The following is a 68,961-nucleotide window of genomic DNA, read 5'->3' as shown; positions in this document are numbered from 1 at the left end:
AGCCCAGGAAGTAAAACCAAAGAAATAAAAGAACTGAAGAGCCAGCTGGAGCTTATCGATGAAGTTCAAAGGCGCAGTCATGAGAGCCCGAGCCGAAAGGGTGTGGCTGGACGAAACGCCGACTAAACGTGCTCTATCAGACGAAAAGGCGTATGCGAGGCGGAATGAAACCAGGATGATTAGGTACGCGAACGAAATTACGAAAGAACCTCAACTAATAGAGCAGGCATTCCTTGAGCATTATGGAGAAATATTCGGTACGGTAGAGCACGTTACGGAAGAGTTTAAAACAGAATTTCTACTAAACATGCCCCGATTAGAAGATAGTGTGCGAGAGCGCTTGGAGTGGCCTTACATCGGTGAAGTAGAAGCAGCAATTGAAGGTTTAGCTCGAGGCAAGTCGCCGGGCCCTGACGGACTCGGGGCAGGTTTTTATAAAGTCTTCAAAAGCGACATAAGCCAGGCGCTTTTGAAAGCGTTTAATGAGGCCTACACGCAGAAGCAGGTTCCTCCGTCTTTTCGGACATCCCGCGTGGTTCTTATACCGAAAACAGAGGATCCAGACAAATTGTTGAATGTCGACGCTTACCGTCCGATATCACTGATGAACGTCGATTACAAGATATTCACCAGGGTGCTTGGAAAGAGACTGCAGGAGGTTGTAACAAGTATTGTAGGACCGCATCAAACATGCGGTATCAAAGGGAGGTCAATATACACAAACATCCATACTGCCAGAAGCATATTAGAATGCTGCGAAGAATTGGGCGAATGTGGAGCCATGTTGCAGCTGGACTTACAAAAGGCTTTCGACCGGGTGGCTCATGAGATTCTTTTTTGCATACTTGAACACGTAAATGTAGGGCACCTAATCATAGATGCTGTAAAGATGTGTTACGAGGAATGCACTGCTCACCTCATAATAAACAAGGAGGTCACGAGAGCGTTTAACGTGCGGTCATCTGTGAGACAGGGATGTTGTTTATCTCTCCTTTTATTCGCCATATACTTGGAACCGCTTTGTAGAAAGATAAACAGCAATAGCAAGGTAACTGGTTTTACACTGCAGTTCGCAGAAGTGAAAATACTTGCATACGCCGACGACATCGCGCTGTTTTGTCGCGATAAAGAAAGTGTGAAAACCGCGGTCGACGAGGCGCTTTTATATTGTAAGATGACAGGAAGTGCCATCAACTTTGATAAATCTTCGGGTTTCTGGATCGGAAGATGGAAGGACCCCCCCAGTAGGTTTGTAAATGTACAGTGGACCGTCACGCCAGCAAAATACCTATGGGTTCCACTTGAACACTATCGAAACGCCACGGATTACTGGAATGCAGAAACTGAAAGGGTCCGCGAGAACACATTGAAGTGGGGAGGTCGTAATCTTTCCATGTTTGGCCGAGCGATGGTCTGCAATTTGTTTGTCGTTGCAAAAGTATTTTACGTGCTTCATGCTTTGTGTATGTCAAGAGTTAACATACCGAAATTACACAGAGTACTCGCTGTTTTTGTGTGGGGATCAAGTTGGGAGCGAACAAGCCGCACTAACTTGTTTCGGTCTGTCAAAAATGGTGGGCTAGGTTTAGCACATTTGTTTATACGGCAGATTGTGTCAAGATTTCTTTACTTACGGGACCAAAAGAACCCATTTCTGTTGACAGTGCTTCAAGTAAGGCTTTGCGATGAACTACCAGAATTCATTGTGTCGTCGCGACGGTGTGTTTATGGCAGAGTGCGAGGGTTCCTAAAAGAAATTGTCTGGGCTTTTCAATTCTTGAAGGTGCGGTTTTCTATGGAATACCTGAGTAATGTTCCGCGGAAGCGTCTGTACAAGGATTTACGAGACGTTATGCTACCCATGCCGTTGTATCGATCCATGTATTCTATAGGATCAGAGAGGAACGTGCTTAAAAGAGTGAAGCGAATGCCTGCGTGCATCGGTTAAGTCCTTCTTTCTCCAGCTGCACACGAACACATTACCTGTGAAGACTTGGCTTGAGGAAAGAGGTATTTCCATACCATGGTCTGCGAACTGTTCATTATGCAATAAGCCTGAGACAGTGGAACATGCATTCATAGAATGCTGGGACGCAGTTTTTCATTGGAATATTTTACAAAGGACTCTAAAGAAGGACCTGCCGATCACACCGTTCGGTATTCGTTTTCTGGCAACATTAAATGAGGACACTGTACCGTATGACATGTTCACGCTGCTTTCCTTGCACTGCTTGTGGAAAAGCAGAGTGGATGTGAGGCACATGGAACTGAATCCTAGGCCAGTAAGGGAGCACTTCATTGAAAGTATGTGTTATATGAAAGAATTGTATAGCTTGCAACAAGATGAACCACCCTGGATGAATGTATTGAATGAACTTGTAAACTTGAAGCGCTTTTAACTCTGTGTCAGCCAGCATGAGGCAGGCACTTTTATCGCCATTTATATGCCCTACTAATATGTATTCCTTGTGTTTGTAAGTTTTGCCAAGCCGGTAATAAAGAAAAAAAAATTGGCCGCGTATCTGCGTGCTTCGCTGCAAATGTCGTGTAAAGATGATAGAAGAGGCGCTGTGTGAGATATGGACGCCATCTGGCAATACGTCGGGAAACATGAGTGCTGTGTTGCGTGCTGGTACTCCCGGCGCAGCAGCAGGCGAAGACCGGCGGTGACCAACGCGACCGGCGGGGACGCCAGCCAGCCCGAAAACGCGGTTTGGCGCGAAGCGCTGAAGCAGAGAAACGTCCGCACTGAACGAGTACTCTCCACACACTCTTTTATTTACACGTCGCCTGGGTAAAACAGGTACGCCAGAGCGGCGCCCACAAACGGCAGCCTGAAGGCCGCCCACAACGCTGCTTTTTTGTTTTTTAAATATTTTTTTTTCACCTTCTTGGCCTTCTCAAAAATAAAGTTTTTCAACACCAACCCATGGCATTCGTACAGTGCAATACAGAACCGAAACCGAAACACAACAATGAGCTCGTGCGAAGGGCACGGAGGAAGGCAAATTTCAGCGCAGTCGCATTTTCAGCTTTGTTGAAACAGCGCTCACTAGACGACGACGAAGTAAAAGAAGGCACAGGACAGGCAGCGCCTGTCCTGTGCCTTCTTTTACTTCGTCGTCGTCTAGTGAGCGCTGTTTCAACAAAGATGAACGCATACCAACTCGCTCAAGCTTCCATTCTTATGCATTTTCAGCGCAGCATAAGAAACTATGGTCCTTAAAATTACGTATGTATGCATTTTCTATTAAAGGAACACGCCAGGTAATACTTACCTAGTGATGTTGCACCTCAGATATGCATGATATTTACTTTTTGATCGACAACGTTCACAAGTATGAACAGCCGTACCAGTTCAAGACGGCTGGCCCTTGGGCAAGTGGTTCAACTTTGGCCGAGTGGCTGAATCGAGGGACGTGCCGACAAACAGAAAGACAGACAGACAGAAAGACAGACCAAAATTTCTGCGTTTAAGTTCCCCAAGAAAGACTACCGTCTATAAAAATCCGGCATGGTCTAGTGGCTAGGATACCTGGCTCTCACCCAGGAGGCCCGGGTTCGATTCCCGGTGTCGGAAATATTTTTTATTCGCTTTTTATTTATTCTTTATTTGAGCGTGTCGATTCGATATTTTTGCGCTTGCGGTCGAATCAGCAGGAGGCGTGCTTCACTCATGCTCGCTCTCCGGCATGGTCTAGTGGCTAGGATACCTGGCTCTCACCCAGGAGGCCCGGGTTCGATTCCCGGTGTCGGAAATATTTTTTTATTCGCTTTTTATTTATTCTTTATTTGAGCGTGTCGATTCGATATTTTTGCGCTTGCGGTCAAATGAGCAGGAGGCGTGCTTCACTCATGCTCGCTCTCCGGCATGGTCTAGTGATTCTACTTCCGGCCACCGTAGGGTGCGGACGTGTCTGACATGAGCTCCGTAGGAGCGGCTTCAGCGGCCCAGCAGGGCCGCGGTTCAAGGTTTTTTGCCAACGAGGATCCGGATTACCAGGTACTTCTGCCTCAACTACCGACAGGGCGACTCGTTAATAATACGTTATTTTTACACGCCGATGTACGTGCAAGGCCATACAGGGTGGAACATTTCCGTGATATGCTGTCAAGCATGAAATTGCTGACGGACGTGGTTGCCCTGGGGGCGTATCGAATGAGTCACATTTGGGCCGTAACGTTCAAAAGTTGTGACGCAATGAAAGAATTGTTACGGGCGAAAGAAGTGAATGCGAAGGACAGCCGGTGCATCGTCATTGACCCCGGCAATCAAGCACTGCACCTGAAGCTACATTGGATGCTGCATACCGTGCCGGATGAAGACATTCGTGAAGCCCTGGCACCCTACGGCCGAGTCACCGACGTGGCGAGGGAAAAGTGGCGTGTGCTCGGCCTTCAGGATAAAGGCTCTTCGACTCGACTGGTCACCCTGGTGCCGAGGAAGGGCCTGGGGGCGGATGACGTACCCCATCTGCTACGCATAGCAGGTGAGGAAGCCCTAGTAGTTATTCCTGGAAGAGCACCACTCTGCCTTCGGTGCCGCAACACAGGACACATCCGGCGCGACTGCCGCGTCCCGCGCTGCACACGTTGTCGCCGTCACGGCCATGAAGAGTCGCAGTGCGTGAGGACGTACGCAAACGTGGCAGTGCCAACGGCCGCAGACGAAAACGCTGAACTTCTTATGGATGAAGTGGAAGCTGAGGAAGCCTCAGCCGGAAGCGTCAAGGAGGCGAAAGCCTCTGCGACGGAACCGCAGGGACAAACGGCTGGAGCAGCGCGTGGGCCAGGAGGACCTTCAAGGCATGTGAACAAGGACTCGACCATCGACGCCCAAAAAAAGGACACAGCGACGAAGACAGCGCCGGACATCTCGGAATCTGCTGGCAGCGAACCTATGGACGTAACCAAGGCTGGAGGCTCGATAGGGAAGAGGACGCGAGAGGAGTCAACGAACGACGGCACGAAGACCGACGCAATGAACAGCGAGGAACCACCGCAAAAGGCGGCGGGAATGCGTCGGTTATCAATACGGCCCTCGCCGAATATCCCGCCGGACAAGAGAACGGCGGAAACGACACCTAAGTAGACTGAGAGACTTGTTCCTGCGAAAGCACTCGGGCGCGCCCTCGAGTGCTAACCATTACCGAAGGAATGGCGTGGACAGCGGCTCCTCGAGAAAGGTACGCTGTGGACTGCATTTGTTTAGAAAACCAGCTGCTCTGGCCGTAATGAACACTTGTTGACATAACTATGAGTAGAGTTAACGGTGCTACGTGTGATTATGTGCTGTTATGTGTTGTGTTTAATTCTTTCAAGTATTAGCAATGAATTTGGAGAGGGGAATTAGAGTTGCTACTATTAATGTGCGCGGCCTCGCAGCAAGGCGGAGGCAGTACCAGCTGAGCCGTCTATGCGTTGAAAAGGACCTTGATATTGTTACGGGGAATATAAACAGAGACTCGAAGGACTAGCAACAGATGTATTTACAAGTAGTTCACCGAGCAGCGCTGCCGATAGGAACAGCTCGCGCCAGTCTATCCTATTGTCGTCCTTTTCTTCGTCTTGTGGACCACGATGCCACTGGTACGTAGCATGACCCCCGGCGGCGGAAGCACCGTCCCGGAGCTTTAAAGGTCGTTTTCAGAAGCCGTGTTGTAGGGCTTGAGCCGTGAGACGTGAACAACATCACTGGACCGAACAACAGATGACGAGGGACAGATGGGGCCAATCTCATAGGTGACAGGTGTTACTTGACGCACTACACGGTAAGGTCCCGTGTAACGTGACAAAAGTTTTTCAGATAGGCCCACTCGTCGATTAGGGGACCAGAGTAGCACAAGGGTACCGGGAACGAAATGTGCGTCCCGATGTGAGGCATCGTACCGACGTCGTTGATTGCTTTGCGACGCCGTCAGGCGAGCGCGAGCGAGCTGACGGGCATGATCGGCTCGCGCGATAGCGTCATGAGCATACTCGCTGGTGGACGAGGTACTGGATGAAATGATGGTGTCCAGTGGTAATGTCGGCTCTCTTCCGTACAATAGGTAGAAAGGTGAAAAGCCGGCTGTGTCGTGGCGCGATGAGTTATACGCGAAAGTTGCGTAGGGTAGGGCAATATCCCAGTCCCGGTGGTCCGGCGACACATACATAGCGAGCATGTCCGTAAGCGTGCGATTGAACCGTTCCGCGAGGCCGTTGGTTTGAGGGTGGTAAGCAGTGGTCACTTTGTGCTGCGTGGAACAGGAACGCAGGATGTCGGCGATGACTTGAGAGAGAAACGAACGGCCACGGTCGGTGAGCAGTTGTCTTGGGGCACCGTGAACCAGTATAACGTCCCGTAACAGGAAGTCAGCAACGTCGGTTGCACAACTCGTTGGTAGAGCTCGCGTAATAGCGTAGCGTGTAGCATAATCAGTAGCCACTGCTATCCACTTGTTTCCCAATGTTGATGCGGGAAAAGGACCAAGCAGGTCTAACCCAACGCGGTGAAACGGTTCCGTGGGTATGTCTACTGGTTGAAGATGGCCAGCAGGTAGCAGCGACGGTGTTTTGCGACGTTGACATAACTCACACGCAGCGACGTATCGGCGTACCGAGCGAGCAAGGCCTGGCCAGAAGAAACGTCGCCGTACGCGCTCATACGTCCGAGATACGCCAAGGTGTCCAGCTGTGGGCGCATCGTGAAGTTCAGCGAGGACACTGCGCCGTAAATGCTTAGGCACGACAAGAAGAAGGTCAGGCCCGTCAGCTCGGAAATTGCGGCGGTATAGGACGCCCTCTTGAAATACCAAGTGACGGACGGAGGCGTCGTTTGGGGAAGATTCCGCGCGGCTGATGATGTCAAGCAGCAGTGGGTCCCGTTTCTGTTCTTCCCCAATGTGAATGAAGGCGGACACGGAGAAGATGGAGGGCACCGTGTTGGCGTCACTGTCATCAGGATCGTCGACAGGGTACCGGGAGAGGCAATCGGCGTCCTGGTGCAGGCGACCAGATTTGTACACGACCGAGTAAGAAAATTCCTGCAGACGCAAAGCCCAGCGACCAAGGCGCCCTGAGGGATCTTTGAGGGAGTTCAGCCAGCAGAGCGCGTGGTGGTCGGTAACTACCGAAAATGGGCGTCCATAGAGGTATGGCCTGAATTTCGCGACCGCCCAAACGAGAGCCAAGCACTCGCGCTCTGTGATGGAATAATTGCGTTCAGGGGCTGATAGCAGGCGGCTGGCGTATGCAATAACGCAGTCATGGCCACGTTGGCGTTGAGCTAGCACTGCGCCGATGCCATGGCCACTTGCATCCGTACGGATCTCAGTAGGGGCAGCAGGGTCAAAGTGGGCCAAAATCGGAGGAGTAGTGAGGAGCGCGATGAGATTGGAGAACGCAGAGGCCGCTTCTGAGCTCCATGAAAACGGGACGTCTTGTTTGAGGAGCTGCGTAAGGGGTCTCGCTATGTCTGCAAAATTTTTCACAAAGCGTCGGAAGTAAGAGCATAGTCCGAGAAAGCTGCGAACATCCTTTGCAGATCGTGGTACAGGAAAGTTTTTGACTGCGCTGATTTTGGCTGGGTCTGGTTGTACGCCGTTAGCGTCTACTAAATGGCCAAGTACTGTAATTTGGTGACGGCCAAAGTGACACTTGGACGAGTTCAGCTGCAGGCCAGCGCGACGGAAGATATCTAAGACAGCTGATAGGCGCTCTATATGAGTCTCAAATGTAGGTGAAAAAACAACGACATCGTCCAAGTAGCACAAACAGGTGGACCATTTAAAGCCTCTGAGCAGAGAGTCCATCATTCGTTCAAAGGTGGCTGGAGCGTTACAGAGGCCGAAGGGCATGACCTTGAATTGATATAGGCCATCAGGTGTGATAAATGCCGTTTTCTCACGATCCATGTCATCCACCTGAATCTGCCAGTACCCGGAACGTAGGTCTATGGAGGAAAAATAGCGGGCACCATAGAGGCAATCGAGGGCGTCATCTATTCGTGGCAGAGGGTACACGTCTTTTTTTGTAATTCTGTTTAGGTGTCGATAATCGACACAGAAACGCCATGTGCCGTCTTTCTTGCGGACGAGTACGACAGGGGACGCCCAAGGACTACAGGATGGCTCAATGATGTTCTTGGCGAGCATTTTGTCGACCTCACTTTGGATAATTTGACGCTCAGTCGCCGACACGCGATATGGACGCCTATGGATAGGAGGCGCATCACCAGTGTTTATGCGGTGCGTCACACCAGTAGCTTGCCCCAATGGACGGCCGCCGAGATCGAAAACGTCGATGTACGACAGTAGAACCCGGTGGAGCTCGTCAGTCTGCTGCGGTGTTAAATCAGAAGCAATCATCGACCTAATTGCGCTGTCGGGGCAAGTATTGGATTGGTGCTGGGCAGAGGTTTCGGAAGGAGTGGCCACCGTGAAAGCATTCACTGCGTTGTCTTCTAAGGTGGACAGCGATGCCAAAGCGATGCCTTGCGGCAGCACTTGAGGTGTGCAAGCTAAAATTGACAACTGGAAGGCACGTGAAGTTCCCTGCGACAGACAGAACGGTGTGCGGTAATGTAATGCCGCGGCTGATGAGGACATCGGTGATAGGTGTCAGTACATAGTCGCCGTCGGGAACTGGTGGTCTTGATACGAACTCGACGTAGGTCAGTGTTTGGGCTGGAAGGCGAGCATGTCGGGCAGTGCAGAGGCGACTCGGCCGTGGTGCAGCAGGGTCTGTTATGGGCAAGTGAAGACGGAGTGTACTGGCCGAACAGTCAATGAGGGCAGAATGTGCGGACAGGAAGTCGAGGCCTAGGATTACGTCATGTGGGCATTTTTCAAGGACGGCGAAGAGAACAACTGTGTGGCGATCAGCGATGCTTACATGAGCGGAGCACATTCCAACGACAGATGCTGTTCCCCCGTCGGCAACACGGATGAACTTAGTCGTCGCAGGTGTGAGAACTTTCTTGAGCTTTCGGCGAAAATCAGTGGTCATGACGGAAAGTTGAGCCCCAGTGTCGACAAGAGCAGTCACATGCACACCGTCCACTTGTACATCGATAAGGTTCCGTTTCGTCTGTATGGTCAATAGAGGATTTGCGGTCAGTCCCATTGATGCAGCGCCACCTCCAGGGGCTGCAACATTTAGTTTTCCGTCGAGGAGCGGCGTGGGAAGGCGGGCGAAGGTGGTCGGCGGGGCTGGGGAGAACGAGACTGGCGACGTTGGGGCGATGGTGAGCGGGAGTAGCGGGGATCACGCACAGGTTCCTGAGGGGCAAAGTGGTCTGGGCTGGTCGCATGACGATAAACGGGACGGCCATTGGAAGAACGCTGGAAAGTTTGTGTAGGAGGACCCCAGCGACTTCTGCAATGGCGAGAAACGTGCCCAATACTGTCGTATAAGGCGTCACTGCCGACTACGGCGCCAGGAGATGGCACGTGCTCGGCGGCCGCCTCAGCGAAGACGACGAAGAGGAAATAAAGAATGAGGAACGAATGTTTCCTTTGATGTGCCTTAATTGATATGCACGACACAACATATTTTGGCGACGAGGATTTACGAGCCCATGTGCTACCGGTCTGACCTTCATCTTCGTGAGTGTTGTACGTACGCCTGTCGTCCTCTACGATGAGTGTTTCTGGACTACAACCACCACCCCCATTCCTGCCGTCACCTGGACACCCGGTCATCCCTTGGGAGCAATGGATACAAGCCTTCAAGAATTACATGGTTGCTTCGGGCGCCTCCGACCTACCTGCTCTTCGGCGGAAGGCGATTCTGCTCAACTGCTTGGGCTTGGAAGGACAGCGCATCTTCCAGACTCTGACGGCAACGGACGACCCGGGCCTTGCGGCTTCGAGCCCCACGGAAGGGACGTTGGCGTCTCCTAGCCCGGATGACTTCGACCGTGCCATCGCGACGCTGGAAGGTCATTGCAGGAGCAAGGTGAACGTCACTACTGCGCGTCACCGGTTTCGTCGACGTACACAAGCCCCAGGTGAGACTGCGGCGGATTACATCACCGCTCTGAGAAGTTTGGTAGGAGCGTGCGATTTCGGTGACTTGGCGGACGACATGATACGCGACCAGCTGATAGAGAAAACGACCAGCGAGTATTTACGTGAACGCCTTCTGCTGGAAGAGTCCCTAACGCTTTCAAGGGCCCTTACTATTGCAAAACAGCATGATCAAGCGACAAGTGAAGCCAGAGAACTGTCCCGAAAGGAATTACAAGTTCATCGTGTTAAAAATAATTCAAAGGAGAGAGAGAAGCATTGTAGCACGTGCACATGCTATAAGACGCAAAGTCAAAGTCAACGATCCTTCAAAGAGCAGGAATGCTATCGTTGTGGTTCGGCGGAGCACCTTGCAAATAGCCCTCAGTGCAAGGCCAAGACACATAAGTGTCGAAAATGTGAGAAAATTGGCCATTTGGAAAAGGTGTGCAAGTCGCTACGAAAGTTCGCGAAAAATGTTCAGCATGTCGCGGAAGATAGCGATACAGCTGACCCAGACGAACACTTAAGTGTGTGTCAAATCTGGAGCCGAAAGAAAGGAATTTACGCAGTATTAGAAATTGAGGGAATTTCTGTGTCATTCTTGATAGACACTGGATCATCGGTTTCCATTCTGGCTGAGGACCTTTACAAACGTCACTTTTCTAAAGTGTATCCTCTGACATCTACGTCCGTTCAGCTTCTCGATTATTCCAAGTCCGCCATTCCAATTCAAGGATGTTTCATTGCTGCGGCCTCATTCCATGGTCGATGCACTTCTATCTTATTGTACGTTGTGCCTGGAGGAACAACCATTCTTGGATTAGATGGCATCGCGGCTCTGGACATGAAGATTCAGGGGTCACCGCTTAAGTGTCTTCTGATGACGCAAGAAACTCCTGTGTTGCCTGAAGAGTTACGTTTCGAATTCGAGCACCTATTTTCAAAAGAGCTCGGAACTGTTAAAGGCTTCTGTCACAAGGTCAAAGTTCGCGCGTCTGTTCAACCAGTGGCCAGCAAGCTGAGACGGCTGCCACTTGTCATTCGCGAGCAAGTCTCGGCAGAAATACAAAAATTAGAAGCCCAGGGCATCATTGAGCGCGTCGACTCGTCAGAGTGGGTGTCACCCATTGTGGTAGCTAGGAAAAAGGATGGCTCGATTCGCATGTGCGTTGACCTACGGGAGCCAAACAAAGCTGTGGTAGTGGACAGTTTTCCTTTGCCACAAACTGAAGAACTACTGAACTGCTTGGCTGGGGCGCAGCGATTCTCAAAGCTCGACTTAGCTTCTGCGTACCACCAGTTACCACTCAGTCCAGAGAGCCGTGACCTTACTACCTTCATAACTCATGACGGACTCTTTCGCTTCAAAAGGGTTTGCTTCGGACTAGCATCGGCGCCCTCAGCATTTCAAAAGATGATGCATTTGATCCTAAAAGGGTGCAAATGCGTCTTATTTTACATTGACGACATCATCGTGTATGGACGCTCCCGCGAGGATCATCTGGGCAATTTGCGCGCTGTTTTGAAACGGCTCTCTGATGCGGGCCTCAGGTTGAACCACAAGTGTGTTTTTGACGTCGCAGAGCTGACTTTTCTTGGTCATGTTGTCAGCGCTAGAGGGTTATTCCCACTTATGTCATCCATTGAGGCGATAACCAAGGCACCCTCACCTAAAAACATCAACGAACTTCGTTCGATGCTGGGACTTGCAGGTTTCTACTCCAAGTTCATCCCCCATTTTTCTGACGTTGTGGAGCCAATGCGTGCCTTGCTTCGAGGAAATGCACCTTTCGTTTGGACTGCGGCAGCACAAGGCAGTTTGGAGCGACTGAAAGCTCTTCTAACATCTTGCGAGGTTCTTCATCTTTTCGATCCTCACTTACCGGTGTACGTCACGACTGATGCCTCAGGATATGGATTAGGTGCGGTACTTCAGCAAGATAACGGAACCTCACTGCAAACTGTCGCGTTCGCCTCGCGTACCCTGCAGCCACATGAACGGCAGTACTCAGTTGGCGAACGCGAGGCTCTTGCCTGCGTCTGGGCTTGCGAACATTGGCACGTTTACCTGTGGGGGAGACCTTTCATCTTACGGACTGACCATGCGGCATTGGTTACGCTTCTTTCAACGAAAGGTACCGGTCACCGTCCATTAAGGATTGCGCGCTGGTCCTCACGGTTGCTGTGCTACAACTACACCGTGGAATACAGAAAGGGTAGCGAAAACGTCGTGGCTGACGCTCTTTCCCGGCTGCCCGTACAGAGTTTACTCCGCGATGCACCCGAAGAAGAATTCATATGCTTCCTGTCTCCAGTCGTTACCATGCAAGAGCTTCAAGAAGCCAGTGCCAACGACCCCGCTCTCTCTCAAGCCAAGCACTTCACGATTACCTCTTGGCCTGACAAAAAATCCTTGTCGAAAGAGCTGCTGGCTTACTTTCATGTGCGAGCTGAACTCTCAGTTGTAAATGATATCTTGTGCCGGGGTGAAAGGATTGTCGTGCCAGCGTCTATGACACGCCGTTTTATGGATCTGGCCCATGAGTCACATCCAGGCATTAGTCGCACCAAAGCTCGCCTGAGAGAGTCCTATTGGTGGCCGTGCATGGACAGTCACATTGAAGAGCTTGTGCGCACATGTGTGATTTGCCAGTCCTGTGACAAGTCTGCACGTACCTCTGCAGCGCCAATGCAACCCGTTCCTCTTCCTGACAAAGCTTGGGAAAAAGTTGCAATCGACATCGTAGGACCTTTCACGCAAGCTTCAGCCGACTGCCGTTTTGCCATTACAATCATTGACTATTACAGCAAGTGGCCTGAAGTGGCTTTCGTAAGAGACGCGACCACACCTACAGTGAAGAAATTCTTACTTGAACTTTTTGCACGCGAAGGATACCCACGTGGTCTCGTATCCGATCATGGGCCACAGTTTTCATCAGCAAATTTTGAAGAATTTCTCGCAGAACGTGGAATCAAGCATTACAACTCTTCTGTGTACCACCCGCAAGCTAACGGCTTGGTGGAACGATTCAACAGGGTATTGAAGTCATACATACAACTGGCTCTGTTTGAACGCCGTGATATAAAAATAGCCATGCTTGATTACCTGCAAATATATCGATGTACGCCTCACGCGACAACTGGTGTTGCGCCCGCTGTACTTCTTCATGGACGCCAACCTCGAACAAGGCTCGACATAGTGGGCATGCCCGACAAATGCTTCAGCACGGACCCGTCAAGGGCGATTGAGCAGTTGCGAGAGCGCGTGAAAAACAAGCAAACCAGGTCGAAGAGCTATACGGATGAAAAACGCGGAGCCAAGGAACCAAACTTCGCCGTTGGTGATTACGTGCGGGTTAAATTATCTGCCATTCCTGGGAAGCTATCTTCACAGTTCTCTGCACCCAAGAAGATCGTTGAAAAGCGTGGACCAGCCTCGTACTTGTTGGAAGATGGACGAGTGTGGAACGCGTCCAAGTTAGCTGCTGTTCACCCTGCAGCTGTCAGCAAAATGAGATCAGGCACATCTGCTGTTATGAACTGGTCACCGGCATCCACTCAATCGTCTGGTACAGTTATGGGTGATCTATCGCATCCTGGCACGTCAAGAGAGCATAATCATGAAAATGCGGACTCTCCTGAACCACTCGCAGCAGACAGTGCGCAAGTTTCACCCAATATGTCGGGATCTCAAGCGCGTATTAGAAGGAGCACTCGTAAGAAGAAGACACCGCAGAAGTTCAAGGACTATATTAGGTAGCAACTTTTTTTTTTTTTTCGCAAAAGGGGATATGTCGTATAAGGCGTCACTGCCGACTACGGCGCCAGGAGATGGCACGTGCTCGGCGGCCGCCTCAGCGAAGACGACGAAGACGAAATAAAGAATGAGGAACGAATGTTTCCTTTGATGTGCCTTAATTGATATGCACGACACAACAAATACGGTGACAAGAGAAGCAAATGGGCTTGTCATCATGTGTTCGCCATGCGGACGGATTGCGGAATGTTGATGGAGAGCCAGAGGGGAATGGACGTGGAGTCGTGAATTGTTGCTGGAAGTCGGTACGGGGAGGCGTCGAAATGGAGCAAATACCCATGCTGGCAATTTCCTGTCGCACGACTGCTTGAATTAGGGGCAAGGGGATTGAAGGAGAGTGGTCAGGGTGCGGTGGTGGCACTGTAGCTGGAGCGGCTGCTTCAAGTTCGCGCCGGACGAGTCGTGTTAAGTTATCGCAAGTGTCTGGAGGACGATATGTGTCCAGGCAAGATGACGTCGCTGCGGTATTCGGAAGGCGTTGGAACTGATGTGAGATGCGTCTGCTTTTAGCCTGTTCCAGGCGGCGACATTCTTGAATGATCGCATCAACAGACGTAACGTTACTAAATACCAGCAAGTTAAACGCATCGTCGGCGATACCCTTCAGGATGTGCGCAACTTTTTCTGGCTCGGACATGTTTTCGTCGGCTCTGCGGCAGAGTGCTAGGACACTTTGAATATAACTGATGTAGGACTCAGTGGAAGTTTGCGCGCGAGTAGATAATTCATGCTTTGCGGCTTGTCGACGACCAAAAGGGTTTCCAAAAAGCTCACGGATCTTTTCCTTGAAGCTGTCCCAGCTTGTAATGTCATGCTCGTGTGTGTCAAACCAGACACGAGGGGTTCCGTCCAAGTAAAAGATGACATTCGCGAGCATGAGTGTGGGGTCCCACCTGTAACTGGCGCTGACACGTTCGTAAAGGCGCAGCCATTGGTCGACATCGGAACCCTCGACGCCCGAGAACACGCCAGGGTCTTTCAAGACGGGAAGCGTCACGAAAGTTGTTGCGGCCGCTGGGTTGGAAGGCAGGACAGGAGGCGTGACGACCGGAGTGGGTGCATTCGAGTCTTGAGAGGCCATGTTGAAAGCCGCGAGCGAACGCCCGCTGCGGAGTTCCGTGGCGAGGACGGGGATCGCACCGCTCCACCAAATATGTTACGGGGAATATAAACAGAGACTCGAAGGACTAGCAACAGATGTATTTACAAGTAGTTCACCGAGCAGCGCTGCCGATAGGAACAGCTCGCGCCAGTCTATCCTATTGTCGTCCTTTTCTTCGTCTTGTGGACCACGATGCCACTGGTACGTAGCAATATTATCGCCATACAAGAGACGAAAGTTGAAAGTAAGGAGCAAACAAACAAAATGGTAATGCCCTTTAAAACATATTACAACGTATGCATCTGTCACGCTGTCGGCACGTCTGGTGGCTGCGCTGTCTTGGTTCGAAGAGGCATTGGTATAAGTGAAGAGGCCGTCACTGTGAACGAAAACGGAAGACTGATAGTCCTCGACTTTCATTTTAGCGGATCACAATGGAGGCTTATCTGTTTGTATGCGCCAAATGACATAAACGAAAGGGAAGTTTTCTTCACGGAGGTCGAACGGTACCTTCAATGCGACAGACAGATCATTTTTCTGGGTGATTTTAACTGTGTGTGTTATGCAGAAGATCGCGCTAAACGTACTACCGCTCGTGACAGGAGTGCAGTGTTCTTAAACACTTTAATAAGCGATTACAACCTAGAAAATGTAGGTCGCCTTATGGCCAGTACATTGCAGCCGCCATTTACGCACTATCAGCGAGATAGCCAGGCAAGACTTGACAGAGCCTATATCTCGTTAGATCTAGTGCCTTTTTGCGATAGCTATGTTGTACAGCCGGTGTCTTTTAGCGACCATAGCATAGTATGGTTTACACTGGGTACCAAGCCCAAAAAAACTGCGGTTTGATTGGGCGATGTGGAAGTTTAACGAAAAACACTTGGATGATGAGAAGTTTGTGAATGATGTTACCAGCCAGATTAGAAACTTGTTAAGAAATAAGTTTTTACATTACGCGGAAGCATCGGAAGACTTTAAGGTCCACGTGAAGATGGCTGCGATTGAGATAGGCACCACTAGACGCTATAATGAAAAAATGAGAGAAAACGAGCTCCAGAAGGAACTCGATTTCCTTATTTCAATGGATAGTGCGCAGCCGGGAAAGTATCGCGAAGAAATTAGAAAAATAAAAAGCGAGATGGAAGCCATTGACAGAGAAAAATATAGAGCAGCAGTTATTAGGGCACGTGCGGAAAGACTATGGGCTGATGGAACGCCGAACAAACGCGCTCTTGCTGATGAAAAGCGGTATGCGAGAAAAAATGAGATAGGACAGATTACTTATCGTGATGGTGTTACTTCTGACAAGAATATGATAGAACAGGCCTTCATAGAACATTACCGCCAATTGTTCGGGGTCCCAATCCATGCGGGAGATGAATATGAAGCACGGTTTTTAAATTTCATGCCACGTGTCGATGACGAGGTCAAAGCTAGTCTGGAGGAACCGATAAGCGTGCGGGAAATAGAACGCGCAATCGAAGAACTTCCTGCAGGCAAGTCGCCAGGTCCCGATGGATTAGGAGCTGCTTTCTACAAGGCATTTGCACCTTGGCTTGCTAAAGTATTGCAGCATGTATACGCGGAGGCATACGAAAAGCAACGGGTGCCACCGTCTTTCAGGAGTGCGCACATGGTTTTAATACCTAAAACAGATGACCACAAGACGCTCTTATCGGTGGGTGGTTACAGGCCAATCAGCCTTACAAATACCGATTACAAGACATTCATGAAGGTGTTGGCAAAGAGACTTCAAGCAGTCGTAACTGAACTAGTCGGCCCGCACCAAACTTGCGGCATTAAAGGTCGCACGATTGCTACAAACACACACGTAGCACGAAGTGTTCTGGAGTGTTGCGATGCTTTCGCTGGACGCGTTGCTTTGTTGCAGCTTGACCTGGCGAAAGCCTTCGACCGCGTATCCCACGATGTTCTTTTTCTTACTTTAGAGTACGTGAATGTTGGAAAAATAATTTTAGATGGCGTGAGAATGGCCTATGACCAATGTACTACACAGATTATAATTAACAAGTCTCTCAGCGCAAAGCTTTCAGTGATGTCTTCCCTCAGACAAGGGTGTCCTCTAAGCCCTTTGCTTTTCGCGCTATATCTCGAGCCCTTTTGTTTAGCAGTGATGCGCAATGAAAACATCCGAGGTTTCAAATTACAACGTGCTGAAGTTAAAATACTGGCATACGCTGACGACATCGCGGTTTTCTGCGAGGATCGCGACAGCGTTCTTGAAGCTGTAAGCCTCGTAAAGACATACTGTGAGCAATCTGGAGCTCAGATAAATTGGGAGAAGAGCCTCGGGATTTGGCACGGTCACTGGGACAATACACCGGCTCATTTTGCAAACGTCCGGTGGTCAACAACGCCGGCTAAGTACTTGGGTGTGCCCCTCGAGCACTATAAGGACAGTAAGCAGTATTGGTGTGACGAGGCAGAGAGAATGAGGGAAAAAACAAAGGCTTGGCAGGGGCGCCATTTATCAATGTTTGGACGCGCCACCGTGTGTAATATTTTCTTAATGGCGAAAGTGTGGTACGTCTTGCAAATCCTATCTATGTGTCGTTCAAATGTGCAAAAAATGCACCGTGTTTTTGCCGTATTCATATGGGCTTCAAGTTGGGAGAGGGCAAGCAGAGCCAATTTGTTTCGTTCCGTCCGCAGTGGTGGGCTAGGTCTGTCACATTTCTTTATCAGACAAATTGTGTCTCGTTTTCTTTTTTTGCGTGAGCAGACAAACGATTTTCTGCGCACAGTGATTCAAGTTAGATTGGGGAAAGCACTGCCGCAATTCCTTGTAACTTCCGCAGATATGACGGGAGGAAGCGTCACTGGCTATTTGCGTGAAGTGGTTGATTCTTTCCGTTTTTTGTACACTCGCTTTTCAATGGAGTATTTGTGTTCTGTGACAAGAAAAACACTGTACAGAGATTTAGTTGATTCAATGTTGCCGATACCTTTGTACAGATCTGTAAACTGGGGAGGCCACGGAGACGATGTATTGAAACGGGTTAAAAAGATGCCAATTAGACCTTCTCAAAAAACGTTTTTCTTCAAGCTACATACAAACGCGCTACCCGTAAAAACATGGCTGGATGAAAAAGGCATAGATGTTCCATGGACTGTAAACTGCTTGCTTTGCAACAAACCAGAAACCATCGAACATGCTTTCGTCGACTGCTGGGATGCAATCTTCCACTGGGACGTCTTACAGCGGACCCTTAAAAAGAACTACCGATTACGCCTTTGGGAATTCGTTTTTACCAACAGATAATGCGGGGGGAGTTCCGTACGATATGTTTATGCTCCTTGGCCTCCACAGTCTGTGGAAAACGAGAATGGCAGTTAGACATGTTGATGTGGATGCCCGTTCGACGAGAGTCAACTTCATCGAAAGTATTGCGTATATTCGGGAAATATATCGTGCGCAGAGTGAACCACCGTGTGGGTGGAGATTCTTGATGAGTTAGTGAAACTTAAGAGATTTTAATAATGTAATGTTAGCCAAAGTGTGGTTGACATGTTTTAGCATGTACATATGTATTCCTTTGTTATGCATGCAGGCAATAAAGAAAAAAAAATCCGGCATGGTCTAGTGGCTAGGATACCTGGCTCTCACCCAGGAGGCCCGGGTTCGATTCCCGGTGTCGGAAATATTTTTTATTCGCTTTTTATTTATTCTTTATTTGAGCGTGTCGATTCGATATTTTTGCGCTTGCGGTCAAATGAGCAGGAGGCGTGCTTCACTCATGCTCGCTCTCCGGCATGGTCTAGTGGCTAGGATACCTGGCTCTCACCCAGGAGGCCCGGGTTCGATTCCCGGTGTCGGAAATATTTTTTATTCGCTTTTTTATTTATTCTTTATTTGAGCGTGTCGATTCGATATTTTTGCGCTTGCGGTCGAATGAGCAGGAGGCGTGCTTCACTCATGCTCGCTCTCCGGCATGGTCTAGTGGCTAGGCTACCTGGCTCTCACCCAGGAGGCCCGGGTTCGATTCCCGGTGTCGGAAATATTTTTTATTCGCTTTTTATTTATTCTTTATTTGAGCGTGTCGATTCGATATTTTTGCGCTTGCGGTCAAATGAGCAGGAGGCGTGCTTCACTCATGCTCGCTCTCCGGCATGGTCTAGTGGCTAGGATACCTGGCTCTCACCCAGGAGGCCCGGGTTCGATTCCCGGTGTCGGAAATATTTTTATTCGCTTTTTATTTATTCTTTATTTGAGCGTGTCGATTCGATATTTTTGCGCTTGCGGTCGAATGAGCAGGAGGCGTGCTTCACCCATCCTCGCTCTCCGGCATGGTCTAGTGGCTAGGATACTTGGCTCTCACCCAGGAGGCCCGGGTTCAATTCCCGGTGTCGGAAGTAATTTTTTATTCGCTTTTTATTCTTTATTTGAGCGTGTCGATTCGATATTTTTGCGCTTGCGGTCGAATGAGCAGGAGGCGTGCTTCACTCATCCTCGCGCTCCGGCATGGTCTAGTGGCTAGGATACCTGGCTCTCACCCAGGAGGCCCGGGTTCGATTCCCGGTGTCGGAAGTAATTTATTTATTCGCTTTTTATTTATTCTTTATTTGAGCGTGTCGATTCGATATTTTTGCGCTTGCGGTCGAATGAGCAGGAGGCGTGCTTCACTCATCCTCGCTCTCCGGCATGGTCTACGCAAGGCTCCTGAAAGGCATCAGCGTGGCGTTGACAGCGCACGTAGTACGAGGTAGGTGCCGTGCGGTCCGTTCGTTCTCACAAAAACATAACCATGGCGAATGACACTGCACTTCGTTTTGCAAACGTTAAATGTTCGAGGGCTGTGTTCCTGAAAGCGGCAGTATCAGCTTAGCCGGCTTTTCTTGAAAAGAATATTGATATAGCGGCAGTGCAGGAAACATAGATAGAACTCGAAGAGCAAACGGACCGCATGGTGCAACAGTTCCGCAATAGATACAATGTTTGTGTAGCGCATGCTGTTGGAACGTCAGCTGGCTGCGCCATTTTCGTTAGGAATGATTTGGGCATAATAGAAGAGAGGGTTGTTTCATGCCAAAGCGGAAGGCTGCTGCTTGTTGATTTTTCGTTGTCGGGCTTAGAGTGGCGTGTGTTATCGGTTTACGCTCCGCATACCGAGAATGAACGCTCGGCCTTCTTTGAAAGTGTACGCCAGTATTTTTAATGTTCAAGGAAAATAGTAATGCTTGGAGATTTCAATTGTGTGTGTTTTGCAGCAGACCGAGTGAAAAACCGCCCGGTACGAGATAAAAGCGCCCTTCTTTTAAGTACCCTTGTGCAAGAAGCTAATCTCGAAGACGTTGGTCACGTTCTATCGAGCGATGACGTGGCTGCCTTCACGCACTTTCAGGGGCAGAGCCATGCTAGGCTTGACAGAGCATATGTATCATTAGACCTTGTACAAAAGTGTGGCGATTATGGTGTGAAACATGTGTCGTTCAGCGATCATAGTCTCGTAATGTTCAGTGTAGGTAAAAGGCAACCCAAGTCGAAATTCAACTGGAAGACGTGGAAATTTAACAATGAGATACTGCAGAATGAATCATTCTGTGAATATGTGAAAGAAAAGCTGGATAAATTGGCCGGCACTAAGGAAGGCAACGTGCTGAAAATGTGGGAAATTTTCAACAGGAAGTTAAGATAAGAGCAATAGAGGAAGCCACTTTAGCTACGTATAACAAAAGGAAAAAAGAAAAAGAAATACAACGCGAGCTGAATTTTTTGTACTCAGTCGAAATGGAAAGCCCAGGAAGTAAAACCAAAGAAATAAAAGAACTGAAGAGTCAGCTGGAGCTTATCGATGAAGTTCAAAGGCGCAGGGTGTGGCTGGACGAAACGCCGACTAAACGTGCTCTATAAGACGAAAAGGCGTATGCGAGGCGGAATGAGATCAGGATGATTAGGTACGCGAACGAAATTACGAAAGAACCTCAACTATAGAGCGGGCATTCCTTGAGCATTATGGAGAAATATTCGGTACGGTAGAGAACGTTACGGAAGAGTTTAAAACAGAATTTCGACTAAACATGCCCCGATTAGAAGATAGTGTGCGAGAGCGCTTGGAATGGCCTTTAACCATTGGTGAAGTAAATTAGCTCGAGGCAAGTCGCCGGGCCCTGACGGACTCGGGGCAGGTTTTTATAAAGTCTTCAAAAGCGACATAAGCCAGCCGCTTTGAAAGTGTTATAATGAGGCCTACACGCAGAAGCAGGTTCCTCCGTCTTTTCGGACATCCCACGTGGTTCTTATACCGAAAACAGAGGATCCAGACAAATTGTTGAATGTGGACGCTTACCGTCCGATATCACTGATGAACGTCGATTACAAGATATTCACCAGGGTGCTCGGAAAGAGACTGCAGGGGGTGGTAACAAGTATTGTAGGACCGCATCAAACATGCGGCATCAAAGGGAGGTCAATATACACAAACATACTGCCAGAAGCATATTAGAATGCTGTGAAGAATTGGGCGAATGTGGAGCCATGTTGCAGCTCGACTTGCAAAAGGCTTTCGACCGGGTTGCTCATGAGATTCTTTTTTGCATACTTGAACACGTAAATGTAGGGCACCTAATCATAGATGCTGTAAAGATGTGTTACGAGGAATGCACTGCTCACCTCATAATAAACAAGCTTAGAGGTCACGAGAGCGTTTAACGTGCGGTCATCTGTGAGACAGGGGTGTTGTTTATCTCCCCTTTTATTCGCCATATACTTGGAACCGCTTTGTAGAAAGATAAACAGCAATAGCAAGGTAACTGGTTTTACACTGCAGTCCGCAGAAGTGAAAATACTTGCATACGCCGACGACATCGCGCTGTTTTGTCGCGATAAAGAAAGTGTGAAAACCGCGGTCGACGAGGCGCTTTTATATTGTAAGATGACAGGAAGAGCTGTCAACTTTGATAAATCTCGGGTTTCTGGATCGGAAGATGGAAGGACCCCCCCAGTAGGTTTGTAAATGTACAGTGGACCGTCACGCCAGCAAAATACCTAGGGGTTCCACTTGAACACTATCGAAACGCCGCGGATTACTGGAATGCAGAAAGTGAAAGGGTCCGCGAGAACACACTGAAGTGGGGAGGTCGTAATCTTTCCATGTTTGGCCGAGCGATGGTCTGCAATTTGTTTGTCGTTGCAAAAATATTTTACGTGCTTCATGCTTTGTGTATGTCAAGAGCTAACATGCAGAAATTACACAGAGTGCTCGCTGTTTTTGTGTGGGGATCAAGTTGGGAGCGAACAAGCCGCACTAACTTGTTTCGGTCTGTCGAAAATGGTGGGCTAGGTTTAGCACATTTGTTTATACGGCAGATTGTGTCAAGATTTCTTTACTCACGGGACGAAAAGAACCCATTTCTGTTGACAGTGCTTCAAGTAAGGCTTTGCGATGAACTACCAGAATTCATTGTGTCGTCGCGACGGTGTGTTATGGCAGAGTGCGAGGGTTCCTAAAAGAAATTGTCTGGGCTGTTCAATTCTTGAAGGTGCGGTTTTCTATGGAATACCTGAGTAATGTTCCGCGGAAGCGTCTGTACAAGGATTTACGAGACGTTATGCTACCCATGCCGTTGTATCGATCCATGTATTCTATAGGATCAGAGAGGAACGTGCTTAAAAGAGTGAAGCGAATGCCTGTGCGTGCATCGGTTAAGTCCTTCTTTTTCCAGCTGCACACGAACACATACCTGTGAAGACTTGGCTTGAGGAAAGAGGTATTTCCGTACCATGGTCTGCGAACTGTTCATTATGCAATAAGCCTGAGACAGTGGAACATGCATTCATAGAATGCTGGGACGCAGTTTTTCATTGGAATATTTTACAAAGGACTCTAAAGAAGGACCTGCCGATCACACCGTTCGGTATTCGTTTTCTGGCAACATAAATGAGGACACTGTACCGTATGACATGTTCACGCTGCTTTCCTTGCACTGCTTGTGGAAAAGCAGAGTGGATGTGAGGCACATGGAACTGAATCCTAGGCCAGTAAGGGAGCACTTCATTGAAAGTATGTGTTATATGAAAGAATTGTATAGCTTGCAACAAGATGAACCACCCTGGATGAATGTATTGAATGAACTTGTAAACTTGAAGCGCTTTTAACTCTGTGTCAGCCAGCATGAGCAGGCACTTTTATCGCCATTTATATGCCCTACTAATATGTATTCCTTGTGTTTGTAAGTTTTGCCAAGCCGGTAAAAAGAAAAAAAATCCGGCATGGTCTAGTGGCTAGGATACCTGGCTCTCACCCAGGAGGCCCGGGTTCGATTCCCGGTGTCGGAATATTTTTTTATTCGCTTTTTATTTATTCTTATTTAGCGTGTCGATTCGATATTTTTGCGCTTGCGGTCGAATGAGCAGGAGGCGTGCTTCACTCATGCTCGCTCTCCGGCATGGTCTAGTGGCTAGGATACCTGGCTCTCACCCAGGAGGCCCGGGTTCGATTCCCGGTGTCGGAAATATTTTTTTATTCGCTTTTTATTTATTCTTTATTTGAGCGTGTCGATTCGATATTTTTGCGCTCGCGGTCGAATGAGCTGGAGGCGTGCTTCACTCATCCTCGCTCTCCGGCATGGTCTAGTGGCTAGGATACCTGGCTCTCACCCAGGAGGCCCGGATTCGATTCCCGGTGTCGGAAATATTTCTTTTCGCTTTTTATTTATTCTTTATTTAAGCGTGTCGATTCGAGATTTTGCGCTTGCGGTCGAATGAGCAGGAGGCGTGCTTCAACTTTTCCTCGCTCGCCCGTCCGGCGCGTCAATACTTCAAAGAAAGCGTAACCCGTTTTGTTGAACAACAAAACTTCTTGAAGATGTTCCTGGTTGGTTAGATCGTGTAGAGCTTCTTTTGCAAATGAAGGAGGTTTAGAGCGTCTCATTAGTCCCAGTATGGCCTTCCTTTTTTTCCTGTCGATCCCTCTCCCTTTTACGCACCAGTGTTTGTATTGTAAATAGCGTTTCTTCTGTTTTGTTTGTTTCTTGTCAAAGCAGGCAATAAAGAAAAAAAAATCCGGCATGGTCTAGTGGCTAGGATACCTGGTCTTACCCAGGAGGCCCGGGTTTCGATTCCCGGTGCCGGAATATTTTTTTTTATTTGCTTTTTATTTATTCTTTATTTGAGCGTGTCGATTCGATATTTTTGCGATTGCGGTCGAATGAGCAGGAGGCGTGCTTCAATCATCCTCGCTCTCCGGCATGGTCTAGTGGCTAGGATACCTGGCTCTACACCAGGAGGCCCGGGTTCGCTTCCCGGTGTCGGAAATAGTTTTTTTTATTCGCTTTTTATTTATTCTTTATTTAAGCGTGTCGATTCGATATTTTTGCGCTTGCGGTAGAATGGAGCAGGAGGCGTGCTTCACTCATCCTCGCTCTCCGGCATGGTCTAGTGGCTAGGATACCTGGCTCTCACCCAGGAGGCCCGGGTTCGATTCCCGGTGTCGGAAATATTTTTTTTATTCGCTTTTTATTTATTCTTTATTGAGCGTGTCGATTCGATATTTTTGCGCTTGCGGTCGACATGAGCAGGAGGCGTGCTTCACTCATCCTCGCTCTCCGGCATGGTCTAGTGGCTAGGATACCTGGCTCTCACCCAGGAGGCCCGGGTTTCGATTCCCGGTGTCGGAAATATTTTAATAGCGATAGCAATTATATGGACAGTCTCGGCTGGATTTGCCGTCGCCGTCGCCGTCGCCGCCGTCATGCACCGTATATGTATAAGTATGTATATATATTAAAGGCCCCAAAGAAAAATAACTCGGAAAAATGCTTCCGAAGCGCGGAATCGAACCAGGGACCCCTTGCTCCGCAGCGAGCGGCGCTATCCACTACGCCACGAAACGCAGATCCTCCACGTAGCTAACGGCGAGCGTATATACACACCATTTAGCGCTGGACGACTCAGAGACAGCAGGCGATAATAAGCGTTTCTTCATTACCAGCGAGGTGGCGCTAGCAGCCCGACGGGCGCATTTAAAAGTCGTCGGCGCGCTCGCTCGCTTCCGCTGTCTGCTCGCGCGGTTTTCTCGTGGCGAGGGGTAGAGGAATGTTTCACGCTTTCACCGTGATGTCCGCGCTCATGTTACGGCGCGTACGAATGTCACTCGAGCTCAGGGACGCCGCAAAACGAACAACAAGAAGATGAGCGCGAACTATCAAGTGTCACAGCTCGACACTTGAAGCACGCTATAGTTTCCTTCGCTGCTTCGGCTGCCTTTGCAACAGAAGCGCTGTTCAAACTGAGAGTATCCATTGGCGAGCCTCACTTCGTATAGCATTAGTTCCTTGCTATCGCATTCATTGCTTCGCCCTTGCGGCGAAACTGTGACTTTTTTTTATTCGCTTTTTATTTATTCTTTATTTGAGCGTGTCGATTCGATATTTTTGCGCTTGCGGTCGAATGAGCAGGAGGCGTGACGACACAAAAAAGCTTTTAGAAGGCAAAATAACGGAAGGCGAAGTGGAACGCGCGATTGGTCATCTGAACCCTGGAAAGTCACCGGGACCCGATGGCCTAACCGCTGCGTGGTATAAGACGTTTAGAACAGAACTGTCCCCGGGGTTAGCTGAGCTGTTCAATGAGGCGTACGAACGGAAAACTCTGCCGCCCTCCTTTAGCAAAGCACATACGATATTAATTCCTAAAACGGACGAAGGGGAAAAACTTAAACTGGTGACATCGTATAGGCCCATATCGCTGACCAATGTCGACTACAAGATTTTTATGAAGGTTCTGGCAGCGCGACTTCAAGGTGTCATTAAAGAAATTGTTGGAGAGCACCAAACTTGTGGAATCAAAGGCAGAACTATTAGCTCAAACATTCACAAGATGCGGTGTGTGCTAGAGTGTTGTGACGAGGAGTTACTTGGCGTTGCTGTGCTCCAGATAGACCTGGAGAAAGCTTTTGATTGTGTTGCGCATGATATTTTGTTTGTCATCTTAGATCATATAATGTTGGTTCCATCATCAAGGAGGGAGTGGCCTTGGCGTACCAGAACTGCACAACACGTTTAATTGTTAATAAGTCTTTGGGGGCCCCCATTCACGTAATGCGTTCTGTGCGTCAAGGCTGCCCCCTCATTCCACTTTTGTTTTGTATTTACATCGAAGCGATGTGCTTAGCGATAACGGAAAACGAAAAAATACGTGGCTTCAGCTTGGCGGCAGTGGAAGTTAAGCTGCTGGCATATGCAGATGACATTGCGGTGTGTTGTACGAACAAAGAAAGTGTAGAGGAAACGATAAGTGTTGTGAAACATTTTGTAGCGTCACAGGGAGTCGCGTAAACTGGGGAAAATCCCTTGGGCTTTGGCACGGAAGGTGGCCTTCAAAGCCGGACCATTTTGCGAATGTGCACTGGACGGAAACACCGACAAAGTACCTCGGTGTTCCCCTGGAATGTTATAACGGCAGCGAGGAGTATTGGTCGCGTCAAACAAAAGAGACGAAGGAAAAAGCAGACAGGTGGAAAGGCATGAACCTGTCTGTTTTTGCTAGGGCTACTGTGTGCAACAGTTTTTTTCACTAAACTGTGGTATGTAATGCAGGTGCTACATTGTTCAAGGATCAACGTGCAAAGGCTGCACAGAGTGTTCGCAGTGTTTATATGGGGCTCGGAATGGGAAAGGTGCAGACGGACCAATTTGTTCAGGCGCGTGAAGGACGGGGGTCTCGGTTTGGCGCACCTATTTGTGAGACAATTAGTAAATATTTTTGTTTTTCCGTGACGTCAGGGATCCGTTTTTGCGTACGGTATGCCAGCTCAGGTTAGGCAGTGCCTTACCAGATCTTGTTTCACTACGGATAGCCGGCCCGTGACGTTGCGTGGCTATCTCAAGGAAGTGGTAGACAGTGTACGTTTTTTATCTGTTCGTTTTTCTTTGGATTATCTAGCAAGTGTTAGAAGAAAAGATTGTACAAAGATGTATGATATGGTTTTGCCAGTACCATTGTACAGGGCCATATACAGTGGAAGACCGGGACAAAATGTACTGAAGCGGGTGAGAAACATGCAGGTACCTACAGGGGTGAAAACATTTTTTTAAGTTACACACAGGAACACTATCAGTAAAGACTTTCACAGAGGAACGGGGCTTTTTTACACTATGGTGGTCACACTGCTTGATATGTAAGAAACCAGAAACAATAGACCATTTTTCTTGCATGTTGGGAAGGGGTACACTTTTGGGACATTTTGCAGAGGACAATAAAGAAGGATTTTCCACTGGATCCCCACGGGATAAGGTATCTCGCAGTAAAGAATGATGAGGGGGTCCCATTTGATGTAGTGACCGGTCTCCACTGCATATGGCGTGCGCGAATGGCCGGATACCACTCGACCCGGATGCAAAACCAGCAGCAATTTATTTCAGGCAAAGCATGTCTGCATTCATTGAGTGTAGTAAAATACAGGATATCGAGCCAGAATGGTTGTCAAGATTTGAACCTCTGGCAACCTTAAGTATTTTTAAGAGGACAACATCAGTCCAAATGGGACTGATGGCAATGCTTGTTCCTTTTCCTTTGTATTGTATTATGTGATGTGATATGACTGCCCTGTCAATGTCCAAGCCAGGCAATAAATAAATAAAAAAAATGAGCAGGAGGCGTGCTTCACTCATCCTCGCTCTCCGGCATGGTCTAGTGGATGTCAAGGTTTCCACGGTACGGGAAAATTTCATTGCAAGTATTGCACATGTTCGAGAAGTATATCGAGCACAAGACGAGCCCCCCGAGTGGGTGGCTATCCTAGATGACCTTGTAAACTTCAAACAATTTTAAGGTGACCATGTCATTTTAGTGTGACTACAATGTGTGATATATGCATGGTTTTATTGGCGTGTTGTCGAAGTAGGCAATAAAGAGAAAAAAAAATCCGGCATGGTCTAGTGGCTAGGATACCGGCTCTCACCCAGGAGGCCCGGGTTCGATTCCCGGTGTCGGAAGTAATTTTTTATTCGCTTTTTATTTATTCTTTATTTGAGCGTGTCGATTCGATATTTTTGCGCTTGCGGTCGAATGAGCAGGAGGCGTGCTTCACTCATGCTCGCTCTCCGGCATGGTCTAGTGGCTAGGATACCTGGCTCTCACCCAGGAGGCCCGGGTTCGATTCCCGGTGTCGGAAATATTTTTTATTCGCTTTTTATTATTCTTTATTTGAGCGTGTCGATTCGATATTTTTGCGCTTGCGGTCGAATGAGCAGGAGGCGTGCTTCACTCATCCTCGCTCTCCGGCATGGTCTAGTGGCTAGGATACCTGGCTCTCACCCAGGAGGCCCGGGTTCGATTCCCGGTGTCGGAAGTAATTTTTTATTCGCTTTTATTTATTCTTTATTTGAGCGCGTCGATTCGATATTTTTGCGCTTGCGGTCGAATGAGCAGGAGGCGTGCTTCACTCATCCTCGCTCTCCGGCATGGTCTAGTGGCTAGGATCCTGGCTCTCACCCAGGAGGCCCGGGTTCGATTCCGGTGTCGGGAAGTAATTTTTTTATTCGCTTTTTATTTATTCTTTATTTTGAGGCGTGTCGATTCGATATTTTTGCGCTTGCGGTCGAATGAGCAGGAGGCGTGCTTCACCATGCCTCGCTCTCCGGCCATGGTCTAGTGGCTAGGAATACCTGGCTCTCACCCAGGAGGCCCGGGTTTCGATTTCCCGGTGTCGGAAAATATTTTTTATTCGCTTTTTATTTTATTCTTTATTTAAGCGTGTCGATTCGATATTTTTGCGCTTAGCGGTCGAATTAGCAGGAGGCGTGCTTCACTCATCCTCGCTCTCCGGCATGGTCTAGTGGCTAGGATACCTGGCTCTCACCCAGGAGGCCCGGGTTCGATTCCCGGTGTCGGAAGTATTTTTTATTCGCTTTTTATTTATTCTTTATTTGAGCGTGTCGATTCGATATTTTTGCGCTTGCGGTCGAATGAGCAGGAGGCGTGCTTCACTCATGCTCGCTCTCCGGCATGGTCTAGTGGCTAGGCTACCTGGCTCTCACCCAGGAGGCCCGGGTTCGATTCCCGGTGTCGGAAAGTAATCTTTTTCTCGCTTTTTATTTATTCTTTATTTAAGCGTGTCGATTCGATATTTTTGCGCTTGCGGTCGATATGAGCAGGAGGCGTGCTTCACTCATGCTCGCTCTCCGGATGGTCTAGTGGCTAGGATACCTGGCTCTCACCCAGGAGGCCCGGGTTCGATTCCCGGGTCGAAACGTTTTTTTTTCTATTCGTTTTTATTATTCTTTATTTGAGCGTGTCGATTCAATATTTTTGCGCTTGCGGTCGAATGAGCAGGAGGGCGTGCTTCACTCATTCCTCGCTCTCCGGCATGGTCTACGCAAGGCTCCTGCAAGCATCAGCGTGGCTTGACAGCGCACGTAGTACGAGGTAGGTGCCGTGCGGTCCGTTCGTTCTCACAAAACATAACCATGGCGAATGACACTGCACTTCGTTTTGCAAACGTTAAATGTTCGAGGGCTGTGTTCCAGAAGCGGCAGTATCAGCTTAGCCGGCTTTTCTTGGAAAAGAATATTGATATAGTGGCAAGTGCAGGAACAAGATAGAACTCGAAGAGCAAACGGACCGCATGGTGCAACAGTTCCGCAATAGATACAATGTTTGTGTAGCGCATGCTGTTGTAACGTCAGCTGGCTGCGCAATTTTCGTTACGGAATGACTTGGGCATAGAAGAGAGGGTTGTTTCATGCCAAAACGGAAGGCTGCTGCTTGTTGATTTTTCATTGTCGGGCTTAGAGTGGCGTGTGTTATCGGTTTACGCGCCGAATACCGAGAATGAACGCTCGGCCTCTTTGAAAGTGTACGCCAGTATTTTGAATGTTCAAGGAAAATAGTAATGCTTGGAGATTTCAATTGTGTGTGTTTGCAGCAGGACCGAGTGAAAACCGCCCGGTACGAGATAAAAGCGCCCTTCTTTTAAGTACCCTTGTGCAAGAGCTAATCTCGAAGACGTTGGTCACGTTCTATCGAGCGATGACGTGGCTGCCTTCACGCACTTCAGGGGCAGAGCCATGCTAGGCTTGACAGAGCATAGTATCATTAGACCTTGTACAAAAGTGTGGCGATTATGGTGTGAAACATGTGTCGTTCAGCGATCATAGTCTCGTAATGTTCAGTGTAGGTAAAAGGCAACCCAGTCGAAATTCAACTGGAAGACGTGGAAATTTAACAATGAGATACTGCAGAATGAATCATTCTGTGAATATGTGAAGAAAAGCTGGATAAATTGGCCGGCACTAAGGAAGGCAACGTGCTGAAAATGTGGGAAATTTTCAAACAGGAAGTTAAGATAAGAGCAATAGAGGAAGCCACTTTAGCTACGTATAACAAAAGGAAAAAGAAAAAGAAATACAACGCGAGCTGAATTTTTTGTACTCAGTCGAAATGGAAAGCCCAGGAAGTAAAACCAAAGAAATAAAAGAACTGAAGAGTCAGCTGGAGCTTATCGATGAAGTTCAAAGGCGCAGGGTGTGGCTGGACGAAACGCCGACTAAACGTGCTCTATAAGACGAAAAGGCGTATGCGAGGCGGAATGAGATCAGGATGATTAGGTACGCGAACGAAATTACGAAAGAACCTCAACTAATAGAGCGGCATTCCTTGAGCATTATGGAGAAATATTCGGTACGGTAGAGAACGTTACGGAAGAGTTTAAAACAGAATTTCGACTAAACATGCCCCGATTAGAAGATAGTGTGCGAGAGCGCTTGGAATGGCCTTTAACCATTGGTGAAGTAAATTAGCTCGAGGCAAGTCGCCGGGCCCTGACGGACTCGGGGCAGGTTTTTATAAAGTCTTCAAAAGCGACATAAGCCAGCCGCTTTTAAAGTGTTTAATGAGGCCTACACGCAGAAGCAGGTTCCTCCGTCTTTTCGGACATCCCACGTGGTTCTTATACCGAAAACAGAGGATCCAGACAAATTGTTGAATGTGGACGCTTACCGTCCGATATCACTGATGAACGTCGATTACAAGATATTCACCAGGGTGCTCGGAAAGAGACTGCAGGGGGTGGTAACAAGTATTGTAGGACCGCATCAAACATGCGGCATCAAAGGGAGGTCAATATACACAAACATACCGCCAGAAGCATATTAGAATGCTGTGAAGATTGGGCGAATGTGGAGCCATGTTGCAGCTGGACTTGCAAAAGGCTTTCGACCGGGTTGCTCATGAGATTCTTTTTTGCACACTTGAACACGTAAATGTAGGGCACCTAATCATAGATGCTGTAAAGATGTGTTACGAGGAATGCACTGCTCACCTCATAATAAACAAGCTTAGAGGTCACGAGAGCGTTTAACGTGCGGTCATCTGTGAGACAGGGATGTTGTTTATCTCCCCTTTTATTCGCCATATACTTGGAACCGCTTTGTAAAGATAACAGCAATAGCAAGGTAACTGGTTTTACACTGCAGTCCGCAGAAGTGAAAATACTTGCATACGCCGACGACATCGCGCTGTTTTGTCGCGATAAAGAAAGTGTGAAAACCGCGGTCGACGAGGCGCTTTTATATTGTAAGATGACAGGAAGAGCTCAACTTTGATAAATCTTCGGGTTTCTGGATCGGAAGATGGAAGGACCCCCCCCCCAGTAGGTTTGTAAATGTACAGTGGACCGTCACGCCAGCAAAATACCTAGGGGTTCCACTTGAACACTATATCGAAACGCCGCGGATTACTGGAATGCAGAAACTGAAAGGGTCCACGAGAACACTGAAGTGGGGAGGTCGTAATCTTTCCATTTGGCCGAGCGATGGTCTGCAATTTGTTTGTCGTTGCAAAATATTTTACGTGCTTCATGCTTTGTGTATGTCAAGAGCTAACATGCAGAAATTACACAGAGTGCTCGCTGTTTTTGTGTGGGGATCAAGTTGGGAGCGAACAAGCCGCACTAATTAACTTGTTTCGGTCTGTCGAAAATGGTGGGCTAGGTTTAGCACATTTGTTTATACGGCAGATTGTGTCAAGATTTCTTTACTTACGGGACCAAAAGAACCCATTTCTGTTGACAGTGCTTCAAGTAAGGCTTTGCGATAAACTACCAGAATTCATTGTGTCGTCGCGACGGTGTGTTTATGGCAGAGTGCGAGGGTTCTAAAAGAAATTGTCTGGGCTTTCAATTCTTGAAGGTGCGGTTTTCTATGGAATACCTCAGTAATGTTCCGCGGAAGCGTCTGTACAAGGATTTACGAGACGTTATGCTACCCATGCCGTTGTGTCGATCCATGTATTCTATAGGATCAGAGAGGAACGTGCTTAAAAGAGTGAAGCGAATGCCTGTGCGTGCATCGGTTAAGTCCTTCTTTTTCCAGCTGCACACGAACACATTACCTGTGAAGACTTGGCTTGAGGAAAGAGGTATTTCCATACCATGGTCTGTGAACTGTTCATTATGCAATAAGCCTGAGACAGTGGAACATGCATTCATAGAATGCTGGGACGCGGTTTTTCATTGGGATATTTTACAAAGGACTCTAAAGAAGGACCTGCCGATCAGTACGTTCGGTATTCGTTTTCTGGCAACATTAAATGAGGACACTGTACCGTATGACAGTTCACGCTGCTTCCTGTACACTGCTTGTGGAAAAGCAGAATGGATGTGAGGCACATGGAACTGAATCCTAGGCCAGTAAGGGAGCACTTCATTGACAGCATGTGTTATATGAAAGAATTGTATAGCTCAACGAGATGAACCACCCTGGATGAATGTATTGAATGAACTTGTAAATTTGAAGCGCTTTTAACTCTGTGTCAGCCAGCATGAGGCAGGCACTTTTATCGCCATTTATATGCCCTACTAATATGTATTCCTTGGTTGTAAGTTTTGCCAAGCCGGTAATAAAGAAAAAAAAATCCGGCATGGTCTAGTGGCTAGGAACTGGCTCTCACCCAGGAGGCCCGGGTTCGATGCCCGTGTCGGAAATATTTTTATTTCGCTTTTATTTATTCCTTTATTTGACGCGTGTCGATTCCGATATTTTTGGCTTGCGGTCAATGAGCAGGAGGCGTGTGCTTCACTCACTGCTCCGCTCTCCGGCATGGTCTAGTGGCTAGGATACCTGGCTCTCACCCAGGAGGCCCGGGTTCGATTTCCCGGTGTCGGAAACTATTTTTTATATTCGCTTTTTATTTATTATTTATTTGAAGCCGTGTCGATTCGATATATTTTGCGCTTGCGGTCGAATGAGCAGGAGGCGTGCTGCACTCATCCTCGCTCTCCGGGCCATGGTCTAGTGGATTTCCACTTCCGGCCGCCACGGGGTGACGGACGTGTTTTCATGGGCTCGAACGAGCCAGTGCTTGCGGCACAGTTTAGCCGCGGAAAACAGGGACGCTATGGAAGATAACCAGGATTATCAAGTACTTGCTGCCACATCTGCCGAAAGGTCCGTTATTGTTTTGAACACAGTATTTTTGCACGGTGACCTACAAGCGGACCGTACCGAGTCGAGGACTACAGGGATGCCCTTGCTCAATTGGAATTGCTACCTGAGGTGAAGCCTTAGGTGCATTTCAAATGAATCATGTGTGGGCCGTGACGTTCAAAAGTCGTGAAGGTATGCAAAAGTTGTTAGCTGCCGGACATATTAATGTGAAAAACAGAAAGTGCCTGGTGGTAGACCCAAACAACAGGAGGTTCGAGTGAAGATACACTGGGTACTCCACAATGTAACAAATGAGACATTCGTCGTGTGCCTTCGAGCCGTATGGCGAAGTCCCAGAAGTGAATAGGGAACGCTGGCGCGTGTCGGGTGTGTCAGAGAAAGGTTCGACAACGCGTGTGCTAAGCCTGAAGCTAAAGACAGGGTCACAATTGAAGACGTTTCCCCACCAAGTACGTGTCGCCGGAGAACTGCTCTCGTTCTGTAATTCCTGGAAAGGCCCCCCCTTGTTTGCGATGCCAAGGAAAAGGTCACATCCGCCGTGACTGCCGAATCCCTCGATGCAGCGGTGCCGACGGTTTGGCACGACGAGCCCAGTGTGTGCCTACGTATGCGAACATAACGGACCAGCGGAAAAGCAAAGAGCTTCTGAAAATTTCATGGACGAAGCTGAAAGCCGAAGAAGCAGCAGCGATGGCGCCGGAGAGAAACCCAAAAAAGCCGGAAACGCCCCCCAGTACGACGGTGAAACAGAGTGTTGATAGCGAGCGACCAAGGAAGTCGAAAGAACCGTCAGCAGAACCAAAAAGTGAGGCACCCCATATAACACGACCGAAAATCGTGTGGTAGAAGCGGCTGCGCCGTGCGACCCCTTCGAAAGATGAGAGGTGTAGCCATGGAAGGCATCGCATCGATGTCCGCCAACCGGGGCATAACGAAACCTTCGAAGACTCGGACCTTCCTAAGGATTGCAAGCGGCGCCCTCCGCACCCTAAATCGGCTCTGATGCGACGAATGTCGTTCAAGCCGAAACCGAACATTCCTCCTGACGGACGACCAGAGGCGAAACCGCCGAGCTAAAGGCGGGGCCTCGCTTCCCTTGTGCAAGCCAGCGACATGCCTCCTCTAAAACAAAGACGTTTAGACCCTGCTGCGGAGTCCAGCCACCGGACATCTGTTGAGAGGGAAGACACGGGGCAGCTGGATGATGCCGGACTGTGAATTGCCTCAGCACGGTGAACCCTCTTATACATCTCTGCGCTCCGAGGTAAACGCTGTGCGATCTAAGTGCTCCTCACAAATTAAGAACGGAAAGCTTGCCGTGTCCTTACGAATCGCCACTTTGAATGTACGCGGACTAGCAGCCAAGAAGCGTCAAAGTCAAATTAATCGTCTCTTTCTCGAAAATAACTTAGATCTGGCAGCTGTGCAAGAAACCAAGATTGAAAGTGAGGAGCACACGGATCGTATGGTGGAAACTTTTCGAAGACACTATAATGTTTGTGTGAGCCACTCAAAAGGTACATCCGGGGGCTGCGCAATTTATATAAGAAACAACGTAGGCATTGAAAGTGAAAAAGTTGTAGCGTCAGAGGAGGGGCGCTTGATTGTGCTTGACTTTTTGTATTCTGGAAAGGAATGGCGTGTTATTTGTATTTATGCACCAAACACTGATAATGAACGTGTTGTATTGTTTGAAAGAGTAGAACAGTTTCTGAAATGTGAAAAATGCCTTATCATGCTAGGTGATTTTAACTGTGTTTGCATGGCTGAAGATAGAACTAGAAGTGTGCCTGCACGAGATAAAAGTGAGCGACTACTCATTTCGCTGCTGGAAGAATATTACATGGAAGATTTAGGATACCTACTTTCAAAAGTAGGCCGTCCTACTTTCACGCATTACCAACCCGGAAGCTGTGCTAGGCTGGATAGGATATACGCTACGGTCTCTCTTGCCAAAGAGTGTGTTAACCTCGAAGTTAAACACGTATCTTTTAGCGACCATAGCCTTGTAACAGCCACACTTGGAACCAATTTAAAAAAGAGCCGGTTCAACTGGGAACTATGGAAGTTCAACGTGAAACTCTTAGAAGACGAAACATTTACACAAAGTGTAAAACAAAGAATCGAAGACATGGTATCGACAAAACACACGGATGGATAGCGGAGTGGGAAAACTTTAAAAACGCGGTCAAATGACTGCGATTGAAAGGGAAGCATACTTTATCAGAAAGAAAAGACTAAAGAGAAAGAACTTCAATGTCAGCTCAATTATCTTATGTGCATGGAAAGTGCAAATCCCGGCTTATATACAAAAGAAATACGCGAGGTAAAAACAAGCTTGAACTTATCGCAACAGAGAAGTACAAAGCAGCAGTGATAAGAGCACGAGCTGAAAAGATATGGATGGGTGAAACGCCCAACAAGCGTGCGCTGTGCGACGAAATAAGATATTCAGTCAAAAATGAAATACGCCAGATTCATTATCACAATGAAGTGACGTGTGAAAAGAGTAAAATCGAAGATGCATTTGTAGAATACTACAGTGAGTTATTCATGAATAAAACGAACCATGCAGCTGGTTCTAAAGCTGCGATCATTAATTTAATGCCAAAGCTGAAAATGACATCAAAACGCGAATGGAGCTGCCAATAAGTGTGAACGAAGTGAGAAACGCTATTAAGGAACTGGCCGTAGGGAAAACTCCTGGACCCGATGGATTAGGGGCCGCCTTTTACAAAACGTTTATTGAAGAGATTAGTCCAATTTTGCACGAGGTGATCAGTGAGGCGTACGAAAACAAAGCGTTGCCTCCCTCCTTTCTATCTGCTCATATGGTCCTAATACCAAAGACAGATAATCCAGACAAACTAATGTCAGTAGGAGCTTACCGCCCAATAACTCTTACAAACGTAGACTATAAAATATATACAAAAGTTTTAGCCAAACGATTACAAAGCGTTGTCAAGCTGCTCGTAGGACCGCATCAGACGTGCGGCATAAAGGGTCGCTTCTATTTGTACCAATGTGCATGTAGCCCGCAGCGTTTTAGACTGTTGTGCAATGCCGTGTCGGGGACGGGTTGCTATGCTTCCAACTTGATCTTGCTAAGGCGTTTGACCGTGTCGCGCACGAATTCTTTTTTCTTTGCTTGAACACGTCAACCTTGGAAAAGTAATGCTGGAAGGTTTAAAGATGGCTTACAGTAATTGTACAGTGCGAATAATTGTAACTAAGAACCTTACAAGAAGCATTGAACGTCAGGTCATCCATAAAACAAGGCTGTGCGCTGTCTTCTCTGCTTTTTGCGCTATACCTTGAACCTTTCTGTCTCAGCTTAATTAACAACAGCAAAATTAATGGCTTCGTGCTTCAAACGCAACACGTCAAAGTTCTCGCATATGCTGATGACGTTGGTGTTTTCTGCACTGATCGCAAAAGCATAGAAGAGACTATAAGCGTCACCAAAGCATTCTGCGAACAGACAGGATGTGCGATAAACTGGGAGAAGAGCGTCGGTTTCTGGCACGGCACGTGGGACGTTAAGCCGCAATCATTCGCGAGCATCAAATGGTCCAACACACCCTCTGCGTATTTAGGTGTACCCTTGGAACATTACAACCAGACAGGAGATTACTGGGATGACCTGACGTCAAAGGTGAAGGAAAAGTTGGTGGATGGCAAGGCCGTGAATTGTCAATGTTCGCGCGTGCGAGTGCTTGCAATGTTTTCCTGATTGCAAAAGTGTGGTATGTGCTACAGTTTCTGTCAATGTCTCGCGTAAATGTGCAAAAATTGCACCGTATTTTTGCGGTTTTCATTTGGGGCTCAAACTGGGAAAGAGTCAGCAGAACAAATCTATTTCGTTCACTGAAAGACGGGGGCCTTGGTCTTTCACATCTGTTCATCAGACAAATTGTGTCGCGGTTTGTGTTTTTACGGGACCAGAAAGACCCGTTTTTGAGAACCGTTATGCATGTGAAGTTAAAAAATGCCATTCCTGATTTTGTTGTGTCTAGTGCAGCTGCAATTGACGGCGGTATAAAAGGCTACCTCAAAGAAGTGGTGATGGCATTCAGGATACTTCAAACACGATTTTCACTCGAGTATTTGAGTCTTGTATCAAGAAAAAAGCTGTACAAAGACCTGATCACTGTAATGATGCCCACACCATTATATAGATCACTAAATCATAAAGGCCCCGGGCAAGACGTGCTAAAAAGAGTTAAAAAAATGACCGTTAAAGGATCTATAAAATCGTTTTTCTTTAAAGTACACACGAACACATTGCCTGTGAAAACATGGCTTAAAGACAAAGGCATATTTATACCGTGGACGACAAACTGCACCCTGTGTAACAAACCGGAGACGATCGAACACACATTCATTGACTGCTGGGATCCAATATTTTTTGGGATGTGTTACAAAGAACCCTGAAGAAAGAGCTACCGATAACACCACATGGAATACGTTATCTTTCAGTGCAGAATGAGTGTGGTGTTCCATACGACATGATAATGTTATTGGGGCTTTACAGCCTCTGGATCACACGCATGGCCGTGAGGCATATGGATTCTAAAGCCAAATCGACACGGGAAAACTTTATTGAATGTGCAATGTATGTGCGCGACACATTTCGAACATTGGATGAACCTCCAGATTGTATGGAGGTATTTGATGAATTGGTGAAAATGAAATGTTTTAATCCATCACAATGGTCGAGTAGACCAATGTGGTTTTTATACCAATGTATTGCTTTATTTCTGAATAAAAAGGTTAATAAAAAAAAAAAAAAAAAAAAAAAACCGGCATGGTCTAGTGGCTAGGATAACTGGCTCTCACCAGGAGCCCGGGTTCGATTCCCGGTGTCGAAAATATTTTTATTCGCTTTTATTTATTCTTTTATTTGAGCGTGTCGATTTCGATATTTTTGCGCTTGCGGTCGAATGAGCAGGAGGCGTGGCTTCACTCATCCTCGCTCTCCGGCATGGTCTAGTGGCTAGGATACCTGGCTCTCACCCAGAGGCCCGGTCCGATTCCCGGTGTCGGAAATATTTTTTTATCGCTTTTTATTTATTCTTTATTTGAGCGTGTCGATTCGATATTTTTGCGCTTGCGGTCGAATGAGCAGGAGGCGTGCTTCACTCGTCCTCGCTCTCCGGCATGGTCTAGTGGCTAGGATACCTGGCTCTCACCCAGGAGGCCCGGGTTCGATTCCCGGTGTCGGAAATATTTTTTTATTCGCTTTTTATTGATTCTTTATTTGAGCGTGTCGATTCGATATTTTTGCGCTTGCGGTCGAATGAGCAGGAGGCGAGCTTCACTCATCCCGCTCTCCGGCATGGTCTAGTGGCTAGGATATTTGGCTCTCACCCAGGAGGCCCGGGTTCGATTCCCGGTGTCGGAAATATTTTTTTTATTCGCTTTTTATTTATTCTTTATTTGAGCGTGTCGATTCGATATTTTTGCGCTCGCGGTCGAATGAGCAGGAGGCGTGCTTCACTCATCCTCGCTCTCCGGCATGGTCTAGTGGCTAGGATACCTGGCTCTCACCCAGGAGGCCCGCGTTCGATTCCCGGTGTCGGAAATATTTTTTTTATTCGCTTTTTATTGATTCTTTATTTGAGCGTGTCGATTCGATATTTTTGCGCTTGCGGTCGAATGAGCAGGAGGCGAGCTTCACTCATCCTCGCTCTCCGGCATGGTCTAGTGGCTAGGATATTTGGCTCTCACCCAGGAGGCCCGGGTTCGATTCCCGGTGTCGGAAATATTTTTTTATTCGCTTTTTATTGATTCTTTATTTGAGCGTGTCGATTCGATATTTTTGCGCTCGCGGTCGAATGAGCAGGAGGCGTGCTTCACTCATCCTCGCTCTCCGGCATGGTCTAGTGGCTAGGATACCTGGCTCTCACCCAGGAGGCCCGGGTTCGATTCCCGGTGTCGGAAATATTTTTTTTTATTCGCTTTCTATTGATTCTTTATTTGAGCGTGTCGATTCGATATTTTTGCGCTTGCGGTCGAATGAGCAGGAGGCGTGCTTCACTCATCCTCGCTCTCCGGCATGGTCTAGTGGCTAGGATATTTGGCTCTCACCCAGGAGGCCCGGGTTCGATTCCCGGTGTCGGAAGGGTTTTTTTAGTCACAGTTTATTTATTCCTTATATGACCGTGTCGATTCGATACTTTTGCGCTTGCGGTCGAATGAGCAGGAGGCGTGCTTCACTCATCCTCGCTCTCCGGCATGGTCTAGTGGCTAGGATACCTGGCTCTCACCAGGAGGCCCGGGTTCGATTCCCGGTGTCGGAATATTTTTTTATTCGCTTTTTATTTATTCTTTATATGAGCGTGGCGAGTCGATATTTTTGCGCTTGCGATCGAATGAGCAGGAGGCGTGCTTCACTCATCCTCGCTCTCCGGCATGGTCTAGTGGCTAGGATATTTGGCTCTCACCCAGGAGGCCGGGTTCGATTCCCGGTGTCGGAAGGGTTTTTTTAGTCACAGTTTATTTATTCCTTATATGACCGTGTCGATTCGATACTTTTGCGCTTGCGGTCGAATGAGCAGGAGGCGTGCTTCACTCATCCTCGCTCTCCGGCATGGTCTAGTGGCTAGGATACCTGACTCTCACCCAGGAGGCCCGGGTTCGATTCCCGGTGTCGGAAATATTTTTTTTTATTCGCTTTTTATTTATTCTTTATATGAGCGTGTCGAGTCGATATTTTTGCGCTTGCGATCGAATGAGCAGGAGGCGTGCTTCACTCATCCTCGCTCTCCGGCATGGTCTCATTCCACTTCCGGCTTTCGAGCGAAACGGTCGCGGGATGTTTGGCTCCGACGGAGCGGGTTCAGCGGCCCGAGTGGGCCGCGGTAACAGGGTTTTTGTTCCTAGTTCTGAGGATTATCAGGTGATTCTGCCCAATCTGCCTTCCGGACGCATCGTTGCGAACACAGTTTTTATGCATGGCGATCCAAGAGCCCGGCCCTACCGCGTCGAAGATTACCGGGACACTCTGGCCAAGCTTGGTGCGCTCGCCGACGTTTTGGCGTTGGGGGCGTATCAAATGAACCACGTGTGGGCCGTGACAATGACGAGTGCTGACGCTGCTCGGAAATTGCTCTCCGCCGTCGACGTGAAGGTAAAGGATCGCCCATGTTTGCTTATCGATCCCAAATAACCGCGAGGTTCGCTTGAAGCTACATTGGTTGCTGCACGGCGTGACCGATGAAGACGTGCGTGTGGCCTTGACGCCCTATGGGAAAGTATTAGAAGTGACGCGGGAGAAGTGGAGAGCGCAAGGCGTCACTGAAAAGGGCTCGACGACACAGTCTGTGGGGTTGAAGTTACATTCCGACGTCAAGGTCGATGACATTCCGCACCAGCTCAAGATTGCCGGAGAATTGACTCTTGTTGTTGTCCCGGGCCGTGCTCCGTTGTGCCTACGGTGCAAGAGTACTGGGCACATACGTCGAGACTGCCGAGTACCCCGCTGCAATCGTTGTCGCCGCTTCGGCCACGAAGACGCGGATTGCGCAAGGACATACGCCAGCGTTACCGGACCAGCGCAGGCAAACGACGTACTGGAGCACCTCATGGACGAGGCAGACTCGGAGGAAACAGCAGGAGCTGGGCCCAAACTCGGCTGTCCAAGATTGGGCCGTCAAGCTCACAAGAAGATGGCCTGCGTGAAGCACCAGGTAAGCCCGAAGCCGGGCTTCCGCACGAAGGTGCACAAGGAAGGAGTGAAAAGGTTGATGCGAGCAGCACCGGCGACACCTTTTCCGGCGGAACCGTCGAGACCCCCTCCGAGCCAGAACCGATGACTGTGATCGACACCGACAGTGCCAGCGCGACGGGGAAGCGTCCCCACGACGCAGGGAAAAACGAGAAGGGGCCCAGTGCGGCTGCGACGGACGAGCCACCCGCCAAAACGACTCCCGCGCGGCGGGCTCTCCTTCGGCCACGGCCGAACATTCCAACGGAGCGCAAGACGGCGGAAACGCCGCCTTTGCCACCGTGAGGACTGTACGGGGGCAAGGAGTTCAGGAAGGAAGTGCAGTTGTGAGGTAAGCGCCATGCCCCTGGTTTTTTCACAGCCTTAAAATGATGCAAATAGAAAGTTCAATCCGTGTGGCCACCCTAAATGTGCGTGGCCTTGCCTCAAGGAGAAAGCAATGCCAACTGTACCGACTAGTAAGCGACCTCGATCTTGACATTCTGGCAGTGCAGGAGGACTAAAGTCGATGGCGACGAGGAAACTGGGGGCATGGTGCGCCAATTCTTGTCGCGGTACTCTGCTATAGTTAGCCATGCCGTAGGGACTTCTTCCGGCTGTGTGCTCTTCGTCCGACAGAGTCTGCATGCTAAAATAGAGGCCGTAACGTCATGTCCGTCTGGTCGGCTCATTGTGTGTGATCTCTTGTTTTCATCTTTGGAATGGCGTGTAATTTGTTTGTACGCACCGACTGTTGCCGACGAAAGACGCGTATTCTTTGAACAGCTAAAACAGTATACTCAGTGTAACCGGCTCCTTATCATTATTGGGGACTTCAACTGCGTTCTTTCAGCCAATGACAAAACTAGCGCTCGACAGTACAAAGATGCAAGTACCGTTGTACTAAGCGATATAATAAGTGACCATGGCTTGGAGGATCTGGCTGAATGTCTCGGTGGTGGGAGGTCTAAGCAGTACACCCACTTTCAGGCAGCCAGCCACGCCCGACTAGATAGGGCGTACGTGAGTCTTGATTTGGTGCCATTTTGCAAGGAATACCGTGTTAGCACCGTTTCATTTAGTGATCACTGCTTGGTGAGCTTTCTAGTAGCCAGCACGAAAGAAAGGAAAAGGGGCTTCGAGTGGCAACTATGGAAATTGAATTCGAACCTGCTGAGCGATGAAAAGTTTATGGCGGAAGTAATGACGGAAGTTGAAGAAATGAAAGTTGTGGGTAAGAAGACGTTCAGAGAAAAATGGGAGAACTTCAAGCAGGCGGTCAAAATGAAGGCTTTGGAGCGCTCGAGTGTTATAAGCAGAGAAAAAGGGGCAGAAGAAAAGCAGATGCGCAGAAACCTGCAAAAATTGATCAGCGAAGAATGTAGGATGCCCGGCATGTTTATTGACGATATTCGCGCATTGAAACGCAAAATAGAACAGTTCGATATCGAAAGGTACCGTGGTGCTATGGTGCGGGCAAGGGCCGAGAGACTGATAATGGGAGAAGCACCGTCAAAAAGGGCGTTGGGCTCAGAAAAGTGGCACGCGCGACGTAATCAGATAACAGAAATTGAACACGATGGTAAAGTCAGCGATGCAGCAGACGATATCGAGCGCGCTTTCTTTGAGCACTTCAATAGCTTATTCGCCGCCTGCTCAGTCGACGTCGACCGTTTTAAGAAAGAGTTTTTAACGCTGATGCCAAAGCTAGACAACAATACGAAAGAAATATTGGAGGAACCCATTTCAGAAGAGGAAGTAAAAAGTGCTATTGAAAGTATGCATCCGGGGAAGTCCCCTGGCCCTGATGGTCTGACTTCCGCCTTTTATAAATGTTTCAATTTAGCAATATCACCACTCCTAACCGACGTATACAATGAGGCATTCGAGCTGAAAGTATTACCCCCGTCCTTTTCATCCTCCCACACTGTTCTTATACCGAAATCGGAAGACCCTGTTGCATTGCGCAGAGTAACTTCTTACCGCCCAATATGCCTCACTAATGGAGATTATAAGATATTTATGAAAATCCTAGCTAAGAGGTTGCAAACAGTCATTACGGAGCTCGTGGGGCCGCACCAGACGTGTGGCATTAAAGGCCGAACTATCTTCACTAATATACACGTAGCACGGAGTATCCTCGAATGCTGCGACGCTATTGGAGCACGAGTGGCAATGCTCCAAATCGACCTGGAGAAAGCTTTCGACAGGGTGCCTCATGAAATTTTTCTGTGCATTTTAGAACATGTGAACTTAGGTAAAATAATTAGAGAGGGAGTTGCCATGGCGTACCGAGACTGCTCAACGCGGCTGATCGTTAACAAGGCGGTGGGGGAGCGCATCCCAGTCAAGCGTTCGGTCCGTCAAGGTTGCCCTCTCTCGCCACTTTTGTTCTGTCTGTACATAGAGTCCTTTTGTTTGAATGTCATAGAGAATGACTGTGTTCGCGGGTTTAAGCTGCATGAGGTTGAAGTCCGGCTGTTGGCTTATGCGGACGATATTGCCATTTTTTGCGCTGATTCAGACAGCATAACACAAGCTGTCAGATGTGTTAAAAGCTTCTGTGCTGAGAGCGGCAGCGCGGTAAACTGGGGCAAATGCCTGGGCTTTTGGCACGGTGACTGGCCAGAAACCCCAGACAGTTTTGCCAGCATGAGTTTTGTTACGACACCGGTGAAATACTTGGGTGCCCCCCTCGAGTGCTACAAAGACAGCGATTCGCACTGGAGGAGCGAAGTGGATAAACTGCGGGACAGAGTAAATAAGTGGAATGGCTGGAATTGGTCTATGTTTTCTAAAGCCACAATTTGCAACATCTTCTTAATGAGTAAAATTTGGTATACCCTACAAGTCTTACATTGTTCGAGGGTAAACATCCAAAGATTTCACCGTGTGTTCGCAGTGTTTGTGTGGGCTTCGTCTTGGGAAAGATCAAGTCGAACCAATTTATTTCTTCGAGTGCGAAATGGAGGACTGGGCTTGTCGCATTTGTTTTTGAGACAGGTAGTCAGTCGGTTTTATTTCTTTCGGGACGTTAGCAACCCATTCCTTCGCACTGTCTGTCAACTTCGCCTGGGGCAACACTTGCCCAACATGGTTGTCTCAACCGGCAGTGTGCCCGGTGGTGTTTATGGTTTTCTTCGCGAAGTTGTGCTGTCCTGTAGGCTTTTGTCAGCGCGGTTTTCACTTGAGTACTTGAGTGAAGTCAAGCGTAAAAAACTGTACAAGGACCTATGTGATGTGTTTCTACCAGTGCCTTTATATCGGTCCCTTTACAATGTAGGCCATGGGCACACTGTACTAAAGCGCGTCAAGGCGATGCTAATACCGCCAGGTGTGAAGAATTTCTTTTTTAAATTACACACCGGTACGCTGACTGTAAAATCATGGATGGCTGAAAAGGGGTTTTATGTTCCTTGGGGCACGCATTGCATAATATGCAGAAAGGAGGAGACAATTGAGCATGTATTCCTGGACTGTTGGGATGCTGTCTTTCTTTGGGATGTGCTCCAGCGCACAATCAAAAAAGATTTTCCCCTTGATGCACATGGGATCCGCTATTTGCCAATACAAAGTGACGACGGTACCCCATTCGACCTGATAATGCTTATGGCTCTTCATAGCATCTGGAAATCCAGAATGGCAGTCAGTCACGTTGATGTAGATGCACGATCGCCTACGCAGTACTACAAAGAAAGCATAAGGAATTTTGTGGAGGAACAAAAGTTGCAGGAATTTACTCCAGAGTGGTTGGCACGCGTCGAATTATTATCGACGATTACAACATTTTAACGCATGTGCGGCCACAACATTTGAGCGGTCGTTTTTAACGATGTTTTTGATTGTTTTGTGTAAATATCTGTAAATATGTATATTGTTTATGTGGGCCAAAGACAGGCAATAAAGAAAAAAAAATAGCCGTGGCCTAGTGCATAGGGCGTCCGCCTCGGCAACGGTAGGTAGGTGGTTCGAATCCTGCCGCCGGACACCCACCGCTTAATAGGGCAAGGCGTCCCCCCGACCCGGCGCCCGGTTGTTAACGGGGTGCGTGAACGCCTGCGGAGTATCCGCTAGCAGTTCCCCACCACTGCTGGGACACCAGTTTCGAACGCTAACCCGTAAGTGTGGTTATTCTGTCGGCCATGTGCTGGTCGCCATAATCAACCCCTGGCGCATGGTGATCCACGCCACTCATACCCGGTACCTCGGGATCCTTTTTATACATACAGAAACTGCATAAATGTGAGCGCGACACTTGAATGTAATATGACTAAGGCCTCGTACACGATACGAACATTTTGAGCATATCCTTTATGATGTTAAAATATGTTCAATTTTCTACTGCCATTACAGCACTAACCGTTCCATAATAATCCAGAATTACAGAAAGTATTGTGCAATAACTAGTTCGAAGCATTCGACCATCACAGCAGTTTGGAGCGATTGCATGTGGTGCTGACGTGACGATACCGTCCGCTTAGCATCATAGAGGCTTCTACACTGCTTTGCGGAGTGCCAATGACACCGTTTTATTGTCCTTTTTATTGCGACAGCAATTATATCGACACTTGCGGCTGATATTTGCCGTAGCCGTCATGTCCCGCCTAGGTATATGTATATATAGATTTAAAAAATGCGTAAAGAAAAATAAAGCAGAAGAAGAAATTTTGGAACCACCGGACCAAGGATTAGAACCATCGAACCCTCGCTCCCCAGCCCGTTGCGTTAGACAACTCAACCAGAAGAGGAAGAAAAGGAAGGCGATGAAGAAGTGGATGAAGCTGTCGAGTGCCGGTTCTTGATCATGATAATCTTACATCTACGAAAAACGGCCAACCTCGACCAACATCTCTGCCTTGAAAAAATGCACAAATGGTCCCGCTGCACTTGTCAATGAAAATTCCTTGTCCCTTTCAACGGTAGTGAGAGCTCAAGTCGAACTCATTTTGCGGCCTACGTCACTGGAATTTTCCACATCCAGATGCACTCAGATACAGAGATGGGTACTGTCGCCATTTTCTTCGAAAATATCCTAAACCCAAGGAGGCTGATCAGCTGAAGGTGCCATTAGATGCCATGCTCTGTCTGTCATGTTCTGCAATGAGCCATATTCGTCAGCCTGTTTCTTTATCGCAATATTATATGGGCAAGCTTTGATCAATTTCTAAAAAAAAGAGCACTTTAAGGTATCTCTCTCGAGGTTTCTTTCGTTATATCGTTGTTTTGATCTCAGAAAACGCCCCGGAAACGCGATGTTCATTGCGGCAGTGCGGCACGTGCGTTTGTATGACACACACCCCCTCGGGGAAATCTAGCGATGACACACATCGCGCTACGAAACAATTTTGGGGCCCACCAATACTTTTATAGTTGAAAGTTTCACCGTAGCCGTGGCCTAGTGCATAGGGCGTCCTCCTCGGCAACGGTAGGTAGGTGTTTCGAATCCTACCGCCGGACACCCACCGGTTCAAAGGGCAAGGCGTCCCCCCGACCCGGCGCTCGGTTGTTAACGGGGTGCGTGAACGCCTGCGGAGTATCCGCTAGCAGTTCCCTACCACTGCTGGGACACCAGTTTCGAACGCTAACCCGTAAGTGTGGTTATTCTGTCGGCCATGTGCTGGTCGCCATAATCAACCCCTGGCGCATGGTGATCCACGCCACTCATACCCGGTACCTCGGGATCCTCCTTTTTATACATACAGAAACTGCATAAATGTGAGCGCGACACTTGAATGTAATATGACTAAGGCCTCGTACACGATACGAACATTTTGAGCATATCCTTTATGATGTTAAAATATGTTCAATTTGCTACTTCAATTGCAGCGTTGCACTTTCCCTATTAATCCAGAATGAAAGAAACTATTGCGCAATAACTAGTTCCAAGCATTCCACCATCACAGCAGTTGGGAGTGATTGCATGTGGTGCTGACGTGACGATACCGTCCGCTTAGCATCACAGAGGCTTCTAGACTGCTTTGCGGAGTGCCAATGACACCGTTTTATTGTCCTTTTTATTGCGACAGCAATTAAATCGACACTTGCGGCTGATATTTGCCGTAGCCGTCATGTCCCGCCTAGGTATATGTATATATAGATTTAAAAAATGCGTAAAGAAAAATAAAGCAGAAGAAGAAATTTTGGAACCACCGGACCAAGGATTAAAACCATCGAACCCTCGCTCCCCAGACCGCTGCATGAGACAACTCAACCAGAAGAGGAACAACAGGAATGCAATGAAGAAGTGGATGAAGCTGTCGAGTGCCGGTTCTTCATCATGATAATCTTACATCTACGAAAAACGGCCAATCTCGACCAACAGCTCTGCCTTGAAAAAATGCACAAATGGTCCCGCTGCACTTGTCAATGAAAATTCCTTGTCCCTTTCAATGGTAGTGAGAGCTCAAGTCGAGCTCTTTTCGCGGCCTACGTCCCTGGAATGTTCCACATCCAGATGCACTCAGATAGGGAGATGGGTACTGTCGCCATATTCTTTGAAAATAGCCTAAACCCAAGGATGCTGATCAGCTGAAGGTGCCATTAGATGCCATGCTCTGTCTGTCATGTTCTGCAAAAAGCCATATTCGCCAGCCTGTTTCTTTATCGCAATATTATATGGGCAAGCTTTGATCAATTTCTAAAAAAAACAGCACTTCAAGGTATCTCTCTCGAGGTTTCTTTCGTTATATCGTTATTTTGATCTCAGAAAACGCCCCGGAAACGCGATGTTCATTGCGGCAGTGCGGCACGTGCCTTTGTATGACAAACACCGCCTCGGGGAAATCTAGCGATGACACACATCGCGCTACGAAACAATTTTGTGGCCCACTAATACTTTTATAGTTGAAAGTTTCACCGTAGCCGTGGCCTAGTGCATAGGGCGTCCGCCTCGGCAACGGTAGGTAGGTGGTTCGAATCCTGCCGCCAGACACCCACCGCTTAAAAGGGCAAGGCGTCCCCCCGACCCGGCGCCCGGTTGTTAACGGGGTGCGTGAACGCCTGCGGAGTATCCGCTAGCAGTTCCCTACCACTGCTGGGACACCAGTTTCGAACGCTAACCCGTAAGTGTGGTTATTCTGTCGGCCATGTGCTGGTCGCCATAATGAACCCCTGGCGCATGGTGATCCACGCCACTCATACCCGGTACCTCGGGATCCTCCTTTTTATACATACAGAAACTGCATAAATGTGAGCGCGACACTTGAATGTAATATGACTAGGGCCTCGTACACGATACGAACATTTTGAGCATATCCTTTATGATGTTAAAATATGTTCAATTTTCTACTGCAAGTGCAGCACTACCCCTTCCATAATAATCGAGGATGACAGAAAGTATTGTGCAATAACTAGTTCGATGCATTCGACCATCACAGCAGTTGGGAGCGATTGCATGTGGTGCTGACGTGACGATACTGTCCGCTTAGCATCACAGAGGCTTCTAGACTGCTTTGCGGAGTGCCAATGACACCTATTTATTGTCCCTTTTATTGCGACAGCAATTATATGGACACTTGCGGCTGATATTTGCCGTAGCCGTCATGTCCCGGCTATGTATATGTATGTATAGATTTAAAAAACGCGTAAAGATAAATAAAGCAGAAGAAGACATTTTGGAACCATCGGACCAAGGATTAGAACCATCGAACCCTCGCTCCCCAGCCCGCTGCATGAGACAACTCAACCAGAAGAGGAACAACAGGAATGCGATGAAGAAGTGGATGAAGCTGTCGAGTGCCGGTTCTTGATCATGATAATCTTACATCTACGAAAAACGGCCGACCTCGACCAACAGCTCTGCCTTGAAAAAATGCACAAATGGTCCCGCTGCACTTGTCAATGAAAATTCCTTGTCCCTTTCAATGGTAGTGAGACCTCAAGTCGAACTCATTTTGCGGCCTACGTCACTGGAATTTTCCACATCCAGATGCACTCAGATACAGAGATGGGTACTGTCGCCATTTTCTTCGAAAATATCCTAAACCCAAGGAGGCTGATCAGCTGAAGGTGCCATTAGATGCCATGCTCTGTCTGTCATGTTCTGCAATGAGCCATATTCGTCAGCCTGTTTCTTTATCGCAATATTATATGGGCAAGCTTTGATCAATTTCTAAAAAAAAGAGCACTTTAAGGTATCTCTCTCGAGGTTTCTTTCGTTATATCGTTGTTTTGATCTCAGAAAACGCCCCGGAAACGCGATGTTCATTGCGGCAGTGCGGCACGTGCGTTTGTATGACACACACCCCCTCGGGGAAATCTAGCGATGACACACATCGCGCTACGAAACAATTTTGCGGCCCACTAATACTTTTATAGTTGAAAGTTTCACCGTAGCCGTGGCGTAGTGCATAGGGCGTCCGCCTCGGCAACGGTAGGTAGGTGGTTCGATTCCTGCCGTCGGACACCCACCGGTTAAAAGGGCAAGGCGTCCCCCCGACCCGTCGCCCGGTTGTTTACGGGGTGCGTGAACGCCTGCGGAGTATCCGCTAGCAGTTCCCCACCACTGCTGGGACACCAGTTTCGAACGCTAACCCGTAAGTGTGGTTATTCTGTCGGCCATGTGCTGGTCGCCATAATCAACCCCTGGCGCATGGTGATCCACGCCACTCATACCCGGTACCTCGGGATCCTCCGTTTTATACATACAGAAACTGCATAAATGTGAGCGCGACACTTGAATGTAATATGACTAAGGCCTCGTACACGATACGAACATTTTGAGCATATCCTTTATGATGTTAAAATATGTTAAATTTTCTACTTCAATTGCAGCACTACCCGTTCCATAATAATCCAGAATGACAGAAAGTATTGTGCAATAACTACTTCGAAGCATTCGACCATCACAGCAGGTGGGAGCGATTGCATGTGGTGCTGACGTGAGGATACCGTCCGCTTAGCATCACAGAGGCTTCTAGACTGCTTTGCGGACTACCAATGACACCTTTTTATTGTCCTTTTTATTGCGACAGCAATTATATGGACACTTGCGGCTGATATTTGCCGTAGCCGTCATGTCCCGGCTATGTATATGTATGTATAGATTTAAAAAACGCGTAAAGAAAAATAAAGCAGAAGAAGAAATTTTGGAACCATCGGACCAAGGATTAGAACCATCGAACCCTCGCCCCCCAGCCCGCTCCATGAGACAACTCAACCAGAAGAGGAACAACAGGAATGCAATGAAGTGGATGAAGATGTCGAGAGAGAGAGAGAGAGAAAACTTTTATTTGTGAAGGCCTCAAGGATTATCCTCGTTGGGTGGAGCCCTTAGTTCAGGGCCCCATTGGCTCGCGCCACACAACGTGCCCGCTGGATCAGCCGACGCTGCTCCTGCGGCTCTGAGCTGTCAGTTGTCGAGTGCCGGTTCTTGATCATGATAATCTTACATCTACGAAAAACGGCGAACCTCGACCAACAGCTCTGACTTGAAAAAATGGACAAATGGTCCCGCTGCACTTGTCAATGAAAATTCCTTGTCCCTTTCAATGGTAGTGAGAGCTCAAGTCGAGCTCTTCTTGCGGCCTACGTCACTGGAATTTTCCACATCCAGATGCACTCAGATAGAGAGATGGGTACTGTCGCCATATTCTTCGAAAATAGCCTAAACCCAAGGAGGCTGATCAGCTGAAGGTGCCATTAGATGCCATGCTCTGTCTGTCATGTTCTTCAATGAGCCATATTCGTCAGCCTGTTTCTTTATCGCAATATTATATGGGCAAGCTTTGATCAATTTCTAAAAAAAAGAGCACTTTAAGGTATCTCTCTCAAGGTTATTTTTTCTTATATCGTTATTCTGATCTCGGAAAACGCCCCCGAAACGAGATTTTCATTGCGGCAGCGCGGCACGTGCGTTTGTATCACACACATCGCCTCGGCGAAATCTAGCGGTGACACACATCGCGCTACGAAACAATTCTGCGGCCCACTAATACTTTTAGAGTTGTAAGTTTCACCGTGGCCTAGTGCATAGGGCGTCCGCCTCGGCAACGGTAGGTAGGTGGTTCGAATCCTGCCGCCGGACACCCACCGGTTAAAAGGGCAAGGCGTCCCCCCGACGCGGCGCCCGGTTGTTTACGGGGTGCGTGAACGTCTGCGGAGTATCCGCTAGCAGTTCCCTACCACTGCTAGGACACCAGTTTCGAACGCTAACCCGTAAGTGTGGTTATTCTGTCGGCCATGTGCTGGTCGCCATAATACACCCCTGGCGCATGGTGATCCACGCCACTCATACCCGGTACCTCGGGATCCTCCTTTTTATACAGAGAAAAACTGCATAAATGTGAGCGCGACACTTGAATGTAATATGACTAAAGCCTCGTACACGATACGAGCATTTTGAGCATATGCTTTATGATGTTAAAATATGTTCAATTTTCTACTTCAATTGCAGCATTACCCGTTCCATATTAATCCAGAATGACAGAAACTATTGCGCAATCACTAGTTCCAAGCATTCGACCATCACAGCAGTTGGGAGCGATTGCATGTCGTGCTGACGTGAGGATACCGTCCGCTTAGCATCACAGAGGCTTCTAGACTGGTTTGCGGAGTGCCAATGACACCTATTTATTGTCCCTTTTATTGCGACAGCAATTATATGGACACTTGCGGCTGATATTTGCCGTAGCCGTCATGTCCCGGCTATGTATATGTATGTATAAATTTAAAAAACGCGTAAAGAAAAATAAAGCAGAAGAAGAAATTTTGGAACCACCGGACCAAGGATTAGAACCATCCAACCCTCGCTCCCCAGCCCGCTGCATGAGACAACTCAACCAGAAGAGGAACATCAGGAATGCAATGAAGAAGTGGATGAAGCTGTCAAGTGCCGGTTCTTGATCATGATAATATTACATCTACGAAAAACGGCCAACCTCGACCAACAGCTCTGCCTTGAAAAAATGCACAAATGGTCCCGCTGCACTTGTCAATGAAAATTCCTTGTCCCTTTCAATGGTAGTGAGAGCTCAAGTCGAGCTCTTCTTGCGGCCTACGTCACTGGAATTTTCCACATCCAGATGCACTCAGATAGAGAGATGGGTACTGTCGCCATTTTCTTCGAAAATAGCCTAAACCCAAGGAGGCTGATCAGCTGAAGGTGCCATTAGATGTCATGCTCTGTCTGTCATGTTCTGCAATGAGCCATATTCGTCAGCCTGTTTCTTTATCGCAATAATATATGGGCAAGCTTTGATCAATTTCTAAAAAAACAGCACTTCAAGGTATCTCTCTCGAGGTTTCTTTCGTTATATCGTTATTTTGATCTCATAAAACGCCCCGGAAACGCGTTGTTCATGGCGGCAGTGCGGCACGTGCGTTTGTATGACAAACAGCGCCTCGGCGAAATCTAGCGGTGACACACATCGCGCTACGAAACAATTCTGCGGCCCACCCAGTCAAAAAATCCGACAGGCTGTCGGTCTGTCGGCCTGAAAGCAATATGTTATTTTGGCCTGTCGGTCTGTCGGGTCTATCGGATTTATCGGGACTATCGGGTTTATCGGGACTGTCGGTCTGTCGGGTCTATCGGATTTATCGGGACTGTCGGGTTTATCGGGACTGTCGGGTCTATCGGGACTGTCGGGTCTATCGGGACTGTCGGTCTGTGGGTACCTCTGTCGGTCTGTTTGCACCTGCAACGCGGGAGGGGGCTCCTCCTCCTCCTCCTCGAACGCCTCCACGTACGGAGGGGTTGTGGCGGCCAGGGGCGTAACCAAGGGGTGGGGGGTGGGGTTAAAGTCCTCCCGAAATTTTTCAATTTTGCTTGCGTATATATAGACGCATACATACAAACGCACGCACGAGCATACAAAAAGCATGGTTGAACCCTCTCTCCCCCCCCCCGAAAAAAATTTCTGGCTAAGCCCCTGGTGGCGGCCTATTCTTATGCCGCAATGTGTAGTTGTAAGGCTTCACCACAACCCTGGCCGAGGCCTTTCTGGGAAAGGTAAACTTCTGTGCTGTGTTATTTAAATAACTAGCTTATTATATGCATGTGCCAGCGGTTGACCACATGCATTGTTCCAGTACAAAAACGCACCTTCAGTTTTGACATGTAATATACAACTCCTACGGCCACTCTGGTTTTGCAGTGTAGCTTTTAACTGCACTTAATATGCTATAATATGAAGTTTACAGCCTATGCTGAAGCTTCGTGCAATTTCTGCGCCACTAATTGGCAAAAACTGAATTGGTCATGCATACATGAAAAGCATGCATACTCATTGGCGCAGCGGCCAACACCAGAATATCGCTGGTGGCAGCCAAATTCACTTCCTAACCGCAGCAGCTGGAGAAGCGAGCGCAACTCACATACTTGACGAGTTTCCACTCAAAGATGTTTGCCTGAGCATGAACTGTCTACCCCTGAGAGCCACATTAATTTTATCATATCCGTTGGCTGGACGTGTTCACCCTTTGCTGAGCGGCGTTTTGCTGAACACAGTCCAGATGAGAAACACTGCCAGACACACAAAAGACTTGCTCATGCGCTCGAAGACTACCAGCCACTCGCAAGAGACCACAGGTTTCCAAGCAGATGCCATGAACTCGTGTCAGCCTAGGAAAGGTGGTCATAGGCTGTACAGCATTAACACTTTGCCAACCTTGTGTAATTCTAGTGTATCAGCAAGGTCTGAGCAGTCTGTGCCCACAACCACCAAGCAGACTGCATTGCTGTTGCCCTAGAATATCAGTGCGGCCAATTGCTGCCCCAGGATTTCCCGCAGTGGTCACAGAGCTGCAAGTGGAAAATAGTCGGCAGCACCTGTGACGATCATCTAAGAACCACCGTCACCCACTGGAACCATCTTATGCAGCTTAGTATGCCAAATCACAGCATGGCCAAGCCAAGATGACCACGACCCAACATAGGCAACGTTGCAGGCTAGAGTCCCTGCGATACAAGTTCGGGCATGCAAGATCCTATAAAAGTCGGCTAATTTGTGTGCTTCAATGTGCATTTCAACTGAAACACTCCTAGTGCAACCACCACGAAGCAGAGCACACCAGCACCAAGAGGTAGCGCTACGGCCACACCAGTCACACTTCAAGCCCGTAGTTTGGGTGTGCTTTAAATATGGCATCATATAATGAATGGAGTGTGTATTACCATATGTTTGAATGAAGTGTTGCAAGTTTTTTCTGCCTTTTACTTGATTCTGTCCATAGAAAAATCTGTAAAACTACATGTTCTACTATGAACAAAAGAGGAGTTAATTAAGGGCTCGTTTGTTAGACAAACATACAAAGCCGCCAGGTAATGAAGTCAACAAATGCCTAGGGGATGTCATTCAAATTTTTTATAGTTCGAACTGAGCATTGTTCTACTTTCTCTGGCAATCCGCCAGTTTCTGGGAGAGGTGCCGCCGCACATCCTTCATCCTTTTCTTCCCTCGTCCTCGCTCACTGCAGACCCCATGTAGACTCCGAAGAGGCCTGCACAAAAAAAAGCAATCACAAGATTCAAGCAACCAAATGCACTGGCGTCACTGCAAGTTCCCATATTATTTGCAAGGTTAAACGAAATAATCTAGCCAAGGCGCTTTAATACAACTAAATAGTAAGACATATTGTAGGGCAACTGGCAAGCGGTGCCACAAGTATTCTAGTACATTATTTCATATCATCGGTGCAGTGAGCATCACCTCTTGCTTTCAAATCAATGCCACGATTCAACACGTCTGCAGCTGTAACTTCACCACCAAAGGCACCACCACATTGTCTGCAAACTTACCTGTGATTGCTCTCGCATACTTTTTACTTGTCAGTATACATTTTGGTAATTTCCGTACTGGACATAATTGCAGTTCCTAGCAGAGCAGGTCTTGATCGTGCGCTTCTATGTGGCCTATGCAATCAACTTTGTTTTGGCATGTCACAGCATGGCCAAGCCATGCTGCAACATGCTGGAGCTATTTCAGAGGCCACAAAGAGGGAAGCACAGCTCAACCTGTCAAGTGAGCCGCTGTCGCCAGCTGCACTTTAGCTGCGTATTCGACGAGGTAAGGAGGCAATGCAGTGCCGAGAAGGAGAGTAACACGATTGTCCTTAGGTGCCTGGATGGTGCGCCAGTTTATTATGCATACAATTTGAACATGCTGCGGCCTAAACACTCACAAAGTTTCAGGGTCCCTCAAGTTTACTGCCACTGTGGCACAAGACATGCTGCAACAATCCGGTATATAGGTGCCGCCGTGTTGCTGGTTTTGTTAAGAAGCCTTCAACTGCTGGCAAGTATTTTTGGCAATCTTGCCTCAACACTCGCCTGGAAGCATTGTTCTATTCAGAAATAACAATCTCTTGCTTTAATTAGAACTAACAGACAATGATGCCAAGGGAAGTGCTACGTGATGCCAACAGGCAGAAAACGTGTTCCATGCTCGCCGTCATGGCTACTAGTGGCGCTGATTAACACTCCCAGGTTTAAAACACACATAGACCTTTTTAACAGAGAGAAGGATCGCCTCCTTTCTGGGCTGTTGCACGAGAATACGAAAGCCAATGTCACAGCCTTGGCAGTGCATTTTTGGGGGGTCACGCATGTCAGCAGGCCAGTGAGAGCTATGGCAGCGCCCAGGGAGACTTCATTGACAAGGTGCTTTTATCGGGCTTACATTCAAGGAACGCACTCATTCTCCACCTTTAGGTGTTACTTCAGGCACAGGGCAAGCTTGAAATTATTTGAGCAGGTAAACCCAAGATAGAGTCCAGCACAGCACGCGTGTGCAAGCACATGTGACGCAGTTAAGCTACACTGACTAAAAGTGGACAACCTATATTCTGGCCTGACAGCTTTGCTGGCGCGCCCAGCTGCTATCGGCATGCCAGCGCAGAGATAGAACATGCCCTATTTCACTGCACGCAGCAGTGTCAGTCCACAAAATGGCAGCGTGTGGTCTGCATTCAGAACGCACATCCGTGGTTTACTCACATTAACCAGCGATTGCATAATTGTTCGCCTGCTCGAAGGGATTACAAATCACATGGGCGTGTAGGCCAATGATAGCATAGAGTGCCGTGACACATGGAACGCCTGGGAAGCCTTAGAAATCCACTCTTTTATGTACATGATCCATTTTCGTTTCTAACACAACCTATTAATACCAATGCTAGTGTTTTTCCCAGCTACAAGGGACAGGATAGCACCATGCTTGTGAAGAAAGTTTTCGATGCATAGTCAAACAGTGCACCGAACGAGAAAAAACATGCGCGTCAACCAAAAAGCATAGGTGCACAAGCATGGAACGACTAAAAGTGTTCATCAACCAACAAACACAGAGCTGCGGTCTCGTTATGCACCACTCTACAGTCCTGCACGCAGCACTATAGATTGTGGAATTAGCTGCCGTAGCCATTGGCATGTCCAATTTCACTGCACGTGGCCTAGCGTCGAATACACCAGACTATATCTCAGCCTTTAAGGCAACCAGCCATAAATATATTTTATTGGATATAGCCGACTACTAATAGATGTACAAGTACATGGATCCTTCAACAATACACTGACTTCAAATTACCTTTCCATCGTCCTTTGATGACCAATAACGAAGTCGATGCTGTCCTCCTGAGCCAATGGCATCTGCGTGTCAACTGCAGAAAAAAATGAGCCGGTTTCCAAAATTGCTAGACTTTATAAGAACTATGAATTATTGCAAGAAAAAACCAAACCAGAGCGGGCACAGATACTAATAACAAAAAGGCAAGATGAATAGGTTACATTTTGGTCCGGTACATGAACAAGCAGTGGCAGCTCACAAGAGTATTGTGTAGTACTTGCCAAAATGACCAATACTATGACAATGAAATGACAAAGGAACTTTTCTGCCAGAACTCAAAGGAAATAGTTATAAATGTTAAACAGAAAAGGTATTAACCATAAAAGACCTAACTAACCATAAAAGACTTCAAAAATTAAAAATTAATTAAAAATCATCCTTATACCTCAATCGAAAGCAAATAAATAGTTCTTATATGGCATATTTTATCATTACATTTTTTTGTTTTAAGGAAGAAAATAATTTTCGAAGTTCCCCACTGACGTCAATGAAAAACTACAATGAGAAAGCTGCCGTATGAACAAGATAGCCGTCAACGGGGAACTTAAAAAATTATTTTCTTCCTTTTTTTTAAACAAGGAAATAAGGTGATAAAACATGCCATATAAGAAGAACTAGTTATTTGCTTTAGATTGAGGCACAAAGCAGATTTTTAATTTTAATTTTAACATCACATGATGCAAATTGCATCTCAATGTGGACCAATGTGAAGATTTTCTCAAATTCGTGATTTCTGCTTATAGGATTTGCAGCCTTCAGTGGCCTGAAAATATTTTTAACACAAAATGTACCTTTCCTAGAGCAAGTATTGATTACTCAGATACTCAGACATAGTCGATATTAAAAGTGAAAAAATGCAAACATTTAACATTATGGCATAGTTTCTGGACACATATATGGCAGAAAAATTGCAGTAATGTTATTGACCTTCGAACACCTTGTACAAACGTCTTTGCTTTAATATGTAAACCAAATTCACTACTGAAAAGAGACACGATACTCTCAGAATAAATTCTGTTACAAACATCACTCAGATGACATTCTGCGAAATTCGAAAGGCTCCAACGTGACTGAAAAATTACTTCTCTCCAAAATATTCTAGTAATTCAGTGTTTTCAATGCAATAAATCAGCACTACTTTTTCGAACACATTTGAGATAGTCGCCAAAGTGGCTGGGACCTGTGGCGTGGAACGGCCCTCAGAGAGCTTCGTCTGCCCCTGGGGAGGTTGTCACACTCCGAGGTGGAGTCGTGAAGGAGAGAAGGTGCAAGAGCGAGAGAGGAGCAAGCTGTTGTTGGGCTGACTGTCCTCTCTTGCACTGCACTAATCATCTCACCTTGTAAATAAATCCATTCGATCACTACAATATCCACCCACTCTAAATCCCCTGTCACACGGCAAATCTAATGTCATTTACAGCTAATGTCATTCGTTTGTTGTCACACGGGGAAACTAATGCCATTCGATGAAAATGACATTTCCTGTCGAATGAATTCCCGAAACACATTCGCATTCGATTTCGGACCGAATGCGTAGTCTCAACGCCAGGAACCTTTTAGGGAGATAACTGTTGACTTATGTATGCGTAACTTTTGTAATTCGTAAATATGTTATTCTTTACTAGATTAACTTATTACTGGTTTGATCACGTAACAGCACACGCGAAAGTTTCTAAAAGAAAGCTACTCTCAACTACAGCGGCTGGACGCCGGCCATGTTTCATTTGTGATGTCTGTTGTTGCCCGTATCGCGGGTGTTGATAGTCCGATTGCACGTGTTTTGATGATCAAGGTGGTGACTACACGAATTAGCTGCCGCCGTCTCATTTCTGCAGCCGGAGTGTCAGTCGTGCTCCTACGCTTTAGTTCACTGTACCAATAGTACCACAACGCCCGGTCATATCGTCGGCCATGTTGGTTTTCGATTGGTTCTTGGCTTGACTTCGTTTGTGTCGCACAGCTGTGGCAAGTTGTGTAAAACGGCTGCGTTTATATTCTTCCAGCAGCTTTTTAGTAATAGAAAATTATTTTCGAGGATACAAGCATGTAAGATGCAAGTTTTAATAGATTTTATTTGTCCCAACGTCACGGCTCAGGAGGGCTAAGGCCATGGTCATCATTTTAAAATGACATTTGTTTTCGTCGTGTGACAGCAGGCAGGTAAAATGACATTAAGTTCACCTAATGTCATTTGTTGTAAATGACATTAGATTTGCCGTGTGACAAAGTCATAACTGTACCAGCAGTTAAAACGTAGTCACAATGAATCCCCAACCAAGTCCCTACAGGACCTGTTCACTAACTTAAACCGTAGTGGCTCATCCTATACCAGTGGAGAGTGCACACTGTGATTACTTTTTGTTGCATAAAGGTTAACAGCTTCCCTCAACTTATGACATGGCTGACGTCACAACGTGCCACAGACTAGTCGACTAATTATTCCGACTTTGGTGCAAGTGGAGCAATGCTTTCACTACTAAACATTGAAAAGCACCAAAGTGAAATGGTGGTTTCCGATAACGTGCCAGAATGACACATCGTTGACAACTATATCGTAATAAACATGAGCAGCTATCTGCTTGGCAGCATGTGTGGCATAGAGCTATTGGCACTGCTGTAAATGTAGTGCAGGCTTTTATTACGAAACATGACACACGTGCTGCGCGGCTGTTCACTGCTGTTTCTTTCTGAAGGAATGCATGTCACTTGCATAAACAAAAGCAGCTCGCTGTCGCCACGCTGACCCAATATGGTACTTTCCACAACTACGCATATTCAGGAGCAGAAGCGTTACTAAGAACACTCCCACGACTAACAAGTACCCTGGCAGTGACGACGTGAGCTTAGTAGGTGACACGCTGCACACAACCAGCTAGGGACAATCAGCTGCATCTGGCAGCAGTTGACATGTTTCAATCAAACAGCACCTCTTATCACTCAGCAGCAGATTCCTCTACGTCAGATGCGTATACATGCATCAAGGAAAGCTGAACAAGTCTGTCTGGTCTGTCAACATGTCAGCCGTTTTGAGTGTTCTATCATACAACAAGTAATTAACTGCCTAAAGCATTCTGATCAACACAGATTCTCAATTACAAACAGTTGGGCTTGGATTCTTTCTGGTTTATCATATTTTAGAAAGTGCACCAAAGTTACGTAAGAATAACAGAGTCGCTCCTACTCATTCTTCTTTGCTAATGTAATTGTGCAGCTCTTGTGTTCAAGTGATGCACCTCAAGCATAATGGATTTTGTTGCTATGCTCGTGCTTGCCGCAGTGCATACAGAATGAAGGAAATTTTAATTCAATCCTAACAAAACAGACTACTACAGTTGATCTTGGAATAAGTGCGAACACATACTGCAATGTCCCTCTTTGTGTTAAACCTTAAACACACCACTATATCAGTGAAAGTTAACCATTACATAGTTTATACATTTGCAGCAGCAATATTGCATGCAAACTATGATAAGCCAACTATGATAAGTTATTACTCTACATCAGCATAGGTTTCTGTAAGTACTGTATTACCAAGCAATAGCTGCACCTGCAGTGGTTATGCACCAAAAAATACAATATTTGAAAAATATGCTCTTCATTGGAACAGTGTGCTTAGCAGTACTCACCTTTAAGGGACGACAGCTTCTGTGATGTGGAGGCTGGGCAGGATGTTGCCCTTTCCTTTCACCAGACTTTTCGGACAAAGTTCCAGTCGTGCTTCGGTTTTTTTTTCAGATCATCTAATGTCCAAAACATCGGACACCAAATGCCAGAACATCAAATCAGACATGACCCAGACCAACGTCCCGAAGCCTGCTTGCCAATCCAGATGCCAGACCTGACATAAGCCTGCAATACACAATCACACGAAAAAATTGCGTGAACCGAGCATTGCACAATATTAGCTAAAGTCCAGGTTTATTCTCTAAATTTATGAGAAATGTGGCTGTGAAATTGTCATTTTGCCGCAACAGAATGTTGCTGAAATTTCAGTCGAATATATTTTTGCACATCACTAAAAATCCCAAGAAACAATCTTAAGCCCTTTTAGTAAACTAGGAGTAAACATTTTTTTCGAAAGTGTCTTTAGTTTCATTCAAAATTTCTGAAAAGAGTTTAAGGATAAAGCACAAAAAAAAGGACAACATAGAAGGGTGCGGATATGTACAGGAAGTGGGTAGTGATAAGAAAGGTCAATATCAGCACGTGGCATGACTAATCATAAAAGAACTTCGCAGAACCATAAAAAATGATACAAACAGAGATTAGCAGAATGAGTACAAACAGAAATTCAGAAACTGAGCAGTATCATGGTGGCCACAGCATGCGCAAAACCGTACCTTCCAAAAGCACCGATTCTTTTTCGTTCAGGTATACAGAAGACTTGTGCAACAACTTCCCATTTAATCTGCGCTGCCTCTACAATAATACGAGTACAGTCGTCTTTGTGTTTGCAAACTACTGTGGTGTGATGAAATGAAATAACTGCAACTTTGTTGTGTTTTTCCGCAGTCTTTTTGGCACACACACCTGATCTGTCTCCTTATTTACTTTGTGGGTTGACTCTGCAACAGAGACCTGCAGTGTCTCTGCACAGCCTGACATGTTCAGGCGGACCACTTGGGCCTTAAAGCAGGAGTCAATGGCATGGTGGCACGACCTTTCTTGGTTGTACAAACAACACATGCCGAATGATAGCCCTCTCGACTAGTTTGCTGTGAGAGGTTGTATAATGCAGCAGGGCTTGTGTGCAGGAGTTTGTACAGCTAACAAAACATGGTCAGCACAAAAAGACACCCCAATTTGAAGACCCAATGAAGTTTTCTTTTTCTTTTAGCATCTCATGAGCCAGAGTCAACGAGAAGGGGGTTACTGCATGAGTAAGCCTTCTGCATCCCTGAGTGAAACATTGGAGTCTTCGGAAGATGTGGGTTTGCACTACCGTGGCCACCATATTTGGCTCCGTTTCTGAATCCCTGTTTTACACCTGCTGTTTATCTTTTTTGCATCAATTTTTATGGTTCTGCTAAGTTCTGTTAGGTTTAGTGATGGCACATGCTGATGTTGACCTTTCATACCACTGTACTCACTTCCTGTGTACATCTACTGTTCCTCGCAACAAAGTAGGCAAGTGCCTGTCTCTTGCCAGCTCTTTCTACTCGTCAGTTTTTCGCGCTTTACTTTTTAGCACCATGAAATACCAACTAGCACAAAACCACCACCCTTCAAAAATGTCTGCCAACATAAACTAATCTAATTGGTAATCAGAGACTGATTTCATTGTACTTGTTACTTAGGCTGCAAAATGTATTTTTTTTATGAATATTCAAGGTTGTCACATGCCATGCCCATCCAAACCTATCCGGATCTGCCCTACAACTACTTTTTTGTGGAGTTTCATCTGAATTTGTTATTTTTTGAGTATTCAATAATGAGGACTGTTTTGCAATCCCTGTGAAGTGTGAATTATTAGTCAGCAATGTGGTTTCTTTATAATATTGGATTTATATTGCTTATTATATTCTTAGTGTAGGTTTTCATGTTTAGTGCTGGTCCTATGAAAAGTATAAACCGAGTAGAGCAAACTAACTTGAAACTTAACAGGGTACTGACAACATGATGACGACTTACAGCGCATAAAAAAAGACTAAAAAAGTACAATGAGAACGGCAAAGCGCTAACTTACAACTGACCTTTATTGAAGAAAAGCGACGAAGTATAAAGGAGACGTGACATACAAAAAACAAGAAACAAAAAGCTAGGCATAAAACAAATGTAAAAGCTTATAAAAGGCAAACAAAATTCAAAAGACATGACAAGAAAATATCTACTTACATCATGTGTGTCGGTCATGCGCAAGGTCCAAAAATTCATTCTAAAAAGAGACAGGGCGTGCAAACACGGACACAAGAAAGAGGCCAGGACACCACAAATGGTGTTTGTGGTGTCCTGACCTCTTTCTTGTGTCCGTGTTTGCACGCCCTGTCTCTTTTTAGAATGAATACATACCAACTAGCTCAGCTCTCTGTTATTCTAAGGTCCAAAATTCAAACTTTTTTTTCAGTCAATGCAAGAGATGGCGCACTTACACACTTTGTACCCAACCTGGCAATCTCATTAGCCTCAATTATTTCGCACCTCAGCTAGGAACTGTACCGTTTTACCACCTGGCACTGGTCAAATAGGAGTTTGCAATTTGTAATGTCACACGTGCTACAACGAAGGTCTAAGTGCGTACTGTTGATCTAGTGAACATTATTCTTATGTTCACGCAAACGATCGTTCAGGCACCCATAGGTAGCCAAACTCACTCATAAGTCGACTCACTCGGATTCAGATCATGCCATGAGTGTAAGCCTGAGTGCTAGTAATATTTTGGAGTCCAAGTCAGTCCGACTGAGAAAAATTTAGCGAGTCTGAGTCCGAGCGAGTGCAGCTGAAGAAAATTTTTGGTGAGTCTGAGTCCGACCGAGCCCTAAGAGCAAAATATATTTCTTGAGTGAGTCTGAGTGAGGTCCACTTTTTTTTGCCAACCTGTGCTGCTGGCTTGACTGCCATACTGCTTCCTGCACTTTAGAGGAACTGTGTAAACAACACACTCTGCGCATGCAGTGTATCGTACGCAATCTTTCACCTGGCACTCTTGTTCTCGCTCTCTAGCAAAGTGGTTTTCGTAGCGAGTCAAGATAATGTATTATTCCGTATTATTCTCTTCCTCCTGATTTGATCATGAAATGCGTTGAAAGGATCGTTGATCAGTTTAAGGCACTTTCATTCCAAAACAAGAGCGGAGTAGGTGTAAAATGTTTTCTGGTACTTCTTTTTTTTTTCTACTTGTGCTCCATCTTTGTATCGTGGAATGACATCTACCTGCAAAAAACAGGTATGGGCACTGGGGCTTGCATTGCTCCTGCACTTAGTAATGTGGTTTTGGCCCAGTGTGACCGAGATATTGTGAATCATTCTGCAAGCGAATCTTTCATTACGCTGACGATTTCTTTGTGTTCCTCAAGTGCAAAGACAACTATTTCAATCAAAGGGTCGGTGAAACATTACAGCTCCTCAACAAATGCTTAGATCCCTTAGTTATTATGCACCAAATGCCTGTAAACAATTCAATGCGTTTCCTCGACATTGAGTTGCATCACTGTCAAGATCATGTGTGCTAGGCTTATGTAGCATGTGCTCAGAAGCTGCTTCTGCCTTATCACTCAGCACATTCCAAACAAGTGAAAAGAGGGATAACTAAGCTTTGCTTAAAAAAATTTGGCATATCCCATGCCTTGTGGGAATCAGTCTCATGCAAAGCAATGAGCGAGTAGTTGTCTATGCTGCATTTTTTGGCCTTGAGCCAAGCATTCCGAGGTGGATTGATGTGTTTTTTTAAGCGTAGTATTGCATGCACATTGTGGCGTTATCAGGCACGTCAACTACACTGGCATTTAAAAAGTAACCTATGGCCTGACGTAACGTCACCACTCACTTCAGAGCACATATGACAGCATTGTCAAAACAAAGTGCTCTTTACGGTGCGATGATGTGAATATCATATGTAACTTTCGTTAGCATATTCCTCCGGGATCGAGCAACGCGTGAATATAGCTTGCTGAATCATAGGAATACAAATGCAATGTTTATTAGACTTCTATAAGAGCGGAGCCAACACTGGAACCACAGTTGACATTAACCCGGCATGACGCCTGTATCATAGGAGTACAAATGCAATATTTATTGCTTTGTTATAAAATTAGATAGCTGGCACTGCAACCACAACGGATATTGCACCGACATGCCGTCTGCATAGGGTCTTTTTCCAAAGCAGTTTCAAGATGTGGCGTGGCTCTGTGGTAGAATACCTGACTGCCATGCAGAATGCTTGGGTTCGATTCCTGCTGGGATCCTGGTTTTTATTCTTTGCACTCGTAGGGTCAATGCTACCGATGTCGGTTTTTCTTTACACTCTCGCATTTAAATTACCAATTTCTGTTCTCGCTGTTCCTGGGAAGATATATAAACTACCAATCACCTGTGGTAATAATAATAATAATAATAATACCTGGGGTTTAACGTCCCAAAACCACGATATGATTATGAGGGACGCCGTAGTGGAGGACTCCAGAAATTTCGACCACCCGGGGTTCTTTAACGTGCACCTAAATCTAGCTACACAGGCCTCAAACATTTTTGCCTCCATCGAAAATGCAGCCGCCGCGGCCGGGATTCGATCCCCCGACCTTCGGGTCAGCAGTCAAGTGCCATAACCACTAGACCACCGTGGCGGGGCGATCACCTGTGGTGCATACCCGCCTACCGTGGCCCATGGTATATGGGTATGTGCCACATGTGTCTGGAGGAAAGGGTTTGACGACGAATGCGGCAGGATTTTCATGTTATTCATGTCATTACCAGATAGTCATGAATATTCAGCAAACCCTCTTACCCTCCCATGCTAATTTTGGTCTACAGCAAACTAAGGAGGCAATCACGAGAGCACCCAGACGTAGACGGCTAGGTAGATATAGATACGTAAATAGAAACGTTCAAAGTGCCTTGGGTTCCCTAAGAAATGCTTCACATTTAAAAGAGTCCCGAGAAGTCGTGCGTGCGCTCCTTACAAGCTAGGTACCCAAGGCACGTGGTTACGTCTGTTGCTCAGGCCGTACTAAAATGTACAAAGTCCCATCAGCGCTCTGCTGAGCTGGAAATGCCACCTCTGAGAGCAAGAAAAAGAAAACAGCCATGTTACCGTACATTCACGTTGTGTCACATGGCCTCAAAAAGTCACTGAACGCTTGAATGTCTGTGTAGCGTTAGTGCAGCTCAGAAGTTATCCCAGCTTGCCATAAAAATCAAGTCGCTAGAGAAGTGAGAACAAGAGCGCCAGGTGAAACATTGCATGCGATACATTGCATGTGCAGAGTGTGTTGTTTACATAATTCCCCTTAAGTGCAGGCAGCAGTATGTCGGTCATACCAGCAGGTGCCTGAACGATCGTTTGCGTGATCATAACAATAATGTTCACCAGATCAACAGCGGGCACTTCGCCCTTCACTGTAGCACATGTGACATAGAAAATTGCAAACCCCTATTTGACAAAACACAAGTGGTAGGACGGAGCGATTCCCAGCTGACGCACGAAATCATTGAGGCTAATAATATTGCCAGATTGGGTACACAGTGGTGTAAGTGTGCCATCTGTTGCACTGACGGAAAAACAGCTTGAATATTTGTACTTTGAGCATGACCTACACACATGAAGTAGATATTTGTTTGTCATGTCTTCCGACGTTTTTTCTGCCTTCGCAACTTTTTCGTTTTATATTTTTGCGTCTTGATTTTTCATGATGTCACATCTGTTTTTATATCGCGTTACTTTTCTTCAATAAATGTCACCTATAAGTCGTCGCTTTGTGGTTCTCTTCTACTTTTGTGTTTTTTTGTGCAATGTAAGCTGTGATCATGAACCACCAACAACTGGCCTAACATTCTTGAATATTTACTTTCTGTGTTGCATAAAATTCTGGGACATCAATATCCCAGAAAAACAGTTCTAAATGTCAGAACATCTTAAGCTCATGTAAGGGCTTTCCTGCAGCCAGTTTTCTTTCCCAGATTATAATCATTGTTATGATGGCATGGCCCACAAAGTGATAACGTGGGAACAACACATCGTGGCATTTTGCTGCAATGTGTTGTTCACATCGCTTTGCATTTGCTGGGCAACACAGCTTTGCATTTGCTGGGCATACAAACCGTTTTTAAGCCCTGTTGTACCTTCGGATATGTGTTCATGAAACCCAAAGACCGCACACCCGCAGACGATCAGAGTGGGGTCATCTACAAGTATGATGTGGGGATTACGACGTGACTTAAATCGGCGAAACGGACAGGACAGGTTCAACGAGGTTTAAAGAACACAAACGAGATGTTGCTAAAGCAACCTGTGCAATGCGTTCTCAGACGGAGCATGTTGAACACTGCTGGATGATAGGGCACAACTTGCACATAAATGATGCGACGACGCTGGCTTCTGAATGAAGGTGAAGGAAAAAACTCCTGGAAGCGTCATTTATTCGCAGTGACGCATCAGCTTGCAACAACAACCGCGGCTCCCTACTGGACGTTTACAAGGACATATGTCACTAATCATAGTTGACTGGTCGACTACCGCATATTTTTTTTTCTTTTTTGTTTACACTGAGGGTGCCACCTGCATAGGAGGCAGAATGTCTGTCATTTTGTTAGTAATTGTTGTGTTAAATCGGAGTAAACGTTTTACAACCAGTTCCAAAGTGGTTTTGAAAATATGCTTCACCGATTCATGGTATTCCTGTCTCTCAGCCGTTTCGCACTCTGCTGCTTTCTAGCCCCCTGCAAAACATGATTAGCATGGAGCCTTGGACGAACGAGACTATTACCTTGGCGTCCTGATACTTCATTGGGACACCAATTGAACAAAGCTAGAAGCTAAAGTGACAAAAAGGATATATATGCTGAAAAAAAAAATTGACGTGAATTTAGCAAGCTCTTATGTTGCAACATTATTGAGAGAGAGAGATAATATAATGAGAGAAAGGCAGGGAGGTAAACCAGAATTTTAGCATCCGGTTTGCTACCCTGCACTAAGGGGAGGGGGAAAGGGAAAGAAAGATGGAAAGGAAAGCAGGCAGAAAAACAGACTTGCAAAAAAAAACACAAATGAATAACAGGACATGTAGTTTACGACATGTAGTTTACAAGTAAACTTGAAGGTGTGTTAAAGACCAACCTCCGACCTTGGTCTTCTGCAGAAAACATAATCCTTGAGAAAATTACGTCTGGCATGAAAAGGATGGGGATGAAGTGAAGACACTGAACTGACAAACACGGGTGCCAACTAATAATAATAATAATAATAATAATAATAATAATAATAATAATAATAATAATAATATCTAGGGTTTTACATGCCAAAACCACAATATGATTATGAGGCACGCCGTAGTGTAGGACTCCGGAAATTTTGACCATCTGGTGTTCTTTAAAGGCCAACTCCGGCGATTTTTCGAGCTCGATGGATCTCAATGAAATTCGCTGGGCACGTTCCTTTGCACGTTTCCGCCATTTATGCCAAAATACAGGCTTGAGACATGCGCAGATTGTTTGCAAATGAATTTTAAAGATTGTCTGCAAACGCCCTCCTGGCTTCGCACAATTATCGGCAACATTGCGTCTGTGACGTCAGTATTGGGAAGGCGGCGGAAGTGACGCAGCCGAGGGCACCGCTAACTTCGGCGCTTCGGCCGCTACAGCGAGCGTCTGCTGTGCACAAGGCGACAGAAAGCGTTGGTTTGGCCGGCGCTTCGCTGGTCGTCCCGGCTGTCACAGTTTTCATACTCCGCGCCGGCGTGACCGGCATGCCTTGCACGACTTCCGGTTCGTTCGTAACAACGTCTACGTCATACGTAGTCAGTACACTCAGTTGGGTTTCGGTTTCGGTGTTGCGCTTTTTTGCTTATTTAAAACTATTCTCCAATTTGCCGAGTATTTCTGCTATCGTGCCCGTAACAGGAGTGTCTCAGGAACATAAAAGCACCATTACTTTGACATGGCCAAAAAATCGCCGGAGTTGGCCTTTAAAGGGAGACTAAAGGCAAATATTAAGACGACGTTGATTGTTGAAATAGCGGTCCAGAAACCTCGTAGTGCTACTTTTGTGCCAAGGAAGTGCTTATTTTGAAATAAAATCATGTCTCAGTGGTCCGCACCGCGTTAGCACACTTCAAGTCACCCGCCTGAAAGTGGTCGTTATCACGTCACTGTAGCCGTGCCCAACGTTGCCCGCCTTTACTGCGCGGCGGCGTGCACTGGCGGTGTGCACCATTCGGGCATCCGGCAGCGTCACATGCATGTGGCATTTTGTCGAACTTTCAGTCAGAGCGACTTTCACGAGCATGCAAAACACACGCGGCAGTACGCGATACTAAAACTACCACTGAGACGCGACTGCCTGAGCGAAGCAGGGCACCGGGTGAAGCGCAGTTAAACGAAAAAAGAACCTTTGAACCACGCGCGCTGTTCCCCATGGCAACGCAAAAGAGGCTCTTTTTTCCATGAATCAAACAGAAATGAACAAGCAGCATTTTATTAAGTCTCTTGATGGACGGAAGGTTCTTTTTTATTGCAGCTAGTTTGATTACTAGTGATTAATTGTAGTCGGACGCTCTCACGTCATCGGGATCATTTCCAAAATGTCCCACTCGTGGCGCACGTCGTGTGATACATTTAGCTTAATTTCTCGGTAAGTAGGGCACTGCTGTTGATAATATTGCCGTTTTACACGTTGTCATACATTGAGCTTTCACTCTGACATAAATTGTTATTTGCCTTTAGTT

At 47.0% G+C, this 68,961-nt stretch overlaps 1 long non-coding RNA gene and 28 other non-coding genes across 29 annotated transcripts; 28 read left to right on the top strand and 1 right to left on the bottom strand.

The window, feature by feature from the left end:
- Positions 1 to 3,508: 3,508 nt before the first annotated feature.
- Positions 3,509 to 3,580, top strand: Trnae-cuc (transfer RNA glutamic acid (anticodon CUC)). Its single transcript has one exon. It is a non-coding gene; the product is annotated as a tRNA-Glu (tRNA).
- A 106-nt stretch (positions 3,581 to 3,686) lies between these two features.
- Trnae-cuc (transfer RNA glutamic acid (anticodon CUC)) lies at positions 3,687 to 3,758 on the top strand. Its single transcript has one exon. It is a non-coding gene; the product is annotated as a tRNA-Glu (tRNA).
- A 14,746-nt stretch (positions 3,759 to 18,504) lies between these two features.
- On the top strand, positions 18,505 to 18,576 carry Trnae-cuc (transfer RNA glutamic acid (anticodon CUC)). Its single transcript has one exon. It is a non-coding gene; the product is annotated as a tRNA-Glu (tRNA).
- A 106-nt stretch (positions 18,577 to 18,682) lies between these two features.
- Trnae-cuc (transfer RNA glutamic acid (anticodon CUC)) lies at positions 18,683 to 18,754 on the top strand. Its single transcript has one exon. It is a non-coding gene; the product is annotated as a tRNA-Glu (tRNA).
- A 107-nt stretch (positions 18,755 to 18,861) lies between these two features.
- Trnae-cuc (transfer RNA glutamic acid (anticodon CUC)) lies at positions 18,862 to 18,933 on the top strand. Its single transcript has one exon. It is a non-coding gene; the product is annotated as a tRNA-Glu (tRNA).
- A 106-nt stretch (positions 18,934 to 19,039) lies between these two features.
- On the top strand, positions 19,040 to 19,111 carry Trnae-cuc (transfer RNA glutamic acid (anticodon CUC)). Its single transcript has one exon. It is a non-coding gene; the product is annotated as a tRNA-Glu (tRNA).
- Positions 19,112 to 19,216: 105 nt separating this feature from the next.
- Trnae-cuc (transfer RNA glutamic acid (anticodon CUC)) lies at positions 19,217 to 19,288 on the top strand. The gene has a single exon. It is a non-coding gene; the product is annotated as a tRNA-Glu (tRNA).
- A 103-nt stretch (positions 19,289 to 19,391) lies between these two features.
- Positions 19,392 to 19,463, top strand: Trnae-cuc (transfer RNA glutamic acid (anticodon CUC)). Its single transcript has one exon. It is a non-coding gene; the product is annotated as a tRNA-Glu (tRNA).
- A 3,675-nt stretch (positions 19,464 to 23,138) lies between these two features.
- Trnae-cuc (transfer RNA glutamic acid (anticodon CUC)) lies at positions 23,139 to 23,210 on the top strand. The gene has a single exon. It is a non-coding gene; the product is annotated as a tRNA-Glu (tRNA).
- Positions 23,211 to 23,314: 104 nt separating this feature from the next.
- Positions 23,315 to 23,386, top strand: Trnae-cuc (transfer RNA glutamic acid (anticodon CUC)). Its single transcript has one exon. It is a non-coding gene; the product is annotated as a tRNA-Glu (tRNA).
- A 107-nt stretch (positions 23,387 to 23,493) lies between these two features.
- Trnae-cuc (transfer RNA glutamic acid (anticodon CUC)) lies at positions 23,494 to 23,565 on the top strand. Its single transcript has one exon. It is a non-coding gene; the product is annotated as a tRNA-Glu (tRNA).
- A 732-nt stretch (positions 23,566 to 24,297) lies between these two features.
- On the top strand, positions 24,298 to 24,369 carry Trnae-cuc (transfer RNA glutamic acid (anticodon CUC)). The gene has a single exon. It is a non-coding gene; the product is annotated as a tRNA-Glu (tRNA).
- A 108-nt stretch (positions 24,370 to 24,477) lies between these two features.
- Trnae-cuc (transfer RNA glutamic acid (anticodon CUC)) lies at positions 24,478 to 24,550 on the top strand. Its single transcript has one exon. It is a non-coding gene; the product is annotated as a tRNA-Glu (tRNA).
- Positions 24,551 to 27,797: 3,247 nt separating this feature from the next.
- Trnae-cuc (transfer RNA glutamic acid (anticodon CUC)) lies at positions 27,798 to 27,868 on the top strand. The gene has a single exon. It is a non-coding gene; the product is annotated as a tRNA-Glu (tRNA).
- Positions 27,869 to 27,975: 107 nt separating this feature from the next.
- On the top strand, positions 27,976 to 28,047 carry Trnae-cuc (transfer RNA glutamic acid (anticodon CUC)). The gene has a single exon. It is a non-coding gene; the product is annotated as a tRNA-Glu (tRNA).
- Positions 28,048 to 28,152: 105 nt separating this feature from the next.
- Trnae-cuc (transfer RNA glutamic acid (anticodon CUC)) lies at positions 28,153 to 28,224 on the top strand. Its single transcript has one exon. It is a non-coding gene; the product is annotated as a tRNA-Glu (tRNA).
- Positions 28,225 to 28,696: 472 nt separating this feature from the next.
- Positions 28,697 to 28,768, top strand: Trnae-cuc (transfer RNA glutamic acid (anticodon CUC)). Its single transcript has one exon. It is a non-coding gene; the product is annotated as a tRNA-Glu (tRNA).
- Positions 28,769 to 28,874: 106 nt separating this feature from the next.
- On the top strand, positions 28,875 to 28,946 carry Trnae-cuc (transfer RNA glutamic acid (anticodon CUC)). Its single transcript has one exon. It is a non-coding gene; the product is annotated as a tRNA-Glu (tRNA).
- Positions 28,947 to 29,058: 112 nt separating this feature from the next.
- On the top strand, positions 29,059 to 29,127 carry Trnae-cuc (transfer RNA glutamic acid (anticodon CUC)). Its single transcript has one exon. It is a non-coding gene; the product is annotated as a tRNA-Glu (tRNA).
- Positions 29,128 to 32,965: 3,838 nt separating this feature from the next.
- Positions 32,966 to 33,038, top strand: Trnae-cuc (transfer RNA glutamic acid (anticodon CUC)). The gene has a single exon. It is a non-coding gene; the product is annotated as a tRNA-Glu (tRNA).
- A 5,435-nt stretch (positions 33,039 to 38,473) lies between these two features.
- On the top strand, positions 38,474 to 38,545 carry Trnae-cuc (transfer RNA glutamic acid (anticodon CUC)). Its single transcript has one exon. It is a non-coding gene; the product is annotated as a tRNA-Glu (tRNA).
- Positions 38,546 to 38,651: 106 nt separating this feature from the next.
- On the top strand, positions 38,652 to 38,723 carry Trnae-cuc (transfer RNA glutamic acid (anticodon CUC)). Its single transcript has one exon. It is a non-coding gene; the product is annotated as a tRNA-Glu (tRNA).
- A 108-nt stretch (positions 38,724 to 38,831) lies between these two features.
- Trnae-cuc (transfer RNA glutamic acid (anticodon CUC)) lies at positions 38,832 to 38,903 on the top strand. Its single transcript has one exon. It is a non-coding gene; the product is annotated as a tRNA-Glu (tRNA).
- A 108-nt stretch (positions 38,904 to 39,011) lies between these two features.
- On the top strand, positions 39,012 to 39,083 carry Trnae-cuc (transfer RNA glutamic acid (anticodon CUC)). The gene has a single exon. It is a non-coding gene; the product is annotated as a tRNA-Glu (tRNA).
- Positions 39,084 to 39,190: 107 nt separating this feature from the next.
- Trnae-cuc (transfer RNA glutamic acid (anticodon CUC)) lies at positions 39,191 to 39,262 on the top strand. Its single transcript has one exon. It is a non-coding gene; the product is annotated as a tRNA-Glu (tRNA).
- Positions 39,263 to 39,371: 109 nt separating this feature from the next.
- Positions 39,372 to 39,443, top strand: Trnae-cuc (transfer RNA glutamic acid (anticodon CUC)). Its single transcript has one exon. It is a non-coding gene; the product is annotated as a tRNA-Glu (tRNA).
- Positions 39,444 to 39,727: 284 nt separating this feature from the next.
- Trnae-cuc (transfer RNA glutamic acid (anticodon CUC)) lies at positions 39,728 to 39,798 on the top strand. The gene has a single exon. It is a non-coding gene; the product is annotated as a tRNA-Glu (tRNA).
- A 107-nt stretch (positions 39,799 to 39,905) lies between these two features.
- Positions 39,906 to 39,977, top strand: Trnae-cuc (transfer RNA glutamic acid (anticodon CUC)). The gene has a single exon. It is a non-coding gene; the product is annotated as a tRNA-Glu (tRNA).
- Positions 39,978 to 54,179: 14,202 nt separating this feature from the next.
- Positions 54,180 to 60,277, bottom strand: LOC119377331 (uncharacterized). The gene is made up of 3 exons (XR_005180798.2): positions 60,214 to 60,277; positions 56,549 to 56,621; positions 54,180 to 54,467 (listed from the first exon to the last, which is right to left on the bottom strand). It is a non-coding gene; the product is annotated as an uncharacterized LOC119377331 (long non-coding RNA).
- Positions 60,278 to 68,961: the final 8,684 nt, after the last annotated feature.

This window comes from Rhipicephalus sanguineus, unplaced genomic scaffold, assembly GCF_013339695.2.
Source record: "Rhipicephalus sanguineus isolate Rsan-2018 unplaced genomic scaffold, BIME_Rsan_1.4 Seq434, whole genome shotgun sequence".
NCBI classification, from domain to species: domain Eukaryota; kingdom Metazoa; phylum Arthropoda; class Arachnida; order Ixodida; family Ixodidae; genus Rhipicephalus; species Rhipicephalus sanguineus.
Note: the sequence above shows the minus strand (reverse complement) of the source record. Positions and strands in the feature narration are given on the sequence as shown.